Source organism: Myxine glutinosa, chromosome 11 (assembly GCF_964187855.1).
Source record: "Myxine glutinosa chromosome 11, kmMyxGlut1.1, whole genome shotgun sequence".
In the NCBI taxonomy this organism is placed as follows: domain Eukaryota; kingdom Metazoa; phylum Chordata; class Myxini; order Myxiniformes; family Myxinidae; genus Myxine; species Myxine glutinosa.
In genome coordinates, this window is record NC_136271.1 from 8,079,279 (window position 1) to 8,151,367 (window position 72,089).

Below are 72,089 nucleotides of genomic sequence, written 5' to 3' on the forward strand. Positions count from 1 at the left end.
AAGGAAGAGAGAAAATGTCCACCAGCGCATTCCTTTATCATCCAGGTTTTGACGTCATCTGTCCTGCTTTACCAATCAGCGAGTTCCATCTTACCAGTGCTTTCTGTCAATCAAAACCCCCGCCCAATCACTGCTTTTTGGGTGTGTCTCCACGGAGCTGCCTGTCCTGTGCGCTTACCAAGTCGGTGTAATCAGCGGTAGTGCTTCATGCCTGGCTTCCAGTTAGTTTTTATTAATTAGTGTATTTAAATACGCTATTCTGGCTAGGTGTCTAGTGCAGTGGCATAAGGAACAGAGCAATAAATTACAGAGGCAATGACACACGGGATTAATTTACCCATAATCCCTCGCTAATTAACATGCCCCACCCCTCATGATGGGGACGACGATACAAGCTTACCCGGCGGTCTACACGAATTTCCCTACTTATGGAACATTGAGGTGGTTCTTCTTCTTCACGACAGTCGGAGCACACTAATCTATACACTCTACCTGAACTAAGTTATCGCTACCCCCCACGAACGTAACAATACTTATGTAAATTAGATATTTCTGAATTTCATTTTGTAATTAATTGTTAAAAATTTCAATAAAAAAAAAAATTCCACTTTGACATTACAGGATATTATGTGTAGATCAGTGACAAAAAATGTCAATTTAAGCCATTTCAAATTCAGGCTGTAACAACAAAATGTGAAAAAGTCAAGGGGAGTGAATACTTTCTGAAGATACTGCAACCAAATGTTTTCACATATTAATAGCGTTTTATACTGATCTGCTATTACAGTACAGTCATTATAAACAATGTTTTTCTAAGTTCTCCAACTTTCCTTTCTATTTTGAACATTTTAATTGTAATTACTGCTTTGGAGATAGAACAGTGATTTTTGCTTTCACACTTTAACAGCATGTTGAAAAGCAATGCACGGTACTAATTGGCACTATACTGCATTTGGCAGGTTGTGACATGTCCAGACCACGATGGCGAGCGGCTCAGCTTGTATTGTGAGCCATGCCGGCGCCCACTGTGCCCACTCTGTCGGAATTCAGGAGAACACAGCACACACCGCCTGCTGTCACTGCTTAACGCTCACCGTACTATCAGGGTTAGACACGATTCCATTGCTGAACAACAACTGCGATGTGACATATAGTTTTACTGTAGTCGGTCTGCCAGTGATTAAGCTATTATTTAGCCGTAGCCAAATAGTAACAACAGCAGCGAATGCGGAATATAAGAAATGTTTCAGAGTCTGGGAGGTCCTGAGTTGCTGTCGTCTAAAATATTTGCCTTTTTATTTCATAGGACAAGTTGTCACGAAGTGTTGCTCATCTCATAGGGAAAGAAGATGAAGTCAAAGAAGCCATTGCATCTATTGAAAAGGTTATTGAGGAAACGGAGGTGAGTACAACCCGTCAGGTGCCCCCATCAAAGATCTGACGGTATCTGTTCTTAAGATCCCTTTGCCTTTCTCAGATAAAGGGTCAACGTGCACGGGAGGTGGTCTCCGATGGCATCGACGCTCTGTTAATAGCGTTGGGAGAGCGCCGTGCTTCACTGCTGACTGCGGCAGAGTGCAGCGAAAGATGCCGCCTGGCGGAGTTACGGAGGCAGCTCCAGGAAACCAGGGGGATGCTGGATTGTTGGGGACTCGTTGGACTTGCTCAAGAGGTCTTGCGAGAAAATGACCAGTTGGCCTTCGTTTTGGCTGCTCGCCACTTGCACTGTAGGTAAGGCCAACTACAGGGTGCATGCACGCTTAGTCCTTTTACTTATTCCTATATACATGGGTGATGGAGCTCCATACTGGGAGAACTTAAACCATGGATAAGACTTATGACAGCAAAACAAAGCGCAAGAGCATTTAAAAATACAGGCAATTCAGCGTCATGTAAAGATCACTGGATTTTGCGTGAGTTTGATTGTCTTTTTCAAGACGGAACTTGCAAGCGCAGTTGAAATTCCTATCCATGCAAAGAAAGAAGTGAAATCAAATCAATTGCTGCTGCATGAAACACCCTGTTCCGTTTATTCTTGCTCCGTGAAACACTCACTGTACGTTAGGATCACCCTGTGCCCACATGCTAAGCAAACGAGGAACACGCTGTGCTATGTAAGAGTACTGCAACCCATGCCTGCAGAAAACGGATTTTTTTGGAATGTCGGCCGCAATTTCCCTCTGATCATCATGGGCCTTTGTTTGAAGCTAGTTTTTACCATTGCTCACATTTCTCATTTAGTCAGCTTGGTTGAGGGATGGCTTTGAAGGCCATAAAATACAAATTGATGAGTCTTTCCTTCGTGTTGGGAAAGGAGGTGCACAGAGCACACTGCACAAGCGCAAGCACATCCACACTTGCCATGAGAGATGGTTCGAGCCCAAATTTTTACAGCCCAAATTTCCAAGCCCGAACCCCAAAAAATGGGAGTAGGTGGGAATTCGGAATAAATTTCCCACAATTTTCCAGGAATGTTTGGGAAACAATTTATCAGCTTGTTGAACAATACTTGCATGTGGAATTCAAATTGTTTGAAAATGTTGAAGGCCTACTACCATATGATATCCATGCTCATGTATGTGTGGACATCATAGAAGATAACAAGTCAGGACACGACGATGGTTCACGAGCGAGCGGTATTCACTGCCAGGACGGACCGAAACAGGCCTGGACAGGCCAGGCCCGGAAATGTCAAAACGAAGGTTACTGACCTTGAAATGAGATAGAAAATGATGTATAATCAGTTATGAGGTTAGTTAGCTACACAACACCGAAACTTCGGTGAAAAATGAAAAAAAAAAAAAAAAAAAAGTAATAATAAAATGAAAAATCGAGCTCCGTGAGGCTAGACACATGCCATTGGCCTAACCAAATATCGAAACCCCTTTCAGACTCCACCAACTCCCTCGGAGAAGATGTAGCTTGAACTCGATTACCCCCTAAAAAGACATCTTTTTCGGGCGTGGCTCCGCCTACAATGGGCGCAATACGCCCACTCTAGGCAGGACACAACTAGATCATGATATCAAGCTCACACCCAAGTTTCATCAAGATCGGATGATATCATTGGGTAGTTATGCTGTGGACAGACAGACACACACACACACACACACACACACACACACACACACACACACACACACACAAACGCACACACATGACGAATATAGTGGACACTTGATAACTCGTGAACCAATAAGCACTAAAATATTATCCTGAACCTTGTGTTAACTGGAATTTCAGAAGTCTTTCTCATCTCATTCGCACAAGGACCTGGGCCGACGTTCCACAACGTGGTCAAGCATGGATGTGGACGCCCATTACTAGTTTTAAAGTCCTTAATATAGAAAAAGGCAGGTCCATCTCTGTTCATACTGCTAAGTAGATGTTTCGAACATCGGAGGCTGTTTCACATCATGCTCAGGGGGAAAACTTTTAGACTATCCTTCATACTTTGACAAAGCACAAATATCCTGCGCACATGAAGCGAAAAACAGGGTTAAGCAGTTGGTTTGTGTCCGTATATCTGTCTTATCAGTTTATGGTCAGCAGTTTAAGATCGAGTCACAACGTGTTTAAATTGAATGTTATATACCATATGGAACATGAAGCCTGGTGTTGGCTTAGCGGTTAGGGTACTGGCTAGGGATCCTAGGATCCTGCGTTCAAATCCCGGTCAATCACTGAATTAACGCCGGGGGGGTTGAATCAGCCTGTCATCCTTCCGAGGTCGGCAAATCGAGTACCAGTTCACTGGTAATTCCCTGTATGTTGTAAGAGGTAACTAACAGGGTTGGCGGCAGGAAGGGCATTCGGCCATAAAACATTCCTTCAAAAATGGGACCAGGGTGCCTGAAAAAGGACCAACCTCTGCTCTGCAGGGAAAAATGGCCTCTAAAGGTGGTTCATACCATATGGAACATGAATCGGAATATTAATAGGAAGACAAGTCTTTCTTTTTACCGTACTGTGTCTCTGAATTTGTCCTGATGGTGCATGCGTAGACAGGAGTGAGATAATATTTTTTACCCTGTGTACCTGTTGGGTACTCAAACAGAATTGAAAATCATTCCAAAGAGGAAACCTAGTGTTTTAAGGAGTCATGAAGGAGACAAACAACAGGCATGAATAACTAATGTAACGTGCTTGATAAGGTGATGTCATAGACTGTGTAAAACAGAGGTAAAACCCGGAATTAATTTTTATAGACTTTTTCAATCTTTATTTTATTTAAATTGAGTTATATACTTGAACACTGTAGAACACAAATCGCCTACTAAATACCTGTAAAAACCTCCAGTTTAGCAATACTTGGACATGTTAAATAGTGTGGTGCAATAAGACTGCTTCAATAGCGCTAAACTTCTGCATTTTAAAATCATCTTTAAAATCGTTATTATATTAAAATTGAAGTATAGACTTGAACACTGCGCAGGGTAACGTGTTCTATAAACTGTCTAGTTAAGATTTGTATTTTATATGTGTTAGTGTAACTAATTACCAGGTATATCATGTTAGGCCTTGACTTGCCCATTTTCCAGATTTTAGACAGGACCGACACTATGAGGTGATAAGTGATATTATTATTGATATATTCAAAGTGATGTTATTGTAATTATGTTGTCATTATTCACAAACGATGAAAAAAAGCAAAAGGTAAAATGTCAGAAATATCGATGAAATATGCAATTTTAGCTGAAAGATGCTAAGTTGGTTTGACATCTTAAAATTTTGAAAACCAATGGTAAATGCTCAATTTCTGGCATTTAAATCAAATTTCTTCACAACACATATCTTTATCATATACATATGCAATTTTTGAAAATGATAACGTGCATGGTCACATTGGAGGTTACCTTCACGTCAAGATACAAGGACAATATTATTGCGGATCCGGGGTCGGCGCTCCCCTTACCAAAAGGGGGGGTTAATCCCCTTGTCTTTTACACTGGCCGATTCTCCCGGTCCTTTAGAAGATATCGCGCTCCTTCCGGTCGGAAGCAGGGCGATACTCCTGCCCGAGCCACGGACAAGAAGGAATATTGCCGAGCGGTTTTAGCAATCCGAAGCTTGAGCCGTTAGCGGCAGTCTAAACCCGATTCTAAGCGGTTCCTATATCGTGCCACAGGTATTCAATTGGGGACAGGACGAAAGCGATCGGATGAGAGGAAACCAAAGTGAAAGAAGAACAAATATTTATTTATTACGTACACGAACCCCAAAGAGGAAATGAAAGAAGGTAGAATGTACAAGCAAAGGAAATAAAAGGACACAGGGCAATCCTTCTACACTCTTATATAACACGCCCAGGACAGAACAAACACACTTACACTAAAAGGTGCTGGCGGTGGGAAGGAAGAGAAGGTTTATGCTGATGGCAGGGAAGGAAGGTCCGGCAGATGGCACAGGCGTCGAGGTCCCGCTCCAAGCTCGCGCTCCGGTCCACGCTTTAGTTTCAAGACGAAACCTGGCAACAGCTCCGCGTGCAGTTGAACGCGGCCGGACAATTATATAGCGGGGGGAAGCTGGTACACTGCATACGGAATATGTGCGCTCATCTGCTCGTTCGTCTCCTTGGCTCTCCCAGGCACATCTCTTCAAGTAGTCCCACGCAGCCGCATATATTGGTCACTCGCGTATTAAGCCGCTTGCCTTTTGGATACGCCCATCGGTGAGCTTGCCTCGGCCCTGATTGGTCGCGAGCGCTCACCGGTCCGCCCCTTGATGGTGCGTTGAGGGGCCATGCCTTCGTTCCTGGCGCTCCTCCCCCTTCTTCTCCAACTCGGCCGCGTGGCTTATGGCGGCTTGCGGGATAGAAGACCACTCACACTGATGTTGAAAGGAACTTTGGGGCCCACTCTTATTTAATTAATGCAAACGCAGAGTCAAACTATTGGGAACAGATCCTTAACTAGAACGCATACTAAGGAGATATCTAAAGAGGTTTCCATGTGTCCTACGTGTTGCAATATGACCTAACTAGGGTGCGACCTTTGACCTTTACACAAAAATGGGAATATTTACAGGGGATTATTTATAAGGGATTATTACAAATATTTACAAAGTGGAGGGTTCTAAAAACCGCAACACTGCACCCTCATTACCTCCAGGGCCGTCCCGGCCCGAAAGAACTTTAACTTAGTGTGACACTCAGGTGTGGTAACCCTCTACTATTAACTTCACCCTGAGTATGACATTTTAAAACAACTAAGTATGTCCCGCCTGCTGCGTTGCATTCTATCTATCAGACTCACGCCCCCAGAATAACCGAATTACGGAATTATTTTGAAACTACACATTGACGGTGGGGAGCATTATTTACAAGGACTACTATTTGGTATTTACACGCGAACCCAGGACCTGTCTTTTGTGAAACAAAAGAAGAACTTTTGAAAAGAGGAAAGGCATACACTGCACTGCACCGATACCACCAGCACCAATAAGCACCAATAAGCACCAATATGCAAAAAGCACCAAAGCAACAATATGCACAAAAGCACCATCCGGTGCACAGTCATACATTTCAAATAATAATAACGATGCCTTGCGACATCTTCTCTGCCTGGCCGCTGGTTCTTGATGTTTTCTTGCTTGCTGCCTATTTAGTAATAAAAAAACAAAAGGCACAAAACGTGTCCACTTTTTAAATTATGGCCAGCAGTGGCCAACTAAGGGTGGTCCACCTGCATGGCTTAGGTGCCACTTCAACCGTGGTCCGCAAGCAAGATCTCCACTGGCCACAATGGCCGGTCCCCAGCAGAGGTGCCAGGTCCCAAAAGGTGGGGTCCATGAATGTGGTGCTTGGCCACAGACCTGTGGTCCATACAGTGGTGCTCGGCCACAACAACGTGTGGTCCATAAGTGGGGTACCGGTCCAGGCAGGCAGCAGCGAGGGCGCGGGCACACAACTGCGACACCTGCACACTTTGCCCTCGGCACACAAAGACCACAGTCCATGAGTGGGGAAGGAAGACAAAGCAGGATTAGCGGGGTGCAAGGGCGCAAGAGTACACATCAACACAAGGTAATGCAGAGGTGAGGTGCGCAGGAGAGCGAGCCGAGAAAGCTCATCCCTACCGTACGTTCCCCCCCTGTTACCTAATCTACCCGTGCCCTTACCCCGTATTTACACAATTTACAAATCCGTCGCTAACGTCCTGTCTTCCCCATATCTCCCCTAATCCAAATTCGTCAACAATCCCTCCAAACCAAATTTGCCATCAATCAATTTATCATCAATCCCTCCTAAGGAGGAAGAGATGGAATATAAACAATGTCACCCCACGTCATGATGCGTCTTACATACCAGACATTTGCACAAACCGGTGGTGTGGAGTCCTGTCACCTTGGTGAGTGGATGCGGATGGTGCGAAGAGACTTTCAATCCTAACTACCTTCTAAATGACGTTAACACACTTTACACTACCCGGGGTCTTTCCCTGCCAAACCATTGGCCATTTACACTATGTGGTTCTAGGAACCAATTCCCATTGACCAAACGGTGGTGCTCACCAATTTGGGGTCTCACTCCCCCGATTCTACTCCCGGTGCCCTCGCACAATTTCCGGGCTGAGTCGTGTGGCGCTCCCAGCAGGTCCGCTCACCTGCACACCTCCGCCACTGCAGTTGTCTCCCGAGCTTACCTGCTCCTTACCCTAACCTACCTGGGGAAGGCCCTCTTGCGCTCTCACCCCACTACCGCCCCCTTTGGCGTCGGGCTACCCGGGTCCGTCCTTGGATCCTCGGGCCCCATTGAACTCTAACTGGCTCCCAGAGCCTACCTGTGGCCTCACCTGGCCGACAGACTAACAGTGGCGGAGTGCCCATTTAACCATTCGTACTAACAGACCACACGCCCAGCCAATTTACTCCACTAATGCACCCAACACAACACTTCTGTGCAACTACTCGCACCACAGATGCCAATATCCAACCACAATTTACCTACTCCCTCTACCTACTTTTAAACTACCCTGCCCGGGTACTCGTGAGGGGGTTCATCCTGTCCCCACTCACCCTTTCGCACCATACACTCCACTCCACTTATTCCACCATACTCACTCCACACCATCCATTCCATACACCATTCTCACTTGCCACCTGTATTCCACTTGCACACTCGGTGCCCACATACCTGGTGGCACTTGCACCCTCCTTTCCTCCAGGACCATTCATTCAATACAATGCACAATCACACCTTTCACAATACTCTGCTCAATCACTTCCTACACACACACAGCATCATCTAATGAACTACTCCCTTCTGAAACTCGTGCTCCCCGTCTTCCCTTACACTATGCACTCCCTCGTCGTTATTATCCAACTAATCTCTCAACGTCCCCTCTCCAGGTATGATGTCGCTACTTAAATCTCCAGTTACCTATGGTCATTTATAAACCCTAACATTATCCAAGCCCTCCCTGGCTAGGTTTTCACCGCCACCCCATAAACTATAGCTCATGTGCCGCGAAACGTGAGGGATGGTGGAGATACCACCCCCCGACATCGGGCATCTCCCCCTATCACCCCCAGTCCTCTGGCACTACGAGCTCCCTTCATTAGAGGTACTGGGTCCTGCCTCGGCATCTAAAGCCGAGGCAATCCACGAGGGCGCCTGCTCGCCGGTGTAGGGTCTTATCCTGTTGGCATGGACGATCCGAGGGAGGGCTCGTGGCCCCATTTTGATCTTAACGACCACGTCACAGACTTGCGACAGGACGACCCCCGGGCCTTGCCAGGGAGAGGTGAGTTTTGGGCACCTACCCTTCTGCCTCCGGGGATTGAAGAACCAAATCTTCACCCCCGGAGCGTACTGACTCCCCTGGCTCCGGTGGTCGTACCTGCGCTTCATCTTGGCCCCCGCCAGATGGAGCTGGCGGCGGGCGAAGGCATGGACCCTCTCCATGCCTTCCTCTAGGTGACGTGCATAACCCTCCCTCGGCGGTTTATCAGTGGTGTCTGGCACGGGACTGCATAGCAAGTCGGTGGGAGCCCGCAACTCCTGCCCATACATAAGCAACGCTGAACTGCATGCGGTGGCCCCGTGCTGGCTGGTTCGGTAGGCCATTAACAAATACGGGAGATGTTCGTCCCAGTCATCCTGACGGGTGGTGGTGAACAAGGCCAGTTGTTGGACCAATGTTCGATTGAACCGTTCCACCATCCCGTCAGATTGTGGCCGCAAGGGCATTGTCCGTGTCTTCCGAATTGACAGGAGTCTGCACACATCTTTTAGTAATTGACTTTCAAAATTTCGACCCTGATCAGTGTGCAGCTCCTGTGGAATCCCATGCCTACATACAAATCCTTCCACGAAGGCCTGTGCTACCACCCCGGCTTCTTGGTTGGGGAGGGCATAGGCCTCCGGCCACTTGGTGAAATAGTCCATTACAACAAGGATGCACATATTACCTTGGCGGGTGCGGGGTAGCGGTCCTAGAATATCCATAGCCACCCGCTCAAGGGGGGCCCCCACCTGGTGTAATTGAAGGGGGGCCCTCATCCTCAGTGCTGGTCCCTTTTTGGCAGTACAGGCATCGCATCTCCGACAGCAGTCCTGTATGTCGCGCCCCATATTAACCCAATAGAACCTCCGGCGGACCCGAGATGTTGTCTTTGTCCTGCCCAAATGGCCGCAGGAGCGGGTACCATGCACCTGTTGTAATATGGTGTTCTTGAATTTATTTGGAACTATCACCAGCCAGGAAGTTCTCTCAGAGGGAACCTCCACCCACTTGCGATACAAGATGTTGTCTTTCAATTCCAGGGTCTGCCACTGAGCCCAATATGCCTTTGTTGGTGCCCCGAGGGGGGTGACCTCTTCCCCATTAGGTCTTTGCCCCAATTTGACCCAATCGTACACTGGTCCCAGAACGGGATCCTCCCGCTGGGCCGTGCTCCATGCCAATGTTCCGAATTCTTCATCTGCGGTTAGTGGCAAAATTGGCCCTCACCCGGGTTGCACGGACGACGAGGATAGGGGCAGAATCGCCCAATTGCTCCCTCTCCTCGTGTCTCGCACAAAATTTACAGTTTTCCCCCAGACAAGGACGCCGAGAGAGTGCATCGGCATTCCCATGGGCCTTCCCGGCCCTATGGGTCACATTAAAATCGTACTGCTGCACCTTTTCCAACCACCTTGCAATTTGGCCCTCCGGTTCCTTGAACCGAAGGAGCCATTGCAAGGAGGAATGATCAGTTCGAACCAAAAATTTCCGTCCGGGTGGAAATGGTTCATGGCAGCCAGCATAGCCAATAACTCTTTGCGAGTGACGCAATAATTTCGCTCGGGCCAACTCGAGGCCCGACTATAACAAGCGATCACTCTCTCCACGCCCTCCTGTGTCTGAGACAAAACTGCGCCCAATCCTTCCTGGCTTGCATCCGTGTCCAGGGTAAATGTCCCGTCACTAGTGGGGTATGCTAGAATGGGTGCAGATGTCAAACACCCCTTCAATGCTAGGAAGGTCTCTTGGCACTCCCTTGTCCAATTAAATCTCGTCCCCTTCTCCGTAAGCCGGTGAAGGGGCCGGGCCAACTCTGCAAATTTCGCCACAAAGCGCCGGTAGTAGGAGCAGAGTCCCAAAAATCCCCGCACCTCCTTGTTGGTACGTGGTGCGGGCCACTCCCCTACCGCTGTAATTTTGCCTGGGTCTGTTTTTACCCCCTCGTGACCGATAACGTGACCTATTAGGGCCACCTCTCTTGCGAACAAAGTACATTTGCTCGGACTCAATTTCAGCCCTGCCTGTCTGAGGCACCCAAACACCTGGTCCAAATTACCTATAGCCTGGGGGAATGTCTTTGCATGTACCAGGACGTCATCCAGGTACACCAGGCATGATTGCCATGGCATGCCGCCCAGTACATGCTCCATTAGTCTCTCAATGGTGGCGGGGGCGTTACACAAACCAAACGGCATCACAGTGAACTGATACAGCCCCTTACCTGTGGAAAATGCCGTTTTCTCCTTCCCTGCCCTATCCATCTCCACCTGCCAATACCCACTCTTGAGGTCTAAAGTTGAAAACCAATTTGAGCCCGCAACGGCATCGAGGGTATCGTCAATTCTTGGCAGGGGATATGAGTCTTTGAGTGTCACGTTATTTAGCTGGCGATAGTCCACACAGAAACGCATGGTCCCATCTTTCTTTTTGACCAGCACAACAGGTGACATCCAAGGACTTCCCGAGGGCTCGATGACACCTGTATCGAGCATTTTTTTCTACCTGCTCCTCAGCTTCCTCCCTCGTGCTCCTAGGGAGCCATCGGGCGGGCTCACGAATAGGCCGGGCCTCACCGGTGTGGATCTGATGTTTCACCAGGCCCGTACGTCCAATATCCCCGGCGGACAAGGAGAAGAGATCCAAATGGGATCCAATTAATTTGTGTAAGGCCTCCCTCTGGGTACCCTCCAACTCTACGCTACTACGATTTACTATCTCGCAAATGGGATCGGGCCAATTCCTACTACTTATTGAAGGCTACCCCTGGGGCCGGCTCGGCTGGACATTCTTGCCCCTCACTGCCGCGACTTCCTTAACTGGGGTGCAGCCAGCTACCTTCATGCCCCTTACTATAGTGCGTGGTTCTGCACTAATATTAATTACTCGGACGGCCACCACCGGTCCGTCCTTTTTCACGAGGGTGCGGCCCACGATTAAACCCGGTATGGACTGCGCTGCCACTGGTTCGACCAGGCCGCAGGACTCCTGCCATGTTGGGCGAGCTGACCATCGGGCCGGCACTATGGCCTCTGCCCTCGGAGGGATGGTCACGGCCTCAGAAGCCTCCAGCTCCATCCTCTCGGCCATGCTCACCCCCTCCAATGGTAGCTCTTCTACTCCCACTTGCAGGGTCCCCCAGCACAAATCGATTTTACAACCGCTGGCAGTCAACAAATCTAACCCTATTAAGCATGGGTCGCACACCTCCGCCACCCAAACTTCTATCTCCCTCTTTACCGACCACAACTTGAGGGTCACAAAACCACGCCCTATGATGGGGGCCGTTACCCCGGTAGCCAGCTGCAAACTATAATTTTCCAGACGCCGGATTTTATCCCAGCCGTCCGCACTCGAATTAAGGATCACAGGGCTGATGATCGTGGCGCTGGCTCCTGTGTCCACTACGGCGTCTACCCCCACGCCGGCAATTTTGCACCGAATCGTCAAACTACCAGGACCAATTTGGCCACAATGAATGACCTGTCGTGTCAATGAGGGCGCTTCACCATCCCCTACTATCGAACACGGCCCTGTATGCTCGGCACATTCTAGTTTCCCGGGCCCTGGCGGGGGGGTGTCTGGGGTCGGCTAACCCGACCCGTACGGGGCGGAGTTGTTGGTCTCGGCTGCCGGGGTGCGTCCCGGCGCAGAGCTCGACACTCCCACACATGGTGACCCAGCCGGCCACAATTATAACACCTCACCTGGTAATGTGCTTGCCTCCGGAATTCCAAATCCCCCCCCCCCCCTAAACGTCCGAATTGGGGTATTTGATCATGGCCCAACGTGGGCCACCTCCGGGGCCGCCTGCCATGGTCCAGGTCCCGCCAGGCGCTGGTTTACCAGCCTCCGGACCATGCTCTCCAGGTCAGGATCCCCTTCGGGGGCGGGCCCTTGGGGGCCCGCCTCCCGTCACGGGTCCTACCTGGCGCACCGCCATGGCGTGGCGCTCCCCTCCCCGAGCCAGGGGCCTCGCTGCTTCCCAACGGGCCGCAGCGTCAGCCGCCTGACTCAAGGTCTGCGGGCGCCACATGGCAAGCCGTTGTCGGAGCTCCGGATCCGGGAAGGCCTGGATAAAGTGTTCCAGCGCCAGGCTTTCCTGGGAACCCGCTGCCATGTCCACGTGTGCGATCCCTACTGCGCGGCGAATGTGATGCGCAAGTTCCCCGATGGTCTCCTGGGGCTGACGTTTTCGCTGCGTGAGCTGAGCTTTAACAAGCTCGCTCTGCTGTTCGATGCCGAATCGGTTAATTGAGGCCGCACGGAGGGCTGGCAGGGTGAGAGCCCCCCGGCGGTAACGCCGTCAGCACCTCCGCGGCTGCGCCACGCAGTGCCCCCACAAGGTGTACTCCACCTTCGTCCGGATTCCAACCGTTACCCCTACACACATACTCAAACTGCGCCAGGTATGCCCGCAGATCACTCTTGCCATCATACGGCGCGAGTGGGACCTTGTGGGAGCCCGAAGGCCGGACCCCGTGCGTCGCTCCTTGCGGGGTTAGTGCGGGGCCGAACCGTTCGGGCCCCCACAGTACACTATTCCCAGGGGGCTCTCGTGCGTCCTCCGTCCCTCTGAAAACTACCCCTGTCAGTGTCGATGCCTGGGTCGCCCCTCCACAACCCGCTACCCACTCCATACTCACACACCCTTGCTCATCAATACCCCTCGCACTCCCCATAGTCGGACCTCCTTGCACACATCCTCTTTCCACGCACTCCGGACCAGTCGCACACCTCACCATTGGCCTTTCACGAACGCCCGGGTCTATACCAATACCCAAGCTCGCTGAACCTCCCCTCGCACCATATACATTCCTGAACATATCGCCACTCACCTCGGCGCCTCTTCCTCGTCGCTCCTCCTCCGCCACCTGCAAACTCTTTATCTGGTTAACAAGTACATCATCACGATTTGAGCACAGACCTTGTACATAATCCATCACTTCCTCCTTCAGCTCCTTCTTGGTTTCCCTCCGTCTCTTCTTAATTTCGCTCACCCACTCTTCCACTTCCTCCAATTTTTGTTTCACCTCGTTTATTTCCCGGTGCGCCCCCTCAATTTCTTCCTCTAATGCTACCTTGGTCGTCTCTATGTGCTTCCTCACTTCTCGTTCTTTCGTCTCAATCGTCTCTACCACCTCCTCCAACCTTTTGTCAGTCCCTCGTGTCCCGTCTGACATTCTTTCTTCGTCGCTTTTAGTTCTTTCTTTATCTCCTTCTGTGTCGCTTTCAGCCCCCCTATCACAGCTGTGTTCTTCTCTACCTGTTCCCCTAACTCCTTTTGGCCCACTGTCAGCTGCCGTACTCCTAGCGTCAACTCCTCTATACCCACTTGTAACCTTGCCGTACTCTTTCTCACCTCTCTCTCCATGCGCTCCTCACACTGCTTCACCTCATCGCGTACTCCTCCGACCTCTTCGCTCACCCCGCGCCTTATATCCTCCCCCATCTCTCCTATTTCCTTGGTGGATGCCGCCCTCATCTGTTCCAGCTCCCCCTTGTGGGTGTCCAATTTGGTTTCTAGTCCGATTTTTACCTCCTCTATCTGCTCCCCCATTTGTTTGATTTCCCGGGCGGATTGCTCCCCCATTTCCCTCAATTTGCCTCCCATCTTGTCTTCTAACCCCGTTAACCCGCTTTTCATCCCTTCCATTTGGTTCTCCTGGGCGGCCATTCTGTTTTCCAGCCCCATTAACCCTTCGTTCATTTGGCTACTCACGTCCTCCAATTGGCCCCCTAATCCTCCCAATTTGCCTTCTAGCCCCCCAATTTGGCTTTCTAATCGCTCCCCCATTCTATATTCCAAATTACCTAATCCTTCTTGCAATCCCTCAATTTTATTACTCTGAGCATCCATCTTATTTTCCATCTGCCTACTATTCTTTGCCGTGTCTTCACCCGTCTTGACCATAAAGGCCCTCATTTGTATCATAAATAGGTCCCAGTCCGTTGGCACCGCGGTCTCCGCTGCCGCGGCCATGTGCGAGGCGCCGCCATTTTGTGCTGCCGCGACCACGTGCGAGGTGCCGCCATTTTGCACGCCTGCAACCCCCTCTACCCCACCTTCTTCAACCTCCTCTTCCATTACCCCCAATTGTTCCCTGGGGTCCTGGGTCGACTCTAACTCTTCCTCTTCTATCTCCCCCACCGGCATCCGATCGCCTTGACTATCCATGGCACGACTCAATTTGGATGTTGTACAAAATTTCGGCCGCTCGTAATTTCGACCAAATACTTTAAGATGGATTAGAAATTTGGTTCGGGTTCAATCCCACTCCCAGACGCCAATTGTTGCAGATCCGGGGTCAGCGCTCCCCTTACCAAAAGGGGGGGTTAATCCCCTTGTCTTTTACACTGGCCGATTCTCCCGGTCCTTTAGAAGATATTGCGCTCCTTCTGGTCGGAAGCAGGGCGATACTCCTGCCCGAGCCACGGACAAGAAGGAATATTGCTGAGCGGTTTTAGCAATCCGAAGCTCGAGCCGTTAGTGGCAGTCTAAACCCGATTCGAAGCGGTTCCTATATCGTGCCACAGGTATTCAATTGGGGACAGGACGAAAGCGATCGGACGAGAGGAAACCAAAGTGAAAGAAGAACAAATATTTATTTATTACGTACACGAACCCCGAAGAGGAAATGAAAGAAGGTAGAATGTACAAGCAGAGGAAATAAAAGGACACAGGGCAATCCTTATACACTCTTATATAACACGCCCAGGACAGAACAAACACACTTACACGAAAAGGTGGTGGTGGTGGGAAGGAAGAGAAGGTTCATGCAGATGGCAGGGAAGGAAGGTCCGGGAGATGGCACAGGCATCGAGGTCCCGCTCCAAGCTCGCGCTCCGGTCCACGCTTTGGTTTCGAGACGAAACCCGGCAACAGCTCCGCGTGCAGTTGAACGCGGCCGGACAATTATATAGCGGGGGGAAGCTGGTACAATGCGTACGGAATATGTGCGCTCATCTGCTCGTTTGTCTCCTTGGCTCTCCCGGGCACATCTCTTCAAGTAGTCCCACGCGGCCGCTTATATTGGCCACTCGTGTATTAGGCCGCTTGCCTTTAGGATACGCCCATCGGTGAGCTTGCCTCGGCCCTGATTAGTCGCGAGCGCTCACCGGTCCGCCCCTTGATGGTGTGTTGAGGGGCCACGCCTTCGTTCCTGGCGCTCCTCCCCCTTCTTCTCCAACTTGGCCGCATGGCTTATGGCGGCTTGCGGGATAGAAGACCACTCACACTGATGTTGAAAGGAACTTTGGGGCCTACTCTTATTTAATTAATGCAAACGCAGAGTCAAACTATTGGGAACAGATCCTTAACTAGAACACATACTAATGAGATATCTAAAGAGGTTTCTATGTGTCCTACGTGTTGCAATATGACCTAACTAGGGTGCGACCTTTGACCTTTACACAAAAAAATGGGAATATTTACAGGGGATTATTTACAAGGATTATTACAAATATTTACAAAGTGGAGGGTTCTCAAAACCGCAACAATATTATTGGTGACAAAGTTTGATGTAAACGACTACAACAGGCAGAATATTGTCACATCCACAGCCTCCACGAGGGGGAAACACCAACAGCAGAGTTGAAGGCCAAGATAGAGGCAGACCTGGACAAAGAATGGGTGTGAAGAGGAATAGGGGGCAGGACAGGATGCATGGCGTAGACACGATGGATACAGAAGGAAACTCTCCGGAGGAAAAACCAAAAACTTGGAAAAAGAGGAATTAGGGAGGGAGAGGAGGGGAGTTTACGAGGATATAAAATACTGTATAATTAGCAGGGACCCATGGAAACCCTTCCTTTATGGGTGGTGTATAGGCAACAAAGCACTGCCCTCTAGGCTTCCAGAAGTTTACGTTTTAGTAATGTAAAGGTCGGGCATGGCAATTGTGAATATGATGGGTTCGACGATGTGAGTCGGCCTAAACTGCATGAAAATCTAAATTCCAGGGGGTGGAGTCCGCCTTCATACTAATGACGTCATTGTGGATGGGGTCAGGTCATCTGTCCAACCAATGGGAGGAAAGAGAGAAACAGACGAGCATAAAACTGCTGCTACTTTAATACATAGATGGTTTTGGATTGGGGACGATCTGTGATGGTGGTATCTCCAGCATCATTGATGTTGGGAATGGAACTACAACTCTGGCTCGATCATCTCAGCTTCGGCGAGTGTAATCCTGTGCCATTAGTTACACATCTGCAGGTAGAGATTCAGCAGCAGCGTATGAAGCTTAAGTTTGACAAACAAAACGGGCCAAACCACCAACATCAAAGGAATTGGACTGGGTGCATGTTTGGTGTAGAAAATATCATGGTTTTGGATCTGAAATGGTGGAGAACAGCTGTCTCAAAGACCTGGAGGGAAGAATCAGATTGATGAGAATGTGGAAGTTGGTACCACAGGCAGGGAAGAAAGAGGAATGAATGAGTGGAGGGTCAGCAGTGATCCTGGATTCCAGTAGTTTCACTAGATCCTGGATTCCAGATTCCAGTAGCTCCCCAAGCTCTGTGTGAGCTGTGTTCCCCAAATATTCCTGCAGGACACACAAGATCTGCCAGCAACCATCTTATGGTGAGACTGCCAAAATCTAGGCTCTCTATTCACCTTCACTCCTTCATTCCTCTTTTCTCCCGCCTCTGGAACAAACTCCCTCGCTCTCTTCAATCCCACTCCTCCCTCCAGGTCTTTAAAACAGCTGTTCACCACCATCTCTTATCTTCCCCCATCCAAAACCTTGATCTTTTCTACCCCCGTTAATTCACCCCAAATCCACCTTTTTCAAATGCCGTTTTCTTTCCTGAAACTCCTAATTGTGTCCATTTGTTTTATCCTGTGTACTCCACCCCAGCCCTCTGCCCTCCACAGATCTACCGATGTTCTCAAGTGTTGTACTTCCCTTTATCTCCCTCTCTCGTCTCCCGCTCCCTTTATTATACGTTTTAGGTGTTAGCTCTTATACGAACCTCGGCTACACCAAAAAAATACCATACATTCATTACCGAGTTGCAATTTCTATTGTTTGCGACTCCTGTCTGTGAATCACTAGTGTGGATAAGTTCTTGTGATGCAGTATGGATAAGTTCCAAATTAACATTCCAAGCCAGAAAAAAGACAATTTGCCATGAAAAGCACATTATTCAGTTTTATGGGTTTAAATTTTTTTTCTTTAAAATGTTTTTTAAAACATTTAAAATTTTAAAAACAAAAAATTTAACAAACATTTTAAATGTTTTGCCAATAACTTTGCTGATAAAACAACAAGTTCCCATCAGGCTTTTAAAATTTAATAGCAAAAGAAAAAGTAATTGAGAAGTTTTACTGCAATACAGTTGTTTGTTTATGTCTGACAGAGTGGTCAAGGCTATAGAGACTTTAAAGACCTTCATGCCAGCTGCCATTCCCAGCTTCCAAGGGTTCCAGTTGGATGTGAGTCAAGAGCTGAAACTAATCTGTAACTTGTCCTTTTGGAAAGGTAAGTGGCAAAGGAACAAGGCAAGTATTGAGAAGAAAATGCTCTACTGTCATTACACCTATTAGTGCTTTTAATGCACCTCTCACCCTTCACCTTAGACAACACACACAGGAGAACACAAATCCTTTCTTGAGCAGAAATATATATATATATATCAGATGCCTCAGGAAGGCGGACCTGACACTTAAAGTGAAGCAGGAAGAGGGTTTATTAGCCCATCCCCCGCACAGTGAGACATGGGGTTTTGCAATTGTGTGTGTGTGTGTGTGTGTGTGTGCGTGCGCGTGTGTGTGTGTGTGTGTGTGTGTGTGTGTGTGTGTGTGTGTGCGCGTGTGTGTGTGTGTGTCTCCATATGTGCGTCCGTCTGTCAATCCAGGCCATAACTTTATTTTATTTTTTACCAATTAAGCTTTTGTCATCAAATATTTAACAAACCTTTATTATGAGAATATGGAGAGAACACAAATGAATAAAATGTACAATTTTTAAACTGTCATTTTCGTCAATTGGGAGGGGGGGAGGGGGAGGGGGAAAGGGGAGGGGGGGTAAAGGGGCGGGGAAGGGGAGGGGGAAAGGAGGGGGATGGGGGAAAGGGGAGGGGGGGGGGGAAATGGGGGGGGGGGAAGGGAGGGCGAAAAGGGTTTCCCCCTTGACTTCCGTTTCCGGTCCCTGGAGCAAGGAAGCGTCTTGGAGCTCTCTGCACGGCAGCAAAAGTTATAGTATTTTTTCCATTCGTGTTTTTTTTTTTTTTTTAATACAACATCGAGGCTCGTGAAAGAGCCAACATTAATCACACAAAAAGACAAACCGACACACAAAACACAAAAAACAAGGGGAGCGCGGCAGACAAGATGGGGAGAGAGGGGGAAGGACACAAAAGAGAGGGGGAAGAGGGGGAAGGACACAAACACAACATTTGAGAGCAGGGACATCGGGTGTTCGTCAATCGTCAATGATCGTCAATCAGTGTTCGTCAATTCCTACTGGTTTTTTTATTGTGCATGTGTTGCAGGGTGTTTTCCAGTTGGTGTTGATTTGCAGTTCTTGCAAACTTTTGTATAATTTAATCGTTTTCTGTCCCACCGCGTGCGCGGCCTAGTTTATCTCGGCTTCCCCACCCCCATAGGTGTTCTGTGAATTTAAGTTCTTTCCTTCGCTGTATTGCTTATTTCTTAGATTTTCGCTTCTCCCCCTAACTTCCCCGAACATCGACCACTTGTCTAACGTTTTAAATCTCTTCAAAGTCTCTTCACGTCTCTTCTCGTCTCGGGAAGTAACGTGACGTCACGTCTCTTCAAAGCTGTGCATGCGCGCACGCTTTCGAAGTTAATAAGTAACTGTTCACAATTGTGTTTTTGTCGTAATACCGGCTTTACCACAGGTCGAAACTTTATCTTTCTTTCGGTGTGTAGGTAACTATTGGTGTGTCTCTAATAGTATTCTTGGTGTTGGTTTTTCATACCTGTGTACAGAATCGTCGGTTTCCTTTCGGCGCTCGCAATTCCTTTCGGTCTCTATTTTTCACGTTCCACGTTCGGTCTCTGTCTTTGTTTTCATCCCAACTCAAAAAAATAAAAAAAAATAAAAAAATAGATATATATATATTCCCTTCTCTGTTCTTATCCGTTTCGTTCTTATTTGTTCGTTCGTTCTTTGTTCACGTCGTTAAAAAATGTTCCATCTGTCCCCTGAAGAATGGTATTCTGTCATAAACTATAACACCTTTTTCTTCTTCTTCTATAAAAGGATGCTTTCGACTTGCTCACCAAATCTATTCATTCCAAAAAAAAAATCCATCTCTTATAGTGCATCTTTCATTCATTCCCTAAACTCTCCAGAACTCCACCCATCCTTCAGCATCCTCAAACGTATTTTTGACTCGAAGGTCGCAAGAATCTCATTTTGCAAGAAATGTTCGTTTCCCATTAATCGTACATTTTTCAAAATCCAATCTCACCCCTCCCCTCCAAATCTTCCCCATCACCCATCCCTTTCAAATCTTCCCCTTTGCCCCTCCCCTCCAAATCTTCCCCATCACCCATCCCTTTCAGATCTCCCCCCTTGCCCCTTCCCTCCTAAACTCCCCCCACACCCCTCCCCTCTGAGACCCTCCCTCACTCCTCCCCTCCTAGACTCCCCTCTCACCCCTCCTCCTCAAAGCGTCCTCCCCGCTTCTTCCCCCTTCCAACTCTCACCTTCAGCTCCCTCAACCTTCTGCCTCACTCTTCCCCCTCCTCAAACAACACCTCACTGCGCCTCACCCATTCACCATCAAACCTTTTGTCCGCCCCATACTTCCCTTTCTCCAAGCTGTTCTGAAATCTCTGACGCACCTTCAACAGCTCTCCCTACCTCTTCCTCCTCTTCCACATCATACCGTACCGCTCCCCCCCCCGTTCTGTATCCGATGCTCCCCCTTCCTCTTCTTTAACAGTATGGACCTCAAACATCCGGGGCCTTCGCTCAAACTTGACTGATCTCTCCATACAGGTTGCTTCTGACAAACCAGACGTGATCTGCTTAACAGAAACTTTCCTCCTTCATGATGTCTCTGATTCCTTGGTGTCTCTCCCAGGTTACTCCCTCCTCCGGTATGATAGACCTGAGCCTCGTCCTGGAGGGGGGGTTGCTATCTTTATAAAAAACTATCTTCCTCACTCGCCCTGCACTGCCCTCTCTCCACCTCACCCCCAGGAATACCTTTGGCTACGGCTTCCCCTTCGCTCCCACCTTTTGTTCATATGTGTGTTGTACCATCCACCAAACAGTGATGACTCCATCTACATCTCGCTGTCTGATAACATGGACCAACTTCTATCTACCCATCCCAACTCTCTCTTCCTCATATGTGGTGATTTCAATTGTCACCATGCCAGTTGGCTGGGTGTGGGTACCTCTCTCACCAGCCATGGCTCTTCAGCAAAGGACTTCTGTGACTCACTGGGACTGACACAATCTGTCAATTTCCCGACCCGGATCTCAATCAATGGAGCATCTTCTCTTCTGGACTTGGTTATGACTAACTTCCCTGAAAATGTCTGCTGCTCTTCTTCTGCTCCAATCGGCTCATCTGATCATGTGCTTGTTAAAGTGGACATCTCTCTGACCATTCTCAGAGAGCCTCCTCAGCGTCGACGAGTCTGGCATTTCACTCAGGCCAACTGGCATGGTCTTCAAGCAGCCATCAATCATCTGGACTGGTCTCCCATCTCTACCGCCTCTGACATCAACTCATCCTGGGAATTCTTCCAAAGTAAACTGCTCTCTCTCATGCACAGATTTATCCCATCTCGTCTTCAGTTGTCATACCCTTCCTCCCGTCCATGGTACACGGAATCTTGTGGTGAGGCTATTGCCCAGAAACAACTTGCTTTCGTCTCCTGGAAAGCAAATCCAACGGAAGGAAATCTCATTTCCTTTCACAAAGCCCGAAACAAGTGTGTGTCCACCCTCAGGAGAGCCAGGAAACAATATCTATCCGTTCTCAGGACAGAACTCTCTTATCTGTCTCCCTCTTCCAAATCCTGGTGGCGTCTGGTCAAATCTGTTTCTGGTGTTTGTTCCCCCTCCATCCCCTCCCTCACCTCAAACGGCCACACGGCTGACTCTGCGCGTGAAAAAGCTGAATGCCTCAACTCTGTGTTTGCCTCTAAATCTTGTTTTCCAAACCCATCCCTCTCTGTACCCACCGTACCCAGTCGTACCCAGCTGCTCCTGGACTCTGTGTCCTTTCCTCCTGACAAGGTGGAAAAGTTTCTGTCAACCCTCGACTCTGATTCTGCAACTGGACCTGACGGCATCAGCCCACGCGTCCTAAAATCTTGTTCTTCCGCTCTTTCACTCCCTCTCTCTGTTCTCTTCACATTCTCTTTTGCTCAAGGTCATCTGCCATCTGCTTGGAAATCTGCCAACATCACCGCTTTGCACAAAAAAGGTGCAAAAACAGATCCTAGCAACTACAGACCAATCAGCCTTCTCTCAATTATCAGTAAAGTCATGGAATCCATCATTGCTTCAGATATGAAATCTTTCCTCTTCTCCAATGGCTTGATCTCTGATCATCAATTTGGTTTCAGACCTGGTCACTCTACTCTGGACATGCTGCTTCTGCTTTCTCAGCAATGGATGGAGGTCCTCAATGCCAAACAGGAAATTCGAGCTGTCTCCCTTGACATATCACGTGCCTTCGATACGGTCTGGCACCCCGCCCTGCTCACCAAACTCTCCTCTGTTGGTATCCATGGAAATCTCCACGCATGGCTGGCGGACTTCCTCTCTAGTCGTAGTCAACGTGTGGCCCTGAATGGGTTTCTCTCATCTCCTCTTCCTGTTCAGGCTGGAGTTCCCCAAGGCAGTGTTCTGGGCCCTGTGCTTTTTCTGGTCTTCATCAATGATCTCCCCGACTCTTGAAAATCCTCTCTATCTCTTTGCTGATGACTCTACTCTCTGTCGCTCCATTCTTCATCCCTCAGATCGACAGTCTGCAGCCTCCTCACTCTCTGCAGACCTGGACAAAATCACAGTCTGGGCAAACAAGTGGCACATGTCTTTCAATCCTGACAAATCTCACACTCTTACAATGTCTCTCCGAAAAGACCGACTGGACAACCCTCCCATCTACTTTCTGAATAATCCTCTCCAAGAAGTTCTGTCACTCAAACTTTTGGGTCTCACTATCTGCCATGATCTTTCCTGGGAAAACCACATTTCAAATCTGGCCTCCAAAGCAGTCGCCGACTGGGCATCCTCCGTCGTGCGAAGTCCTTCCTTGGCACACCTGAGCTCCTCACCACGTACAAGGCTTTCATCCGCAGCTCAATGGAATACTGCTCTCCCCTCTGGGCTGGTGCTCCTGCCTCACACCTAGCTCGTCTTCACGCTGTTGAAAGCAAAGCATTCAGAATCATTGGAATCTCCCGCGATGAAGCTAACTCCAAGGGCCTTTCACTCACTCACCGCAGGCAGGTTGGTGGTCTTTCCGTCTTCTACCGACTCCTCTCTGGCCTTGCCCCCCCAGCTCTCTCTGGGCTCTGTCCCGCAAATATTCCTACAGGTCGCACAAGATCTGCCTGCAACCCTCTTATGGTTAAACTGCCAAAATCAAGACTCTCTGCTCACCTTCGCTCCTTCATTCCTCTTTTCTCCCGCCTCTGGAACAAACTCCCTCACTCTCTTCAATCCCATTCCACCCTCCAGGTCTTTAAAACAGCTGTTCACCACCATCTCTTATCTTCCCCCATCCAAAACCTTGATCTTTTCTATCCCCGATAATTTCACCCCAATTCCACTTTTTGAAATACCAACTTCTGACCTGGAAGTCCTTGGTGTCCTTGTGTTTTATACTTCTCCCACCCCCCACCCCCCCCACCCCTTCCCACGCCTCCTCCCCCCGAGCCCTCTCCCTCCCACACATCTCCCTGCTCTCAAATGTTGTGTGCTCTCAAGTGTTTGTGTGCTTCCCATTCTCTTGTCTTCCGCTCCCTCTTTTTATATATTTTGTTTGTCTGGTTGATTTGTTTGTGAAGTAAATGTCAGCTCTTTCACGAGCCTCGATTAAGTACACAAAAAAAAAAAAAAAAAAAAAAGGGAGGGGAGAAGGGGGAGGGTGAGGGGCGAGAGGAGAAGGGGAAGGGGTAGGAGGGAGGGGGAGGACGGAGGGGGAAGGGAGGAGGAGGACGGACGGGGGAGGGGGAAGGGGGAGGGAAGGGGAGGGCCAGTCAACAATGACGTTGCAGTTCTCATGGTCAGAGAGCAGCACAACAATCGCGACATCATCCTGCATCTTCGCAAGAGCACGAAGCGGATTTTGGAGACACCGATCCTGTGACCCACGCCCTCCAGTACCGGCGTTGCCGGGTGGGGGAGGGGAGATCCGTACATTCCCAACCCGTACATTCGCCCTCTCGACTCAAGCTCGTATTCGATTCATATTCGAAATCGAAAGCGGAAATGGGAAATCCTTCGTATTCGAATTCGTAAACACGAAATATGAATTAAAATGTAATTCATATCGCACAAAATCGACACAAAACACGATCGCATAAAGGTGAAAAAACGCAATGGCTTTTCGCCCTGAATTACGTGCAAACATGTGACGTGTGACGGGATGGAACATCACGTGATCGCTCTGAGCGAATCAGCGAGCTACTCGCACTGGCTGAGATTAGCGGGTACTTCGCTGAAATGCGCTGAGGTAAATATGAATAAAAAATATGGATCTCGTCAAATATTGTCTCGGCCATGTTCGTCCCAGGCTCAATGGCCATGTCTATGCCAAATATCAAGCACGTGAGCCTCTCCGTTTCGGAGTCTATCGGTAACATTACACACACACACACACACAAACTGTGTTTTATATATATAGAGAATATTATTTTATACCATTCGCGTGTGTTTTGCTGTGCGTGTACAACAATTTTTTGTCAGTGTTTAAGGGTTAGACGTGTGTTGACAAGACGCTCGCTAAACGACTTTAGTAAATTCGGTCCGATGTTTTGATTTAAATCGCTTAATTCTTAAACAAGGGCTGGCAGGTACACAAACTCGGCTCCAAGCTGTCTACCCTGGGTTCGAATCCCAACCAAGCTATAAAGTGGCATCGTGGTGATTCATAGGCAGTGTGAATCATCATTTCCAGGATCGACGTTAAACGGGAATCCCGTCTGCTGGCGTTAGTTGGTAGACCCCACGCCACGGTGTCCTTCAATATTTAATACAGCATGTCATTCTATTCTTCAACCGATCTTCTTCCTGTGACTTCTTCTTCATTAGCCCACCTTTCTTGAGGGGTCGGCCGGGGGAAGCTTGGTCTGAGTTTGTCACGAACCGGTTGGCCAGGCCTGACGTTCCACTAGTCAGGGCAAGGATTTGTAATTTGTTGAGTGTGCCTGCGATAGCTCGCCTACTCTTCGCGAAGGACACCTTGAGGTATTTAACGTCCACAAACGAACGTCGGCAGACGGGACGTCCGTTTAACGTCCATCTGAGGGATCGTAAACACATTTATGACATTTTATAGCTGCGTCGGGAATCGAACTCACGACTGGCTGCGATCGATGGTCGCAGGTCGCCACGATTGATCGTACAATCGGTCGCTGATCGCCACCACTAGTCGCACGATTACCTACGATTGATCTTGCGATTGATCTTCTCCAATCGTTAGTGATCGCACGACCACGCGTACCACCAATCATACGATGACCTACCATAAGTCCTAAGAGCAATCGCTGTTTGCGATCGCAAATGGAGAGCGTAGCAAACATTGACGATTGGTCGTATCTCGGCCAGATTGCCATCAATCGCACGATCCAGAAATCGTACGATCCAGTGTGACTGAGGCCTAAAACGCTAACCTACACCCATTAAGGAACATATATATTTAATATTGTCACGTCCCCAGGTTTAACATCCCAAGAGGACGAATGACCGAAACGAGCTTTAACTCCGAGGTGTATTTCAAACTTGGCGTGATTATCTTTTCGCGCTCGCGGGAAGGTTTGAAGCCTAACCTGATCGGACGGCCGAAACTGGGTTAATCCGAACCCACAAACAAAGAAACGAAACAAGACAAGAAATTGACAATCAACAACTAATGATTTAATGAAAATAATGAAAGCAAAATAAAAATGTTGAGGTAAAAACTAATAGTAATAGGCTAAGGTGTGGGGCCCTCCAAACAGACTCAATTACAGACACAGGGAGAAATAAAATAAAATAAAATGATTTGGTAATTGGCCAGCACTCAGCTTTGCAGTTCAACCGAGGACTTGTCAACGTTTGTCGCCTCCAAACCACCACGCGGAAGTGCACAAAATTGCGCAGAGTTGCGCTCCTCAACGTCCCAATGTGAGGTACTTCTCACGATGCCGACTGCCCCGAACCTCCCTGGTTCAGTCTCTTTCCACAAGCACCATGAGTCAAAGATGCGCCACCACCCACGACCAAGCCAGAACAAAGAGAAAATGTGACCACCTCCAACAACCACCAGCACAAAGAAGCGAAATGCGACTGCCTCCAACAAACGGCAGGACAAAGAGAAGCGAAATGCGACCGACTCCAACAAACGGCAGGATAAAGAGAAGCGAAATGCGACCGACTCCAACAAACGGCAGGACAAAGAGAAGCGAAATGCGACTGTCTCCAACAAACACCAGGACAAAGAGAAGCGAAATGCGACTGTCTCCAACAAACACCAGGACAAAGAGAAGCGAAATGCGACTGTCTCCAACAAACACCAGGACAAAGAGAAGCGAAATGCGACTGTCTCCAACAAACACCAGGACAAAGAGAAGCGAAATGCGACTGTCTCCAACAAACACCAGGACAAAGAGAAGCGGAACGTGACTGCCTCCAACAAACACCAGGACAAAGAGAAGCGGAACGTGACTGCCTCCAACAAACACCAGGACAAAGAGAAGCAGAACGTGACTGCCTCCAACAAACACCAGGACAAAGAGAAGCGAAATGTGACTGCCTCCAACAAACGGCAGGACAAAGAGAGGCAAAATGAGACTGTCTCCAACAAACGGCAGGACAAAGAGACCAAGATGGCGAGACAGCTTCTCTTTCCTTCAGCTCTCCAATGTTCCACTGCTGACGTTATACTCTGTCCAATCACACAGCGCTATTCCATCATCCATCTCGCCTCCACCAATCACAAAGGCCCGGGAGTGGCCTATTCATTACGAGTCGTCAGGGGGCGGAGTCTAATCTCTGTTCGGGAATGTGCGGATGACGTCGTTCCCTTGCCGATCAGCAAATGCTGTTTCTGTCGGACCTGGCAGCGTGGTGAGCGAATGAGTCCATTACATTGCTGTCGTTGTTTTACTGAGTCCTCAATTTCCTGGCTGGCCGAATGTAATGAAACTGAAGGGAAGACCACAGGAGGCAAATTACACACTGGGAAATTAAGCTTTAAGCCCTATAATTAATTAGCACAAAAGCCACGCCCCTTATGGCGACACGCAAACGCTCTTACCCGGGCAGACAGCCGATTTACGTACAATCAGATGGATTTTTCACGGCATACGGAGCATTCTAAACCTACACGATTCTAACTTTCCTAAGGTATTCCATCATTTCCATGCCTATCCCCACAAACGTAACACTTTTAATAACACACACACTAATTAAGGGAAATTTAATATTACCTTTCACATAGCTACAAAGGCTCAGTCACATATAGAGCGATTTTTTTTAATCCCCCCCAAAAATCGAACTTTTCTTTTTTCAAAAATTTACATTTTTTTTTTTGGCCTAAAACACTCCCCAGCACGCACTGATGAACCTCCAAAAGTATGACAAAGATCCGCTCAGCCATCTCTGATAATGGCGACACACCCGCACACACGGATCTCTCATAGTAAAGAAGATTGTGTTAATGATTGGATGCTACAAATGAAAAATATAATCCTGATCAAAACTGTACATCATGTTTTAAATTGACGAGGTTTCTATTCGTGTTAGCAAGACGATCACATTAGATATGTACATCTTGTTCAAAAACAATTTTACATATTTTTGTACTCTCCTATATACAATGAATTTCATTTGGAAATACAATTGAAAAACCTTCCTTAGATTATTTGTATCTATTACAGAAGTTATGCAGTTGTCTCTACGTTAAGGTGGATTTAATAAGCAATTTTTTTTTCTTTTTAAAAAAGTTTAACTCTTCTAGGATTCAAACAGATAGTTTATACATGTGCAGTCAATTTTCTGTTCTTGTGCAACATACAATTTAATCTCTGATCTCCTCTTGGCTCAGTAGCATAGCAATGTACAGTATATGTAAGATATGTAAAAGCAAAATCCCAGTACAATGGATGATAAAGTGGGTAGAAGATTTACATCATGTTCCAAGACCTACAGCGATATAAATGCATCGGAAATAAAATAAACATATGAAGTCAGTTTTCAGACCATGGCTAATATTATATATATATATATATATATATATACACACACACACACATATACATATACTGTTGAAGGTATGGTGTTTGAAGTTTGGGTTGATGCCACGAGCATTGTGGCCATTGATGATGTATGATATTGCGATTGGGCATGTAGAGAGGATGGAGGTTGTGGTGATCGGGCTTGTGAGGAGGTGGTTGGGAGTGCCACGCTGTTTGACGAACATTGCCTTTTATGGTCAGGGTGGAAAACTCCAGTTTCCCTTGACATCATTAACCGAGGAGTTTAAGGTGGTGAGGGTGCGGGAGTTCATGATGTTGCGGGATTCAAGTGATGCAGTGGTAAAGAATGCTCTCCCAGAGAAGAAGGGAAGTCGGAAGTGGAATGCAACAGTAGAGGTGGACGAGGTGGAGGAGCGGTTTCAACAGGAGGAGGTCATGGGGATGGTACAGCACGGGAAGCATGGCTTGGGGTGGATGGAGCATGAGCGATGGGGAAAGGCATGTGTGAAAGAGAGGAGGAAGATGGTTGAGAGGGAGTTGAGAAGAAAGGAAGAGGAGGGGAGATATGTGAAAGCAGTCGGTCAGGCACAGCAAGGTGCTTGGACTAAGTGGGAAGGTGTGCGGGTGAGGATATTGAAGTGGCAAGAGATTTGGAGGATGGAGCCAATATTGTTGAATTTCCTGTTGCGGGCAACTTATGATGTGCTTCCGTCACCAGTAAACTTCAGATTGTGGGGGTTGTTGCAGGAGGAGAGATGTTATTTGTGTGGAGGTGTGGGAACGGTGCACGATGCACTGAGTGCATGCTCAGTAGCATTGGCAGCAGGAAGATACAGGTGGCGACATGATCAGGTGCTGGCGGTGGTGGTGCAGATGGTGCAACAAGAGGTGCTGAGATCGAGAGAGAGAGAAGAGTGGAGAAGGAGACTGATGGGGGAGAGGTATGGTTTGTCAAAGAGGGCCAAGTGGAAAGAGGAGGACGAGGTGGAAAGCAAGAGGGCTGTCAGATGCTTGTGATTGGCAGGTGGTGGCAGACCTAAAGCCACAATTAGTATTCCCAGAGGAGATCTGTGTGACAAGGTTGCGGCCTGACCTTGTCATTTGGTCAAGTGCAACAAGACAGGTCATCTTAGGAGAGTTGTCGGTACCTTGGGAAGAGAACATGGAGGAGGTGCACGAGAGGAAGAGAGGAAAGTACAGTGAGCTGGGGGCAGAGTGCTGGGAGAAGGGTTGGCGCGTTTCGTTTCAGCCATTTGAGGTGGGGTGTAGAGGGTATATTGGCAATTCCTTTTCTGCATTTCTTGCTAGGCTGGGAGTGTGTGGGACAGAAAGAAGGAGGATGTGTGACAACGTGGCCCAGGTTGCCATGAAAGGCTCATTTTGGATATGGAGGAAGTTTATGGAGGCACGTCGAACGGCGTAGGTTGGTTGTGTGTGTTTTTTTTGTTTTTGTTTTTTTTGTTACCATTATCACTTCTTATTTTGTGTATATGAGTGAGTGGGTGAGGGTGTGTGTTTTTGCATGAATTAATTTTTGCATGAGTGTGTTTTTGTGTGTTGAGTGGTGTATGATGTAAGTGTAGATGGTTGTTTGGTTGGTGTTCTGTATGTATGTGTGTGTATGGGTGTGTCTGTGTGTGTATGAATGATCTGGTGTGTTTTGTTGGTGAGTGGTGAAGGGTATAAAGGTGGGTGTTTTGAGTGTTCCACCATGTTTGTTTGGTGCTGTGGAATCTGGATGTGGATTTGTTGTTGTTGTTGTTGTTCGCACTGGCTGGGGGTGGGGGTATGTACGCATCCCGGTGCAGTTGCTGCATGTGGATGTGGATGTGTACGTGCCCCTGCTGGCCCACCTTAGCTGACCGTATCGAGATTGAAGGGCCGAAACGGGATGATGCTGAGGACCTCGACTGAGGACCCGGTCAGTGCGGCACACTTGTGACCAGGTGTGTTTTGAACTTATATATATATATTTATATATTGTGCTGTGGATGACTATCAAGACGGAGCACCCACGGATGACCAATTGAGCTTACTTTGAGGCGTTATTCAATGGTGGATTTCACTATACAAGAGGAAGGGGGGTGAAGGGGGGGGGGGAGGGGGAGGGGGGAGAAAGAGGAAGAAGGAGCGGGAGCTTTTATCTGACGCGATCTGGGCAGTCTTCAATCCTGCGGAAATTAATCTCAAACGAAATGGAATTAAATGTACAAAAATAAGATTTATTAAACCAAACCCGAAACAAGGACGCGATGGCAAACAAATGTCCTAAATCGAGATCCATCACATCAGACGTATCAACAAACAAAGGAGGATATAAATTAAAAGAACGTTGTGTGTGTGTGTGTGTGTTTGTACTGGGCTTAGCTCTGTCCGCAGTGTGTAAGGGATCGTCAGGCTCCGAGCGCAGTCGTCTGACGCAGCTCCGGTTGGCGGGAACAAGGCCCCGACGCGCCCCCATTTACTAGGCCTCGATAAGGCCTCTCGCGCCAATTGAGCGAGCGGGTGTGCAACCCACCTCCTCAGCCGTGCGATGCTTTCCCAGATTCGGCACGGTCACAGTGCGTTGCACCCAATGTTCGGATCCGAAGGGAGAGAGAGTCAAGGGTGAAGGAAGGCGTGAGGGCAGCAGGAGAACCCAGGAAAAGCGTCTACGGTGAGGGGAAGGACGTCCGGGCGTGAAGGAATCCAGAAACGAGAAGAAGCAAATGTCAGTCAGCCAATTCTTTTACAGCCCGTCGTCTGACCTCATCGATCCTCCCTTTCAATCCCTGCCGGCCAACATCACAGGCTCAATTCTCTACCCTGCCAATCGGCGGCCTTCGTCCTACCTTTGTGTCTTCCTTCCACCCATCAATGGCCAGCTTCTTGTCCCCATCCCGACCAATCACGAGTCCTTCTGGGCATGGCTATTGCCTGGGCTTGCTCGATGTGTGTTGCTATGCCAGCTGTTGATGTGGCTGGCTGTGGCTCCAGCGGCAGTTCCCCGAACTGGCTTCCAGTGAGTTTTATTGTTATTGTGGCGGAGAGGAATTTAAGTAGTGTGTGTGGTAAAACTAATGGGCCTAACTAATGTCTATGGTGCGTTGCCATATGGGACAAAGGAATGATCACAAAGGGGATGATGTACGTACAAGGGAATTTTACCCTCATGCCCTAATCTAGTTAACAAGCCCCGCCCCCTTGTGCCGGGGACAAAGACAGAAGCTTAATCCGACATTCTGGCTACAAAACGTATTACATTGAGATTCCCTATCACGACAACCGGAGCATGATACCGACACAGATCCACCTGAATCTATATATGTCCCTACCCTAAAATTCATAACAGTGTCCCCCCCCCCCCCCCCTCCCCCCTCCCTCCCTGGAACCGTAGCCGCTGCTAGGTTCACTGCAGGTGCTACCATTCCAGTCTTAACACTCACTGTCTCACACTTAATTAACCTATGAAATTAACTCATGAGGGCTGTGGGAAGTGAACCGAAGCTACCTGCCTCTTCTCCTTAACATGCTATCCCCTTAAACAATCATCACATTTCAAATATTTACAAAATTATTATTCATCGTTCCTGTAAAAAACCTATCTTAACCACAAACTCCCGCGGTGACGCTATCTCCGAGGGCCTTTCACTTAATCACCGCAGGCAGGTTGGTGGTCTTTCCGTCTTCTACCGACTCCTCTCCGGCCTTGCTCCCCCAGCTCTCTCTGGGCTCTGTCCCCCAAATATTCCTGCAGGTCGCACAAGATCTGCCTGCAACCCTCTTATGGTTAAACTGCCAAAATCAAGACTCTCTGCTCACCTTCACTCCTTCATTCTTCTTTTCTCCCGCCTCTGGAACAAACTCCCTCACTCTCTTCAATCCCACTCCTCCCTCCAGGTCTTTAAAACAGCTGTTCACCACCATCTCTTATCTTCCCCCATCAAAAACCTTGATCTTTTCTACCCCCGTTAATTCACCCCAAATCCACCTTTTTCAAATGCCGTTTTCTTTCCTGAAACTCCTAATTGTGTCCATTTGTTTTATCCTGTGTACTCCACCCCAGCCCTCTGCCCTCCACAGATCTACCGATGTTCTCAAGTGTTGTACTTCCCTTTATCTCCCTCTCTCGTCTCCCGCTCCCTTTATTATACGTTTTAGGTGTTAGCTCTTATACGAACCTCGGCTACACCAAAAAAATACCATACATTCATTACCGAGTTGCAATTTCTATTGTTTGCGACTCCTGTCTGTGAATCACTAGTGTGGATAAGTTCTTGTGATGCAGTATGGATAAGTTCCAAATTAACATTCCAAGGCAGAAAAAAGACAATTTGCCATGAAAAGCACATTATTCAGTTTTATGGGTTTAAATTTTTTTTCTTTAAAATGTTTTTTAAAACATTTAAAATTTTAAAAACAAAAAATTTAACAAACATTTTAAATGTTTTGCCAATAACTTTGCTGATAAAACAACAAGTTCCCATCAGGCTTTTAAAATTTAATAGCAAAAGAAAAAGTAATTGAGAAGTTTTACTGCAATACAGTTGTTTGTTTATGTCTGACAGAGTGGTCAAGGCTATAGAGACTTTAAAGACCTTCATGCCAGCTGACATTCCCAGCTTCCAAGGGTTCCAGTTGGATGTGAGTCAAGAGCTGAAACTAATCTCTAACTTGTCCTTTTGGAAAGGTAAGTGGCAAAGGAACAAGGCAAGTATTGAGAAGAAAATGCTCTACTGTCATTACACCTATTAGTGCTTTTAATGCACCTCTCACCCTTCACCTTAGACAACACACACAGGAGAACACAAATCCTTTCTTGAGCAGAAATATATATATATATATATATATATCAGATGCCTCAGGAAGGCGGACCTGACACTTAAAGTGAAGCAGGAAGAGGGTTTATTAGCCCATCCCCCGCACAGTGAGACATGGGGTTTTGCAATTGTGTGTGTGTGTGTGTGTGTGTGTGTGTGTGTGTGTGTGTGTGTGTGTGTGTGTGTGTGTGTGTGTGTGTGTGTGTGTGTGTGTGCGCGTGTGTGTGTGTGTGTCTCCATATGTGCGTCCGTCTGTCAATCCAGGCCATAACTTTATTTTATTTTTTACCAATTAAGCTTTTGTCATCAAATATTTAACAAACCTTTATTATGAGAATATGGAGAGAACACAAATGAATAAAATGTACAATTTTTAAACTGTCATTTTCGTCAATTGGGAGGGGGGGAGGGGGAGGGGGAAAGGGGAGGGGGGGTAAAGGGGCGGGGAAGGGGAGGGGGAAAGGAGGGGGATGGGGGAAAGGGGAGGGGCGGGAAATGGGGGGGGGGAAGGGAGGGCGAAAAGGGTTTCCCCCTTGACTTCCGTTTCCGGTCCCTGGAGCAAGGAAGCGTCTTGGAGCTCTCTGCACGGCAGCAAAAGTTATAGTATTTTTTCCATTCGTGTTTTTTTTTTTTTTTTTAATACAACATCGAGGCTCGTGAAAGAGCCAACATTAATCACACAAAAAGACAAACCGACACACAAAACACAAAAAACAAGGGGAGCGCGGCAGACAAGATGGGGAGAGAGGGGGAAGGACACAAAAGAGAGGGGGAAGAGGGGGAAGGACACAAACACAACATTTGAGAGCAGCGCAGGGACATCGGGTGTTCGTCAATCGTCAATGATCGTCAATCAGTGTTCGTCAATTCCTACTGGTTTTTTTATTGTGCATGTGTTGCAGGGTGTTTTCCAGTTGGTGTTGATTTGCAATTCTTGCAAACTTTTGTATAATTTAATCGTTTTCTGTCCCACCGCGTGCGCGGCCTAGTTTATCTCGGCTTCCCCACCCCCATAGGTGTTCTGTGAATTTAAGTTCTTTCCTTCGCTGTATTGCTTATTTCTTAGATTTTCGCTTCTCCCCCTAACTTCCCCGAACATCGACCACTTGTCTAACGTTTTAAATCTCTTCAAAGTCTCTTCACGTCTCTTCTCGTCTCGGGAAGTAACGTGACGTCACGTCTCTTCAAAGCTGTGCATGCGCGCACGCTTTCGAAGTTAATAAGTAACTGTTCACAATTGTGTTTTTGTCGTAATACCGGCTTTACCACAGGTCGAAACTTTATCTTTCTTTCGGTGTGTAGGTAACTATTGGTGTGTCTCTAATAGTATTCTTGGTGTTGGTTTTTCATACCTGTGTACAGAATCGTCGGTTTCCTTTCGGCGCTCGCAATTCCTTTCGGTCTCTATTTTTCACGTTCCACGTTCGGTCTCTGTCTTTGTTTTCATCCCAACTCAAAAAAATAAAAAAAATAAAAAAATAGATATATATATATTCCCTTCTCTGTTCTTATCCGTTTCGTTCTTATTTGTTCGTTCGTTCTTTGTTCACGTCGTTAAAAAATGTTCCATCTGTCCCCTGAAGAATGGTATTCTGTCATAAACTATAACACCTTTTTCTTCTTCTTCTATAAAAGGATGCTTTCGACTTGCTCACCAAATCTATTCATTCCAAAAAAAAAATCCATCTCTTAGAGTGCATCTTTCATTCATTCCCTAAACTCTCCAGAACTCCACCCATCCTTCAGCATCCTCAAACGTATTTTTGACTCGAAGGTCGCAAGAATCTCATTTTGCAAGAAATGTTCGTTTCCCATTAATCGTACATTTTTCAAAATCCAATCTCACCCCTCCCCTCCAAATCTTCCCCATCACCCATCCCTTTCAAATCTTCCCCTTTGCCCCTCCCCTCCAAATCTTCCCCATCACCCATCCCTTTCAGATCTCCCCCCTTGCCCCTTCCCTCCTAAACTCCCCCCACACCCCTCCCCTCTGAGACCCTCCCTCACTCCTCCCCTCCTAGACTCCCCTCTCACCCCTCCTCCTCAAAGCGTCCTCCCCGCTTCTTCCCCCTTCCAACTCTCACCTTCAGCTCCCTCAACCTTCTGCCTCACTCTTCCCCCTCCTCAAACAACACCTCACTGCGCCTCACCCATTCACCATCAAACCTTTTGTCCGCCCCATACTTCCCTTTCTCCAAGCTGTTCTGAAATCTCTGACGCACCTTCAACAGCTCTCCCTACCTCTTCCTCCTCTTCCACATCATACCGTACCGCTCCCCCCCCCCGTTCTGTATCCGATGCTCCCCCTTCCTCTTCTTTAACAGTATGGACCTCAAACATCCGGGGCCTTCGCTCAAACTTGACTGATCTCTCCATACAGGTTGCTTCTGACAAACCAGACGTGATCTGCTTAACAGAAACTTTCCTCCTTCATGATGTCTCTGATTCCTTGGTGTCTCTCCCAGGTTACTCCCTCCTCCGGTATGATAGACCTGAGCCTCGTCCTGGAGGGGGGGTTGCTATCTTTATAAAAAACTATCTTCCTCACTCGCCCTGCACTGCCCTCTCTCCACCTCACCCCCAGGAATACCTTTGGCTACGGCTTCCCCTTCGCTCCCACCTTTTGTTCATATGTGTGTTGTACCATCCACCAAACAGTGATGACTCCATCTACATCTCGCTGTCTGATAACATGGACCAACTTCTATCTACCCATCCCAACTCTCTCTTCCTCATATGTGGTGATTTCAATTGTCACCATGCCAGTTGGCTGGGTGTGGGTACCTCTCTCACCAGCCATGGCTCTTCAGCAAAGGACTTCTGTGACTCACTGGGACTGACACAATCTGTCAATTTCCCGACCCGGATCTCAATCAATGGAGCATCTTCTCTTCTGGACTTGGTTATGACTAACTTCCCTGAAAATGTCTGCTGCTCTTCTTCTGCTCCAATCGGCTCATCTGATCATGTGCTTGTTAAAGTGGACATCTCTCTGACCATTCTCAGAGAGCCTCCTCAGCGTCGACGAGTCTGGCATTTCACTCAGGCCAACTGGCATGGTCTTCAAGCAGCCATCAATCATCTGGACTGGTCTCCCATCTCTACCGCCTCTGACATCAACTCATCCTGGGAATTCTTCCAAAGTAAACTGCTCTCTCTCATGCACAGATTTATCCCATCTCGTCTTCAGTTGTCATACCCTTCCTCCCGTCCATGGTACACGGAATCTTGTGGTGAGGCTATTGCCCAGAAACAACTTGCTTTCGTCTCCTGGAAAGCAAATCCAACGGAAGGAAATCTCATTTCCTTTCACAAAGCCCGAAACAAGTGTGTGTCCACCCTCAGGAGAGCCAGGAAACAATATCTATCCGTTCTCAGGACAGAACTCTCTTATCTGTCTCCCTCTTCCAAATCCTGGTGGCGTCTGGTCAAATCTGTTTCTGGTGTTTGTTCCCCCTCCATCCCCTCCCTCACCTCAAACGGCCACACGGCTGACTCTGCGCGTGAAAAAGCTGAATGCCTCAACTCTGTGTTTGCCTCTAAATCTTGTTTTCCAAACCCATCCCTCTCTGTACCCACCGTACCCAGTCGTACCCAGCTGCTCCTGGACTCTGTGTCCTTTCCTCCTGACAAGGTGGAAAAGTTTCTGTCAACCCTCGACTCTGATTCTGCAACTGGACCTGACGGCATCAGCCCACGCGTCCTAAAATCTTGTTCTTCCGCTCTTTCACTCCCTCTCTCTGTTCTCTTCACACTCTCTTTTGCTCAAGGTCATCTGCCATCTGCTTGGAAATCTGCCAACATCACCGCTTTGCACAAAAAAGGTGCAAAAACAGATCCTAGCAACTACAGACCAATCAGCCTTCTCTCAATTATCAGTAAAGTCATGGAATCCATCATTGCTTCAGATATGAAATCTTTCCTCTTCTCCAATGGCTTGATCTCTGATCATCAATTTGGTTTCAGACCTGGTCACTCTACTCTGGACATGCTGCTTCTGCTTTCTCAGCAATGGATGGAGGTCCTCAATGCCAAACAGGAAATTCGAGCTGTCTCCCTTGACATATCACGTGCCTTCGATACGGTCTGGCACCCCGCCCTGCTCACCAAACTCTCCTCTGTTGGTATCCATGGAAATCTCCACGCATGGCTGGCGGACTTCCTCTCTAGTCGTAGTCAACGTGTGGCCCTGAATGGGTTTCTCTCATCTCCTCTTCCTGTTCAGGCTGGAGTTCCCCAAGGCAGTGTTCTGGGCCCTGTGCTTTTTCTGGTCTTCATCAATGATCTCCCCGACTCTTGAAAATCCTCTCTATCTCTTTGCTGATGACTCTACTCTCTGTCGCTCCATTCTTCATCCCTCAGATCGACAGTCTGCAGCCTCCTCACTCTCTGCAGACCTGGACAAAATCACAGTCTGGGCAAACAAGTGGCACATGTCTTTCAATCCTGACAAATCTCACACTCTTACAATGTCTCTCCGAAAAGACCGACTGGACAACCCTCCCATCTACTTTCTGAATAATCCTCTCCAAGAAGTTCTGTCACTCAAACTTTTGGGTCTCACTATCTGCCATGATCTTTCCTGGGAAAACCACATTTCAAATCTGGCCTCCAAAGCAGTCGCCGACTGGGCATCCTCCGTCGTGCGAAGTCCTTCCTTGGCACACCTGAGCTCCTCACCACGTACAAGGCTTTCATCCGCAGCTCAATGGAATACTGCTCTCCCCTCTGGGCTGGTGCTCCTGCCTCACACCTAGCTCGTCTTCACGCTGTTGAAAGCAAAGCATTCAGAATCATTGGAATCTCCCGCGATGAAGCTAACTCCAAGGGCCTTTCACTCACTCACCGCAGGCAGGTTGGTGGTCTTTCCGTCTTCTACCGACTCCTCTCTGGCCTTGCCCCCCCAGCTCTCTCTGGGCTCTGTCCCGCAAATATTCCTACAGGTCGCACAAGATCTGCCTGCAACCCTCTTATGGTTAAACTGCCAAAATCAAGACTCTCTGCTCACCTTCGCTCCTTCATTCCTCTTTTCTCCCGCCTCTGGAACAAACTCCCTCACTCTCTTCAATCCCATTCCACCCTCCAGGTCTTTAAAACAGCTGTTCACCACCATCTCTTATCTTCCCCCATCCAAAACCTTGATCTTTTCTATCCCCGATAATTTCACCCCAATTCCACTTTTTGAAATACCAACTTCTGACCTGGAAGTCCTTGGTGTCCTTGTGTTTTATACTTCTCCCACCCCCCACCCCCCCACCCCTTCCCACGCCTCCTCCCCCCCGAGCCCTCTCCCTCCCACACATCTCCCTGCTCTCAAATGTTGTGTGCTCTCAAGTGTTTGTGTGCTTCCCATTCTCTTGTCTTCCGCTCCCTCTTTTTATATATTTTGTTTGTCTGGTTGATTTGTTTGTGAAGTAAATGTCAGCTCTTTCACGAGCCTCGATTAAGTACACAAAAAAAAAAAAAAAAAAAAAAGGGAGGGGAGAAGGGGGAGGGTGAGGGGCGAGAGGAGAAGGGGAAGGGGTAGGAGGGAGGGGGAGGACGGAGGGGGAAGGGAGGAGGAGGACGGACGGGGGAGGGGGAAGGGGGAGGGAAGGGGAGGGCCAGTCAACAATGACGTTGCAGTTCTCATGGTCAGAGAGCAGCACAACAATCGCGACATCGTCCTGCATCTTCGCAAGAGCACGAAGCGGATTTTGGAGACACCGATCCTGTGACCCACGCCCTCCAGTACCGGCGTTGCCGGGTGGGGGAGGGGAGATCCGTACATTCCCAACCCGTACATTCGCCCTCTCGACTCAAGCTCGTATTCGATTCATATTCGAAATCGAAAGCGGAAATGGGAAATCCTTCGTATTCGAATTCGTAAACACGAAATATGAATTAAAATGTAATTCATATCGCACAAAATCGACACAAAACACGATCGCATAAAGGTGAAAAAACGCAATGGCTTTTCGCCCTGAATTACGTGCAAACATGTGACGTGTGACGGGATGGAACATCACGTGATCGCTCTGAGCGAATCAGCGAGCTACTCGCACTGGCTGAGATTAGCGGGTACTTCGCTGAAATGCGCTGAGGTAAATATGAATAAAAAATATGGATCTCGTCAAATATTGTCTCGGCCATGTTCGTCCCAGGCTCAATGGCCATGTCTATGCCAAATATCAAGCACGTGAGCCTCTCCGTTTCGGAGTCTATCGGTAACATTACACACACACACACACACACACACACACACACACACACACACACACACACACACACACACACACACACACACACACACACACACACACACACACAAACTGTGTTTTATATATATAGAGAATATTATTTTATACCATTCGCGTGTGTTTTGCTGTGCGTGTACAACAATTTTTTGTCAGTGTTTAAGGGTTAGACGTGTGTTGACAAGACGCTCGCTAAACGACTTTAGTAAATTCGGTCCGATGTTTTGATTTAAATCGCTTAATTCTTAAACAAGGGCTGGCAGGTACACAAACTCGGCTCCAAGCTGTCTACCCTGGGTTCGAATCCCAACCAAGCTATAAAGTGGCATCGTGGTGATTCATAGGCAGTGTGAATCATCATTTCCAGGATCGACGTTAAACGGGAATCCCGTCTGCTGGCGTTAGTTGGTAGACCCCACGCCACGGTGTCCTTCAATATTTAATACAGCATGTCATTCTATTCTTCAACCGATCTTCTTCCTGTGACTTCTTCTTCATTAGCCCACCTTTCTTGAGGGGTCGGCCGGGGGAAGCTTGGTCTGAGTTTGTCACGAACCGGTTGGCCAGGCCTGACGTTCCACTAGTCAGGGCAAGGATTTGTAATTTGTTGAGTGTGCCTGCGATAGCTCGCCTACTCTTCGCGAAGGACACCTTGAGGTATTTAACGTCCACAAACGAACGTCGGCAGACGGGACGTCCGTTTAACGTCCATCTGAGGGATCGTAAACACATTTATGACATTTTATAGCTGCGTCGGGAATCGAACTCACGACTGGCTGCGATCGATGGTCGCAGGTCGCCACGATTGATCGTACAATCGGTCGCTGATCGCCACCACTAGTCGCACGATTACCTACGATTGATCTTGCGATTGATCTTCTCCAATCGTTAGTGATCGCACGACCACGCGTACCACCAATCATACGATGACCTACCATAAGTCCTAAGAGCAATCGCTGTTTGCGATCGCAAATGGAGAGCGTAGCAAACATTGACGATTGGTCGTATCTCGGCCAGATTGCCATCAATCGCACGATCCAGAAATCGTACGATCCAGTGTGACTGAGGCCTAAAACGCTAACCTACACCCATTAAGGAACATATATATTTAATATTGTCACGTCCCCAGGTTTAACATCCCAAGAGGACGAATGACCGAAACGAGCTTTAACTCCGAGGTGTATTTCAAACTTGGCGTGATTATCTTTTCGCGCTCGCGGGAAGGTTTGAAGCCTAACCTGATCGGACGGCCGAAACTGGGTTAATCCGAACCCACAAACAAAGAAACGAAACAAGACAAGAAATTGACAATCAACAACTAATGATTTAATGAAAATAATGAAAGCAAAATAAAAATGTTGAGGTAAAAACTAATAGTAATAGGCTAAGGTGTGGGGCCCTCCAAACAGACTCAATTACAGACACAGGGAGAAATAAAATAAAATAAAATGATTTGGTAATTGGCCAGCACTCAGCTTTGCAGTTCAACCGAGGACTTGTCAACGTTTGTCGCCTCCAAACCACCACGCGGAAGTGCACAAAATTGCGCAGAGTTGCGCTCCTCAACGTCCCAATGTGAGGTACTTCTCACGATGCCGACTGCCCCGAACCTCCCTGGTTCAGTCTCTTTCCACAAGCACCATGAGTCAAAGATGCGCCACCACCCACGACCAAGCCAGAACAAAGAGAAAATGTGACCACCTCCAACAACCACCAGCACAAAGAAGCGAAATGCGACTGCCTCCAACAAACGGCAGGACAAAGAGAAGCGAAATGCGACCGACTCCAACAAACGGCAGGATAAAGAGAAGCGAAATGCGACCGACTCCAACAAACGGCAGGACAAAGAGAAGCGAAATGCGACTGTCTCCAACAAACACCAGGACAAAGAGAAGCGAAATGCGACTGTCTCCAACAAACACCAGGACAAAGAGAAGCGAAATGCGACTGTCTCCAACAAACACCAGGACAAAGAGAAGCGAAATGCGACTGTCTCCAACAAACACCAGGACAAAGAGAAGCGAAATGCGACTGTCTCCAACAAACACCAGGACAAAGAGAAGCGGAACGTGACTGCCTCCAACAAACACCAGGACAAAGAGAAGCGGAACGTGACTGCCTCCAACAAACACCAGGACAAAGAGAAGCAGAACGTGACTGCCTCCAACAAACACCAGGACAAAGAGAAGCGAAATGTGACTGCCTCCAACAAACGGCAGGACAAAGAGAGGCAAAATGAGACTGTCTCCAACAAACGGCAGGACAAAGAGACCAAGATGGCGAGACAGCTTCTCTTTCCTTCAGCTCTCCAATGTTCCACTGCTGACGTTATACTCTGTCCAATCACACAGCGCTATTCCATCATCCATCTCGCCTCCACCAATCACAAAGGCCCGGGAGTGGCCTATTCATTACGAGTCGTCAGGGGGCGGAGTCTAATCTCTGTTCGGGAATGTGCGGATGACGTCGTTCCCTTGCCGATCAGCAAATGCTGTTTCTGTCGGACCTGGCAGCGTGGTGAGCGAATGAGTCCATTACATTGCTGTCGTTGTTTTACTGAGTCCTCAATTTCCTGGCTGGCCGAATGTAATGAAACTGAAGGGAAGACCACAGGAGGCAAATTACACACTGGGAAATTAAGCTTTAAGCCCTATAATTAATTAGCACAAAAGCCACGCCCCTTATGGCGACACGCAAACGCTCTTACCCGGGCAGACAGCCGATTTACGTACAATCAGATGGATTTTTCACGGCATACGGAGCATTCTAAACCTACACGATTCTAACTTTCCTAAGGTATTCCATCATTTCCATGCCTATCCCCACAAACGTAACACTTTTAATAACACACACACTAATTAAGGGAAATTTAATATTACCTTTCACATAGCTACAAAGGCTCAGTCACATATAGAGCGATTTTTTTTAATCCCCCCCAAAAATCGAACTTTTCTTTTTTCAAAAATTTACATTTTTTTTTTTGGCCTAAAACACTCCCCAGCACGCACTGATGAACCTCCAAAAGTATGACAAAGATCCGCTCAGCCATCTCTGATAATGGCGACACACCCGCACACACGGATCTCTCATAGTAAAGAAGATTGTGTTAATGATTGGATGCTACAAATGAAAAATATAATCCTGATCAAAACTGTACATCATGTTTTAAATTGACGAGGTTCCTATTCGTGTTAGCAAGACGATCACATTAGATATGTACATCTTGTTCAAAAACAATTTTACATATTTTTGTACTCTCCTATATACAATGAATTTCATTTGGAAATACAATTGAAAAACCTTCCTTAGATTATTTGTATCTATTACAGAAGTTATGCAGTTGTCTCTACGTTAAGGTGGATTTAATAAGCAATTTTTTTTTCTTTTTAAAAAAGTTTAACTCTTCTAGGATTCAAACAGATAGTTTATACATGTGCAGTCAATTTTCTGTTCTTGTGCAACATACAATTTAATCTCTGATCTCCTCTTGGCTCAGTAGCATAGCAATGTACAGTATATGCTAAGAGATATGCAAAAGCAAAATCCCAGTACAATGGATGATAAAGTGGGTAGAAGATTTACATCATGTTCCAAGACCTACAGCGATATAAATGCATCGGAAATAAAATAAACATATGAAGTCAGTTTTCAGACCATGGCTAATATTATATATATATATATATATATATATACACACACACACACATATACATATACTGTTGAAGGTATGGTGTTTGAAGTTTGGGTTGATGCCACGAGCATTGTGGCCATTGATGATGTATGATATTGCGATTGGGCATGTAGAGAGGATGGAGGTTGTGGTGATCGGGCTTGTGAGGAGGTGGTTGGGAGTGCCACGCTGTTTGACGAACATTGCCTTTTATGGTCAGGGTGGAAAACTCCAGTTTCCCTTGACATCATTAACCGAGGAGTTTAAGGTGGTGAGGGTGCGGGAGTTCATGATGTTGCGGGATTCAAGTGATGCAGTGGTAAAGAATGCTCTCCCAGAGAAGAAGGGAAGTCGGAAGTGGAATGCAACAGTAGAGGTGGACGAGGTGGAGGAGCGGTTTCAACAGGAGGAGGTCATGGGGATGGTACAGCACGGGAAGCATGGCTTGGGGTGGATGGAGCATGAGCGATGGGGAAAGGCATGTGTGAAAGAGAGGAGGAAGATGGTTGAGAGGGAGTTGAGAAGAAAGGAAGAGGAGGGGAGATATGTGAAAGCAGTCGGTCAGGCACAGCAAGGTGCTTGGACTAAGTGGGAAGGTGTGCGGGTGAGGATATTGAAGTGGCAAGAGATTTGGAGGATGGAGCCAATATTGTTGAATTTCCTGTTGCGGGCAACTTATGATGTGCTTCCGTCACCAGTAAACTTCAGATTGTGGGGGTTGTTGCAGGAGGAGAGATGTTATTTGTGTGGAGGTGTGGGAACGGTGCACGATGCACTGAGTGCATGCTCAGTAGCATTGGCAGCAGGAAGATACAGGTGGCGACATGATCAGGTGCTGGCGGTGGTGGTGCAGATGGTGCAACAAGAGGTGCTGAGATCGAGAGAGAGAGAAGAGTGGAGAAGGAGACTGATGGGGGAGAGGTATGGTTTGTCAAAGAGGGCCAAGTGGAAAGAGGAGGACGAGGTGGAAAGCAAGAGGGCTGTCAGATGCTTGTGATTGGCAGGTGGTGGCAGACCTAAAGCCACAATTAGTATTCCCAGAGGAGATCTGTGTGACAAGGTTGCGGCCTGACCTTGTCATTTGGTCAAGTGCAACAAGACAGGTCATCTTAGGAGAGTTGTCGGTACCTTGGGAAGAGAACATGGAGGAGGTGCACGAGAGGAAGAGAGGAAAGTACAGTGAGCTGGGGGCAGAGTGCTGGGAGAAGGATTGGCGCGTTTCGTTTCAGCCATTTGAGGTGGGGTGTAGAGGGTATATTGGCAATTCCTTTTCTGCATTTCTTGCTAGGCTGGGAGTGTGTGGGACAGAAAGAAGGAGGATGTGTGACAACGTGGCCCAGGTTGCCATGAAAGGCTCATTTTGGATATGGAGGAAGTTTATGGAGGCACGTCGAACGGCGTAGGTTGGTTGTGTGTGTTTTTTTTGTTTTTGTTTTTTTTGTTACCATTATCACTTCTTATTTTGTGTATATGAGTGAGTGGGTGAGGGTGTGTGTTTTTGCATGAATTAATTTTTGCATGAGTGTGTTTTTGTGTGTTGAGTGGTGTATGATGTAAGTGTAGATGGTTGTTTGGTTGGTGTTCTGTATGTATGTGTGTGTATGGGTGTGTCTGTGTGTGTATGAATGATCTGGTGTGTTTTGTTGGTGAGTGGTGAAGGGTATAAAGGTGGGTGTTTTGAGTGTTCCACCATGTTTGTTTGGTGCTGTGGAATCTGGATGTGGATTTGTTGTTGTTGTTGTTGTTCGCACTGGCTGGGGGTGGGGGTATGTACGCATCCCGGTGCAGTTGCTGCATGTGGATGTGGATGTGTACGTGCCCCTGCTGGCCCACCTTAGCTGACCGTATCGAGATTGAAGGGCCGAAACGGGATGATGCTGAGGACCTCGACTGAGGACCCGGTCAGTGCGGCACACTTGTGACCAGGTGTGTTTTGAACTTATATATATATATTTATATATTGTGCTGTGGATGACTATCAAGACGGAGCACCCACGGATGACCAATTGAGCTTACTTTGAGGCGTTATTCAATGGTGGATTTCACTATACAAGAGGAAGGGGGGTGAAGGGGGGGGGGGAGGGGGAGGGGGGAGAAAGAGGAAGAAGGAGCGGGAGCTTTTATCTGACGCGATCTGGGCAGTCTTCAATCCTGCGGAAATTAATCTCAAACGAAATGGAATTAAATGTACAAAAATAAGATTTATTAAACCAAACCCGAAACAAGGACGCGATGGCAAACAAATGTCCTAAATCGAGATCCATCACATCAGACGTATCAACAAACAAAGGAGGATATAAATTAAAAGAACGTTGTGTGTGTGTGTGTGTGTTTGTACTGGGCTTAGCTCTGTCCGCAGTGTGTAAGGGATCGTCAGGCTCCGAGCGCAGTCGTCTGACGCAGCTCCGGTTGGCGGGAACAAGGCCCCGACGCGCCCCCATTTACTAGGCCTCGATAAGGCCTCTCGCGCCAATTGAGCGAGCGGGTGTGCAACCCACCTCCTCAGCCGTGCGATGCTTTCCCAGATTCGGCACGGTCACAGTGCGTTGCACCCAATGTTCGGATCCGAAGGGAGAGAGAGTCAAGGGTGAAGGAAGGCGTGAGGGCAGCAGGAGAACCCAGGAAAAGCGTCTACGGTGAGGGGAAGGACGTCCGGGCGTGAAGGAATCCAGAAACGAGAAGAAGCAAATGTCAGTCAGCCAATTCTTTTACAGCCCGTCGTCTGACCTCATCGATCCTCCCTTTCAATCCCTGCCGGCCAACATCACAGGCTCAATTCTCTACCCTGCCAATCGGCGGCCTTCGTCCTACCTTTGTGTCTTCCTTCCACCCATCAATGGCCAGCTTCTTGTCCCCATCCCGACCAATCACGAGTCCTTCTGGGCATGGCTATTGCCTGGGCTTGCTCGATGTGTGTTGCTATGCCAGCTGTTGATGTGGCTGGCTGTGGCTCCAGCGGCAGTTCCCCGAACTGGCTTCCAGTGAGTTTTATTGTTATTGTGGCGGAGAGGAATTTAAGTAGTGTGTGTGGTAAAACTAATGGGCCTAACTAATGTCTATGGTGCGTTGCCATATGGGACAAAGGAATGATCACAAAGGGGATGATGTACGTACAAGGGAATTTTACCCTCATGCCCTAATCTAGTTAACAAGCCCCGCCCCCTTGTGCCGGGGACAAAGACAGAAGCTTAATCCGACATTCTGGCTACAAAACGTATTACATTGAGATTCCCTATCACGACAACCGGAGCATGATACCGACACAGATCCACCTGAATCTATATATGTCCCTACCCTAAAATTCATAACAGTGTCCCCCCCCCCCCCTCCCCCCTCCCTCCCTGGAACCGTAGCCGCTGCTAGGTTCACTGCAGGTGCTACCATTCCAGTCTTAACACTCACTGTCTCACACTTAATTAACCTATGAAATTAACTCATGAGGGCTGTGGGAAGTGAACCGAAGCTACCTGCCTCTTCTCCTTAACATGCTATCCCCTTAAACAATCATCACATTTCAAATATTTACAAAATTATTATTCATCGTTCCTGTAAAAAACCTATCTTAACCACAAACTCCCGCGGTGACGCTATCTCCGAGGGCCTTTCACTTAATCACCGCAGGCAGGTTGGTGGTCTTTCCGTCTTCTACCGACTCCTCTCCGGCCTTGCTCCCCCAGCTCTCTCTGGGCTCTGTCCCCCAAATATTCCTGCAGGTCGCACAAGATCTGCCTGCAACCCTCTTATGGTTAAACTGCCAAAATCAAGACTCTCTGCTCACCTTCACTCCTTCATTCCTCTTTTCTCCCACCTCTGGAACAAACTCCCTCGCTCTCTTCAATCCCACTCCTCCCTCCAGGTCTTTAAAACGGCTGTTCACCACCATCTCTTATCTTCCCCAATCCAAAACCTTTATCTTTTCTACCCCTGCTAATTTCACCCCAAATCCACTTTTTTGAGGTGACTTTTGACTTCTTTCCTGGAAGTCCTTGGTGTCCTTGCGTTTTATACCTATCCTGCCTCCCCCCAGGCCCTCTCCCTCCAAAAACATCTCCCGATGTCCCTGCTCTCAAATGTTGTGTTTGTGTGCTTCCTCCCCTTCTCGCCCAATCTTGTCGACCGCTCCCCTTTTTATATACTTTGTTTGCTTGTTTGTTTGTTTGATAAATGTTAGCTCTTTCACGAGCCTCGACTCTGTATACAAAAAAACAAAAACAAAAAAAACCTTAACCGAAAACTTGCAAAATTTCAAAAACTCCACGAAACATTTGTACAACCCCTTCCTACAGACCGCATCCCCCGGTGGATGCCACAAGACTCAACGTTACCTGCGGGGCCATCCCATGGCACCCCAAATTTTGCAAAGCACCCCATCCCAATGCTTGTTGCACGAGCGACAAGCCCGCACCTCCTGGATTCCCCATGCTGAGTTGTTTACCATGAGCCACGTTTCAATTGTTTCCATTGAGCAGTTTCGGAGATTTAGAGGTCCAAAGTTTTTCGGTTTTCCAAGAGTAGACACATGGTGAAAATTTAGTGTCAATCGGACCAACATCTGCCGAGAAAATGAATTTAAACAAGATGGTGCCTGTACCACGTGACCTATGACGTCATAATTATCACATAAAATTATACATGAGTGGATGCATACAAAAGTTCCTCGTCAATCAGACCAACTGTTGAAAAGATTTTTTTTTAATGCAGACACGTACGTACGCAGGCCGATTGCTTGACCCCGCTTTTCGCTTCGCAAGCGCAGGGTAATAACTAGAAAGCATCTGAAAATGCAAACTCAATCTGCATCCCCTTTGTAATCAGACATCTTCTTCTTCCAAATGCTAAACATGACAAAAACATCAAAAAAAATACAAAATTAAAATTCACGATTTTATGCAACCTTGACCTTTGACCTAAAATTAATCGGTTTCTAGTTTTTGATTAGTGAACCAATTAAATGATCCAATATGCGTATTGTTAATATTTCATGTCAATTGGATAAAAATTGGAGATTTTATGTGATGCTGACCTTTTGACCTTTTGCCAAAAATTTCAATTTGTATTCTCCACATTTTCTTAATAAAACTTTGTTGAAATTTTGATGACAAAACTCAAATGGTAAAAAGTAATGGCCCAGACACACACACACACAAACACACACACAAACACACACAGCTAGATACTTTGAGACCTGTAGATACTTCACTTCCACCTTCCAAAACCCAAATTATGTATTATGGAAATAACAACCAATGACACACACACACACACACACACACACACACACACACACACACACACACACACACACACACACACACACACACACACACACACACACACACAGTGTTATTTGGAGAGAGAGAGCAGTTTCGTATGGGTGGAAATCACAATTGTTTTGAGAAATTTATAAAACCACGCATCTTAGGACACCTGCGAGAACCCCAAATGGTTTCACAGAAAGTTTGGTGGGGCAAGCCTCAAAACTGAGGGAATAGTTCAGGGACAGACAGACAGACAGACCTGCTTTAATATATAGATATATGAAGAGAAAGGCAAATCCAACCAAAAAAGTAACTGGATCTGCTCCGCTAATTTAAGTAACAAACAAGCAAGAGCAGACCTGATCTCAGGCTACGTTTCACCTGCTTCTCAGTGAACTTCTTCAGGCCAACAGAGGAAGCTCGCTGCGAAACAGGTAGCCTATATAAGGTAAAATAAGGTAATAATAAGGTAATAATACATAAGGTAAAAAGTATTCACAAATAAAATCCTTTTTTTTGGTTCAATACAGATAGCATAGTTAATACAGATCTTCAAGGAGGCACACACTATTTAAAATCAATACATTTTGTCCTCTTTTTTGACAAATTCAACCTCCACCACCCGATGTTGCACCAACATTTCACGGTGAGCAGTATACGTAGCTCAGAACTTTGGATCTGAGTGAACCCAATAGTGCAACACAATGAACTTTTTAAATGTCCATGAAATAATTTAAGTTGACGGATTAACGTAAACTTTTCCCATTACTGGGGACGGGTACTTTTCCTAGTAATTTATACTCCACACGTGGACTTTAAAAAAACAACTAAGAACCAGAATTTATACTTATTGTATTCAAATAAAAAGAGAAAAGTTTCAGCTGCATTAAATAAATGAGAAAACAGTTATTTTAATTTATCCACTTTTTGGTTCGGTCTTCATTCTGTCTGTGATTAACATATTTTATCTTTGTAAATTTCTGTGGTGATAGAATATCGTGGTGTAATGTTACGTATTTCAAAATTCTGCTGCAAACATCTCTTGCTGTTGGACATCTAACATCCTAACTCTCTCATCTTGACCCTTAGCTCCCTTTCCCCCAGAACTCGACACCAAGAAGTGTTCAGCTTACGGAGGGCTGAACATCCACTGGTCTTTACCCCTAGACTCGGGTCCTGCTAAAAGCTTCCGATTAGAGTACCAGCTCATTGGCTTCTACGAAGCAGAGTCTTCAGCTAATGAGGCAGTCTGCATTGAAGAGCTCGACGTGCCCAAAGATTCCAGGGTAGGAATGAAGGAGAACCATCAGGAGTGGATTTGTGGACCACTTGTTGAGGGATCTGGAGCAGCAGTGGCGAGCGTGACGGCTGTTTCTCCAGCTAGTGCTTATGCTGTGAGGGTGCAGGCCTTTGGGCCCGCGGGGTCCAGTGACTACAGTCAAGAACTGATTATCTATACTACTCCTGCTGAAGGTGAGATCTCCACAGCAAATTACCATGGACCACCACCCAGAAGGAGCATTTTGCAAAGGTCACATGGATTGTCACAAGTTCACATTAACACCTTCCTGGGCAGCCCAGTATCTGTCTTAATGGTTTCGTCAACAGAACTAAATGTTTACTAAACCTTCCATTTAAGTGTAATTATTTTTTTTGTAACCTACTCCCATTCCACCACCAACCAATCCAAACCATCCTCCTTATATGCATAGCCTAAAATACCCCTCCCCATGCCATCACCACAATCTCATGAATCTGTAATATGCCTCTTACCTGACCTAGTCTTACCGTTCCATTTACTCTCCCTTGATTGGTAAACTTTCATCCCAAACATGGTTCATGCTAACACGAACACAAACCCAAATTTAATTTGTTAATCAAAACAAGACAAATCCTAACCATTTTGCTGCATTTGTTTTACATCCCGGCCTAGTGCTATGGTTCCGACTTGACGACCGCAGTGGCTACAATAAAGACTCCCTAGAGCTCAGTGAAGACCGGAGGACCGTCTGCAGCCAAGCACCATTGGGCATCGTCGCCCAGCTGGCTGAACGCCCGTGCCCAACTGGCACCTTTCTTCCTGTTGATCACATCGTGGGCGACTTCGCCATCACCAGGGGCCGCCACGCATGGGTTGTCGATGTAGACCCGTCGTCGTGTGTAGTACGTGTTGGTGTGGTGAATGCGACCAAGCTTCCCGACTGGTTCTCAACATCACGCCAGCTATCTAGCCCCAGGTGCTCCATCCGCTATCACTTTCACACAAAGTAATGAGGCAGAAAATAAGAGGTGTTAATCAAATATATTTTGAACCACATTTTTAAAGAAAGCACAGGTGATTGGGAAATCTAAATTTCGGTTTTTTTAACCCACCCCTTGCCCGAGGAGGGATATGATACTGAAGTAATAATCTAATAAAACTATTTGCAGCAGCAGAGACAATGGTGTTGAGGTTTTAGCCTCCTGAAACCGTGTCCAGCTCACAGTTGTCCCCGACCTTGACCTTAACCCACATGATCAATCTTCCCATGCAAGACCATCCTCTGGCTGCCTGCTAGCTCGGGAAACGACGGTCCGCAAGCTAAAACGCTGTGGCTGTGTGCCATGGTAAGGCCCACTCGCATCCTCTAAGCTTGTTGTTTTTAATCTGTAAAGCTCTTTCCTAACATATGTGGCTGTCCTGGTTTCCTTTCTGGGAAAAAGCAAACTTTTCTCGACCGGTGGTGGTTAATGGCCTGCGGCTGGTTGGGTTCAAGGAAAGGACTATTGATGCCATCTCAATGCCTTTGTCTCTGCTGCCTATTGTGCATTTCTTTTGTCAGTCTGTTCAACATCTTTAAGCGTCATCATCGTGTCTTTCTTATGATGTATTTGAAATACTGTATTGTTTATAATTGATATTGTAGACAAAGGTCACTCCCTCATCTACCTACGTGTTACCCCCCTAACCGCGGTCCTGGACGGACGATGCAATCGAACCTCTATCTTTTTTCATCTTGCAGGTTTGAACAAGACAGTGGGCACGACAGCGGAAGTGAGGAAGTCGAGACAGCACAGCCCTCTCTTCTCATCACCATCGCCCGTGGACGTCTCTTTCTCCCTCGAGGTCAAACGGTGTCTGCAGCCGGGTCGACCAACATGGCCACCGAAGCTCTGCCCCTACCTCGCCGCTTAACGGTCTGCCTAGATCACGATGAAGGTTGGGTCGCCTTCTACAATTCCGACGGAACTCCCAGCTGTTTCTGCCGCAGGCTGGTCGACTGTTCAGGCCCGGTTTATCCAGCTTTTGGAATGTTGGGTGGTGGGAAACTTCGAATCCACCCACTTGATCTGGGCTAATTGTGACATTATTTAGATCGTATTTTGCCTCCATAAGAGACATCTAAAGCAGCATGCGTTTCCGATATTTTACTGGTGAGGGAGTTTGGACTTCCTGATCAATTTACAATTAGTAGGAGATTTTGATTAATTAAAATTACATCAAAACTGATGAGGCATTTGGGACCACCTGATCAAAGAACACCTGGTGTGAGAGTGAATGGGTTATGGTTTGCATAAAACTTTGGTGCTGAGGGCAGAATCCTGCATAAAACTTGGGAAGAAAAACATCGTTACTTATGATTATAATCATTAGAATGATACAATTAACTTATTATGCTGAGGCAAAAGCATGGAAATTGTGGACGGTGCGATGTGCCGAAGCACATGTCGGGTCCTCAATAAGGAAGTGAAAACATGGAATGGTTTCTGTTTTAGACTCTACACCTGTTACTTTGTCACCCCACTGATACTTTTATATCTCTGATACTAATAATTTTATATTACCAGTTTGTTTTATGTTCCCAGGGATCAAATGTTACAGCGGGTGTTTTTTGGTTTTTTTCCAAGTTGCAAAATTCAATTCTCATTGAGTCATGAATAATACACCGCAGTAAAGGCCTAGTACACCACATTAAAGGCCTAATACACCGCAGTAAAGGCCTAATACACTGCAATAAAGGCCTAACACACCGCAGTAAATGCCTAATACACCGCAGTAAAGGCCTAATACACCGCAGTAGAGGCCTAGTACACCACATTAAAGGCCTAATACACCGCAGTAAAGGCCTAATACACTGCAGTAAAGGCCTAACACACCGCAGTAAATGCCTAATACACCGCAGTAAAGGCCTAATACACCGCAGTAGAGGCCTAGTACACCACATTAAAGGCCTAACACACTGCAGTAGAGGCCTAGTACACCACATTAAAGGCCTAATACACTGCAGTAAAGGCCTAATACACCGCAGTAGAGGCCTAGTACCCCACATTAAAGGCCTAATACACCGCAGTAGAGGCCTAGCACACCACATTAAAGGCCTAATACACCGCAGTAAAGGCCAAGTACACCGTAGTAAAGGCCTAGCCTAGCGCGAGACGTAAGGCCGTAATGACGTCCCAGACATAATTCCATAATGACGACCCCGTAAAAAGAGTGTGACAGACAGAGGGACAGATAAATATGGATACTTTAATGTACAAATGAAGATATCGGTGCACGTACTTGATATTTGAAGAAGAGGAAGAAACACTTAATGGAATTGTTCAAGGCCTTGTTGCTAAAATGGAACCACCCTTGTGATTTGGGACCATTGTGTCCTTGATTAATTACTTTCTGTCATCTCGGTTAAGTCCAAACGAATCTGTCTCATCTGTAAAGGAAACGATAAGAGAGACCAAGCCATTGTGAGTGAACTAAAAACATAGCAGAACTCGTCTGACGTGCTTCTGATAGCCATAATTAGCACGTAATTAACTTGTTATTAATCCTATAGTGAAAGGAAGTGATCCGCACTAATTCATTAAAATGTCCATTCCTTTATTGTTTCAAGAAATGTGAAACTATCAGCGTCAGCTTGCTCACCTTGACATTAATTATTTAATTTTGGTCTTCACTCTAGACCTCCTTTACCAGTTCACCATTAATTTGTGAAACTTCCTGTTGTTGATGAACAATTTGCTTCCCAGCTGGACTATCCATGTGTTCTCTTTCTCCATCTCCACATTTTGAGTAGTTATGGGTTACAGTAGGGGAGAGGACTGATCTATGCATTGTTTTGTAAATCTAAAACAGTCACGTGATAATTTAACCGAAGCTCCAATGGTTGCTCTTTACTTTCCTTAATTCAATTATGAGACTGGTTGTAATTTGACCGAGGTTTCATTGATAAAAGGCTGAGTAGTGTATGTAGGGTAATACTGCCTCTATAGTGTTTTTTTGTTGTTTTTTTTTGTTTTTTTTTGTATACTGAATCGAGGATCGTGAAAGAGCGAACATTTATTTCACAAACAAATCAACCAGACAAACAAAATATATGAAAAGAGGGAGCGGAAAACAAGATGGGGAGAGAAGGGGAAGCACACAAACACAACATCCGAGAGCAGGGAGATGTGTGGAAGGGAGAGGGCTTGGGGGGGAGTTGGCAAGCAACACCCATTGCCTGCTTTCCCATGGTATACCATGGTATAAACCAATACCCATGGTATAAACAAAGGTTCACCAGACTCGGTGGTGTAATAGTCAGAGTCCGCTCAGAGTTTGAGGGGTCAGTGGTTCAAACTGCGGCCGAGTCATACCAAAGACCTTTATAAAAATGGTCCGTGCTGCTTCCTTGCTTGATGCTCAGCATTAAAAAGGATAGAGTATGCACAAAGCACTGGAGAGGCAATGGCAAACCACCCAGGATAACCCTTGCAAACTGTCTCAGCAGCACCGACGCTGGTGTGGTACAGGAGTATGGTACAGGATAAACAAACGATCAGGTCAAACTGGAACCACCCAGGTGGGCATGACACCTTCCTGATCAATAAATCATGATTTCTGATTCATTTTCCACCTTTTGCGTCCATCGCAGGATGTAGCTACAGAGAATCGCAGACACAACATGAGCTCATAGGTACCGGCACTAAATTTTTGTCACTAAATTGTAATTATGCACTAAATAATTCCTATTTTTATCCCCACGATTTAAAAAAATAACTCGGGGATATTGGAATCTGTTCCGTCCATCCGTCCGTCATGTTATCTCCTGAACGGTTTGGCAGAAATTCACTAAACTTGGTAGTTATGATTTACCATGTGGCAAGAAGGTGCAAGAGCAGTGTCATTTTGGCCCCGCCTCCTGGGGTGGGGTCAAAAGGTCAAATCCCGAAAAATGCAATTACGTGCACATTTTTAAATGAGACTTTGCACATGCGATCAACATTGAGGGACGCATGACATATGTAACGATTTTTTGGATTTGATCCCTGATTCATGCCCCAGGGGGTGGGGGCTTGAGGTCGTAGGGGCGAAAAAAGGGGGGGATTTTTTTTTTAACTGAAACTTTGATATTGGGTCATTGCTGATGGAACGTTTTGCCATATTTCAACTTTGCTGTTGAGGTGAAGTGTGGGGATTTGTGATGGCAAATCATCAACTTCCCTCGAGTTGTATTTTCAAAGGCAAATTATTGTTCTTTCATCATGGGGCAAACATACATTATGAAATATATACATTATATATACATCATGGGGCATATATACATTATGATATATATACATTATATATACACATCATGGGGCATATATACATTATGATATATATATACATTATATATACATCATGGGGCATATATACATTATGATATATATACATTATATATACACATCGTGGGGCATATATACATTATGATATATATATATACATTATATATATACATCATGTGGCATATATACATTATATATACTTCATGGGGCATATATACTTCATATATATATATATATATATATATATATATATATATATATATATATATATATACTTCAAGCATATATATACTTATATATATATATACTTCAAGGGTTCCTCGGGCGAGTGAGGCGTGCTTCGAGCTCTCCACGGCATCGAAGTTTGAGTGTTTTCCCATTCTTGTCTTTGTCAAATTTCCACTGGTTATTTTGCTGTGTACGTGTTATTGTGTGTTTCTAGTTGGTGTTGGTTTGTGGTTCGTGCAAACTTGTGTGTAGTTAATCGTTTTCTGAGTCGTATCTCGTGCGCGGCCTGGTGACTTGGGGCTTCCCTCCCCCCGTCGGTGTTTTGTCGGTTTGGGTTATTTCCTTCGCTGTATTGCTTGTTTCTTTTATTTTATTTTCTCCCCCTCACCTCACCTCCTGAGACAAAGAATTATATATTGATTCTTTCTCTCTTCCCGGACACGTGCTTGTTCGCTCTCCTCCTCGTCTCGGCTTGTGCCCCGCCCCCTGTATCTCGTTTTCTTCCGCCTCTGCTCCTTCTTTCTCAAATCGACGTTCTCGCTTGGAGACTTTTCCCGGATTGTTTTTTTTTTCATGGTTCTGTTTGGATATTGTTGGATTATGTTTAAACCGCAGCCGTGATGCTGACGCCTCCCCCCCCCCCCCCCCACCCCCAGAATTTACATGTTTTAAACGTTTCCCAGTGTGTACCCTGGTCAGAATAGGTACACCGTATCCCTGTGTGTCGTAAGAGACGACTAAGAGGGTTGGCGTCAGGAAGGACATCCGGCCATAAAAACATTGCCTCAAAAAGAGAACCATGACAATCACAAGTACATATGGGCAGGGTGCAGCCCGAAGTGGAGATCGGTTTCTGAGGTTTGGGACATGGAATGTGGGGACAATGACAGGGAGATCAGGAGAAGTGGTGGAAGTATTGGTCAGAAGAAGAGTGGACATATGTTGTGTGCAAGAGACGAGATGGAAGGGAAGTGGTGTGAGAATGGTGAAGGGTAGGCAGGGACAGAAATACAAGTTTGTGTGGCAAGGGTGCCCGGAGGGCGTGAATGGTGTTGGTGTCCTGTTTTCTGAGGAGTTTGTAGACAGTGTGGTGAGTGTGACTAGAGTGAGTGATAGGTTGATGATGGTGAAAATGATGATTGGAAAGCTCTTGGTGAACGTCATCTCGGGATATGCTCCGCAGGTTGGTCGAAGCGATGAAGAGAAGGACAAGTTCTGGTGTGCGATAGAGAAGCTGATGGAAAACGTGAAAGATGAGGAAGTTGTTGTGGTGGGAGGAGACCTGAATGGACATGTGGGAAGGAGTATGGATGGTTTTGAGGGAGTTCATGGGGGTTACGGATATGGTGTGAGAAATGGAGAAGGTGAAAGGATTTTGGAGTTTGCTGATGGAGCTGATTTGTTGATTTGTAATACTCAGTTCCAGAAAGAGGACAATAAGCTTGTTACATACACGTCAGGTGGGTCGACGACAACCGTTGACTACCTGATGGTGCGTCGGCGAGATAGGGGGCACCTCCGGGACACAAAGGTGATCCCGGGGGAGGAGGCTGTTTCACAGCACCACTTGGTTGTCTGCGACATAAGGGTGAAAGGTGCGAGGAGAGCTCGGCGGGTGAAGTACCAACCGAGAATGAAGGTGTGGAGGTTGAAAGAAGTGACAGTAAGGGAGGCATTAAAAGAGAGGCTGAGTAGGGTAGAGGATGATGTGGTTGAGCTTGAAAGTGGTTGGATGTCAATGAAAGCTAGTCTGTTGGGAGCCGTTGGTGAGGTATGTGGATGGACAAAAGGACCACCGAGGCACTCGGAAACATGGTGGTGGGATGAGGAAGTTGGAAAGAGGATTGACGAGAAGAGGAAGAAGTTCAAGGAGTGGCAGAAGGCGAAGGGTACGGGAGCAGAAACAGCAGAGCATGAAAGTTATAAGGCAGCCAAGAAGGCTGCAAAGAAATAGGTAGAAAAGATGCAGGAGGCATGGAGGAAAATGTTCAGAGAAAGCTTGGATTCGGAAGAGGGTCAGAGAGCGGTATTCAGGATTGCAAAGCAGATAGCGAAAGAGAGGTGTGATGTGATGGGGGTGAGTTGCTTGAAGGATGAAGTGGGACAAATCGTTGTGGACCCAGATGGAATTAAAGGAAGATGGAAAAGATATATGGAAATGCTGTTGAATACAGAGAATGAATGGGATGGCAACATAGAGAGTAACCCAGTTTTAGGACCGGCAGAGAAGATAACTGAGAAGGAAGTTGAGGAAGCGATCAAAGCAATGAAGAGTAGAAAAGCGGGAGGGCCGACGGGAGTTGTGGGAGATATGTTGAAGGCAGCAGGAAGTTGGGGTGTGAAGAGAATGACAGAGATCTGTAATCTGGTGGTGAAAGAAGGCCGCATTCCAGTGGATTGGGAACTGAGTACCCTCGTCCCTCTATACAAGGGGAAAGGTGACCCTCTGGACTGTGGCTCGTATCGAGCGATAAAGTTATTGGAGCATGGAATGAAGGTATTGGAAAGGGTGTTGGAGAGGAGGATAAGGAAGAAAGTGAAGATCGACGAAATGCAGTTTGGATTTATGCCAGGAAGAGGAACGACAGACGCGCTCTTTATTGTAAGGCAGTTGCAGGAGAAGTACATGGAGAAGAAGAAGAAGAAGAAGTTGTTTCTTGGGTTTGTTGATCTGGAGAAAGTATTCGATAGGGTTCCATGTTCGATGCCGAGATGTTCTTGAAATCGATGTTGATCGTTAATGAGCTCTGAATTTGCTTTAACAAGTTCGGGTTTTTGGCAAAATTGTGGCTTTTCTTGATTATAATGAGTTGTTCATTATTTACAACATTTGGTCAATGAAGCGCATTGTAAACATCAAAGAGTTTGACCTTTTTTATACATTATAATAAGCTCTTCAACCGTCATTATTTTGCATTCTCAGACAATGGAATACATGTTTTACCTAGAACGGCACTCTGTAGAGGGCGGACCTCCACCAGGTGACTCTTTACGTTTTGCATCCCACCTATAGGCCGGACCTGGATCCGGACCTGAATCCAAATCGAATCGGCTTGTTCTTGCCACCTGACCAAGTCATCCTCCTAGTTTTGGCACAAGTCGTCCATAACTTTTTGAGATATCGTGCGATATATCGTCTTTAGCCCAATCACTCAATAGAGAAGAATCACTGAAAAACATTTCTCTGATCCGGATCCGAATTCGAATCTTCATCAAAATTCAATCAATTATTCTGTGTCACAAACCTAACCTCTCCACCAAGTTTCGTCCTAATTAGTTGACAACTTTTTGACATATCAAGTTGTACATCGAAATATCTATAAAGCTCAGTTGACTTTTTGCTGCACCAAATAACAGCGAAACGGAGTTGAGTAAAAGGGTGAAAATTCTACAGATGCTGTGATAAATAACTACCTCTGTCGGTTTGAATGTTTCAAAGAGAATCGACGTCTGGATCAATTTTTGAATTAAATTTAAATCCCGATTTATATATATACTGTATATATAAACGCGAGTTGTCTGTGTGTCCGCGTTTTATTCAGAGATGGCTGAACGGATCTTCATCAAACTTTCAGAGGTTCATCAGTGCGTGCCTGGGAGTGTTTTAGGCAAAAAAAAAAAAAAAAAGTTCGTTTTTTTGGAGTTTAAAAATAATAAAATAAAATAAAATCGCTCGATAGTGCCGAAGCCTTTTTAAATGAATGACAGTTATACACAAGTCCACATTCGCATAAATAAATACAAAACAATCACCAGACATTTGAATACAAATAAATCAAACAATTCCGGAAGTGTACGATTTTGGTAGTATGGCTTCTTCTTCTTCCTAATCGGCATCACACTTAACTAATAAACGTGAGCCACTTCCCTTCCTCTCCTGCCTCCCCCCTCCTCTCCCCTTTCCCCCTCCCCTCCTCCCATCCCCCCTCCCATCCACTTCCCCCCTCCCCTCCCCTTTAAGAGATAAATTCTCTGTAAAAGGGCTTCCACTTATGAATGCTCCCCTTCTCCCTCTCCCCACCCTTCTCCCCTCCTTCCCCCCTCCCCTTCCCCCCTCCCCTCCACTTCCCTCCCTCCCCTCACCCTCCCCCTCCCCCCTCCCCTTCCCCTCCCCCCTTCCCCTCCCCCCTTCCCCTAGAGTCTAGACCTTTAAGATATAAATTCTCCGTAAAAGAGCTTCCACTTCTGACTGCTCCCCATTCCCCCCTCCCCCCCGGTTCCCCTCCCGTCCCCCGCCCGGCAACGCCGGGTACTTCTGCTTGTATATATATACAGTCACGTGAAAAAGTAAGTACATTCATTCATTCACACCATGTAAAGTTTTGACTTTTTCAACATATTTCAACATGCAGCTATTTGATCTTCATTTCAACAATATTGATAGATAAAGGTGATATAATATAACAAATATCATGAAACATTTACATTTTGTAGTCCATTGTATAATTTAAATAAACATAAATGCAAATTTCGCATGTGGAAAAAGTAAGTACACCCTTGGCTCTAATAGGTGGTATTGCCCCCTTTGGCAGAAACAACCTCAAGTAGGCGTTTCTTATAACTGTCCACCAGTCTCTGACATCGACTGGGAGAAATGTTTGCCCACTCCTCCATGCAGATTTCTTTCAGCTGTGCGATGTTTGAGGGGTTTCTTGCATGCACACCTCGTTTCAAATCCCCCCACAACATCTCGATGGGATTTCGATCCGGGCTTTGACTTGGCCATTCCAGAACCCTCCATTTCTTTCTTTTCAGCCATTCCTTGGTGGATTTACTGGTATGTTTAGGGTCATTGTCATGTTGCAAGGTCCGCCTTCGGTTGAGCTTCAAATTTCCGACAGATGGCCTCACATTATCCTCAAGCACCCTCTGGTACAATGAAGAATTCATAGTGGATTCTATGATGGTGAGCTGCCCAGGCCCTGATGCAGCAAAGCTGCCCCAAACCATAATATTTCCACCACCACGCTTTACAGTTGGTATCAGGTTCTTGTGGGCAAATTCTGTCTTTGGTTTTCGCCAAACATGTCTTCTGGTACTGTGGCCAAATAGCTCTACCTTTGACTCATCTGTCCAGAGCACATTGTTCCAGGAGTGCTCGTCTTTGCCAAGGTGTTCATTGGCAAACTTTAGTCTTGCCCTGATGTTCTTTCTGGACAGGAAAGGTTTCCTCCTGGCACACCTCCCATGCAGATCAAATTTGTGCAGCCTCTTTCTAATGGTAGACTCGTGCACTTTGACATCAACTGTGGCAAGAGCTACCTGTAGGTCCCGTGATGACATTCTGGGGTTCTTAGAGACTTCTTTCAGCATCTCGCGGTCTGCTCTTGGGCTGGACTTGCTGGGGAGGCCTGGCCTGAACAAGTTGGCAGTTGTTTGGAATCTTCTCCACTTGAAGATGATCTTCCAGACAGTCGAATGATTGATTTCAAATTGTTTGGAGATCTTTTAAAATCCCTTCCCAGACTCGTAGGCATCTATAAGCTTCTTTCTGAATGCATCAGAGAGCTGTTTTGATCGAGGCATGGTGACGTCGCAGACTTCAACAACAAAGAGCAAACCAAACTAAATGTCTGAGGTTTAAATGAGACAGGTTCCTCCAATATCCTCTCTAACAATGTTCTAATCATTTGCACCTGAGCTGGTGCACCTGATTCTAATTTTAGGTATTTGAAGTAGTGATAAATGTAGGGGTGTACTTACTTTTTCCACATGCGAAATTTGCATTCATGTTTATTTAAATTATACAATGGACTACAAAATGTAAATGTTTCATGATATTTGTTATATTATATCACCTTTATCTCTCAATATTGTTGAAATGAAGATCAAATAGCTGGATGTTGCAATATGTTGAAAAAGTCAAAACTTTACATGGGGTGTACTTACTTTTTCACGTGACTGTATACTAACTTGGCTCGGGCTCACTGCGCTCGCCTCACCATGCATCGTTACTGAGGAACGGGCTTATTTTAGCTGGGGATAATGACTGTATCTAAGTTGCTGTGTTGTCATGATTTACACCAATCATAAATTCAAACAATTATTTTGCACAAATTTATTGGTCATGTTTGTGATATTACATTTTTATAAGCAATTTAGGTTGAGGATTTAGGTTGAAAAAATATATAAAATTCAAAAACGAACCGCTCAGCACATAAATACGGGAGGGGTAGGTGCACACTGGAAGTTTGGGACGATTACACCTCACCCCCATGTAATTCAAAACACCTCACCACCATGTAATTCAAAACGCCTCACCACCACGTAATTCAAAACACCTCACCCCCATGTAATTCAAAACACCTCACCACCATGTAATTCAAAACACCTCACCCCCATGTAATTCAAAACACCTCACCCCCATGTAATTCAAAACACCTCACCACCATGTAATTCAAAACGCCTCACCACCACGTAATTCAAAACACCTCACCCCCATGTAATTTAAAATACCTCACCCCCACATAATCCAAAACACCTCACCCCCATGTAAATCAAAACACCTTACCACCACGTAATTTAAAACACCTCAACACCAAGTAATTCAAAACACCTCATAATTAAAAACACCTCACCACCAAGTAATTCAAAACACCTCACCACCACTTAATTCAAAACACCACACCATCACGTAATTCAAAATACCACACCATCACGTCATTCAAAACACCTCACCACCAAGTTATCAAAAGAGCTCATCACCAACTAATTCAAAACACCTCACCACCACATAATTAAAAACACCTCACGATCACGTAATTCAAAACACCTCATCACCAACTAATTCAAAACACCTCACTACCACATAATTAAAAACACCTCACCACCACATAATTAAAAACACCTCACCACCACATAATTATAAATACCTCACCACCATGTAATTCAAAACACCTCACCACCACATAATTATAAATACCTCACCATCATGTAATTCAAAACACCTCATCACCAACTAATTCAAAACACCTCACCACCACATAATTATAAATACCTCACCATCATGTAATTCAAAACACCTCATCACCAACTAATTCAAAACACCTCACCACCATGTAATTAAAAACACCTCACCACCATGTAATTAAAAACACCTCACCACCACATAATTAAAAACACCTCACCATGTAATTCAAAACACCTCATCACCAACTAATTCAAAACACCTCACCACCACGTAATTCAAAACACCTTACCACCATGTAAATCAAAACACCTCACCACCATGTAATTCAAAACACCTCACCACCAAGTAATTCAAAACACCTCACCACAACATAAATATAAACACCTCACGATCACGTAATTCAAAACACCTCATCACCAACTAATTCAAAACACCTCACCACCACATAATTAAAAACACCTCACCACCATGTAATTCAAAATACCTCACCCCCAAGTGATTCAACACCACCACCACGTTATTAAAAACACTTCACAACCACGGAAACAAAAGTTTCAGGGAGTTGTTCATTGACAACAGACACTGCCCAGGTATGTAGATATATAGATAAATGACTGTACCTGTGTTGCTGTTTTGTCATGGTTTACACCAATCATAATTCAAACAATCATAATGCACAAATGTATTTGTAATGTACGTGATATTACATTTTATAAACAATTGAAGTTGAAAACTTAAGTTGAATTTCCCCCCCACCCCCCCAAAAAAAAATTGGAAAATATTTCTTAAAAAATACCCTTAGGACATACCGACGGGAGAGATAGGTGCATACCAGAAGTTTGGTAGGATTTCACAAAAGTTTGAGGGAGTAGTTCAGTGACAACACAGGACAACACAACACAAGACACTGCATATATATATATATTAGGGTGGTCCACAGATATATGTAATATTTAATACTATTAAAAATCCATGCTCCACAAGGCTGCCCTTGTTCCATGAGGTCAATTGGAACTTATTTAGAGGTTGCTCAAAAAATAACATTTTTAATTTATCCTGTTTTTTTCAGATGGCAGAAACTCGCAGCTCTTCCACAGTTTGGTTGCTGGGCAAGTCTGAAAAGGAAATAATATTAGGGGGACTACCATCCAAAGGACACACATTGCAGAAAATGGTGTACCATCACATACAAGAACACCATACAGTTCGTGAAAGTGCCAAACTTAGTGTACAAGCTGTGTGTGCACACTGGGAGAAAGCACGAATTCCAGTACAGAGAGTAGATTCCTGTGAGCACCAACTTTTGGAGTTGTATGATGCCTACAAACTGGTAAAGAACAATAGAACCAAGACATTCGAAAACTATAGAGTGAAGCAGCAGATGTTCAAAGATGATCTTCAATCCCTCTTCGATATCTCACCAAATGTTGCGCTTGACAAAATGACGTATGAAGAAGACAAAGCATTCCTTATCATGCAGCGTGAGGATCCCTCAAGTTCATGTATGGGATATGTGGACAACACTCTGGCAGTCAAGGAGAACAGAAAGCATATCAGGCTTGAGAATGAAGATAAAAGAAAGAAGAAACATGCTGCTGAGACTCTAACAACAATGCAATCTGTTCCATCAACATCGGCTGCGGTTGATGATGAGTCTGAGATCGAAAGCTCCGATTCAGGGGACGATGAATTCAAACTCCAAAGTCCATCTTCTGCCAAACAGGCGAAAAAGGCTCCCATCGAGGTGATCACTCCAGCAATAGTGGCAACTCTGGACAGAGTAAATCTCTCAGATCAGCGTGCTATGTTTGTGGCCAGTGCTTTTGCACAATCTCTTGGTCATACCATTGAAGACATTTCTCTGTCACGCAGTGGAATTCGTCGTGCTCGAATTCGTGGAAGGGAAATAATGGCCACTGAAGAAAAGGCAAATTTCTCATGTAATAGCCCACTCCTACTACATGGAATGGGAAACTGCTCCCTGATTATACTGGCAATCACAAATAATTTGTTGATCGGGTAGTAATACTTGTAACTGGTATGAATACCGAGAAGTTTCTTGGAGTCCCAAAAATTCCCCAAGGCACTGGTGCAGCACAAGCAAATGCATGCATACAACTTCTTGAGGAGTCCAATGTCAAACAGTTGGTGAAAGGCATCGTGTTTGATCCCACTGCATCCAACACAGGGCTGAGAAATGGAGCATGTACCCTCATTGAAGCAGCTTTGGATGCTAAGCTTGTCTGGATTGCGTGTTGTCATCATGTGTTTGAAGTAATGCTCTCTGATGTTACAACTAAAGTCATAGGACCCACTGGCGGACCTGAGATCAGACTGTTCAAGAGGTTTCAGAAACAGTGGCCTTTAATTGACAGGAAGAGGTTCCAAGTCGGAGAAGATAAAATATTTTCCGATAACCTTGTTGAACGTCAGAATATGATACATTTTTATGCAGCTGCACTCGAAGAACAACACCCACGTGATGACTATGAAGAACTTCTGAGACTATGCCATACATTTCTGGGTGGAAGTGAGGCCAGAGGGGTGAAATTCCGTGCCCCAGGAGCTATGCACAATGCCCGCTGGATGATGAAAGCCATATACAGTCATGTGAAAAAGTAAGTACACCCCATGTAAAGTTTTGACTTTTTCCAACATATTTCAACATACAGCTATTTGATCTTCATTTCAACAATATTGATAGATAGATGTGATATAATATAACAAATATCATGAAACATTTACATTTTGTAGTCCATTGTATAATTTAAATAAACATAAATGCAAATTTCGCATGTGGAAAAAGTAAGTACACCCTTGGCTCTAAGAGGTGTTATTGCCCCTTTTGGCAGAAACAACCTCAAGTAGGCGTTTCTTATAACTGTCTACCAGTCTCTGAATCGACTGGGAGAAATTTTTGTCCACTCCTCCATGCAGAATTCTTTCAGCTGTGCAATGTTTGAGGGGTTTCTTGCATGCACAGCTCGTTTCAAATCCCCCACAACATCTCGATGGGATTTAGACCCGGGCTTTGACTTGGCCATTCCAGAACCCTCCATTTCTTTCTTTTCAGCCATTCCTTGGTGGATTTACTGGTATGTTTAGGGTCATTGTCATGTTGCAAGGTACAACTTCGGTTGAGCTTCAACTTTCCCACAGATGGCCTCACATTATTCTCAAGCACCCTCTGGTACAATGAAGAATTCATCGTGGATTCTATGATGGTGAGCTGCCCAGGCCCTGATGCAGCAAAGCTGCCCCAAACCATAATATTTCCACCACCATGCTTTACAGTTGGTATCAGGTTCTTGTGGTCAAATGCTGTCTTTGGTTTTCACCAAACATGTCTTCTGGTACTGTGACCAAATAGCTCTACCTTTGACTCATCTGTCCAGAGCACATTGTTCCAGAAGTGCTGGTGTTTGCCTGGGTGCTCATTGGCAAACTTTAGTCTTGCCCTGATGTTCTTTCTGGACAGCAAAGGTTTCCTCCTGGCACACCTCCCATGTAGATCAAATTTGTGCAGCCTCTTTCTAATGGTAGACTCATGCACTTTGACATCAACAGTGGCAAGAGCTACCTGTAGGTCCCGTGATGACATTCTGGGGTTCTTAGAGACGTCTTTCAGCATCTTACGGTCTGCTCTCGGGCTGAACTTGCTGGGGCGGCCTGGCCTGAACAAGTTGTCAGTTGTTTGGAATCTTCTCCACTTGTAGATGATCTTCCGGACAGTCGAATGATTGATTTCAAATTGTTTGGAGATCTTTTTACATCCCTCCCCAGACTCATAGGCATCTATAACCTTCTTTCTGAAGGCCTCAGAGAGCTCTTTTGATCTAGGCATGGTGACGCCGCACACTTCAACAACAAAGAGCAAACCAAACTAAATGTCTGAGGATTAAATAAGACAGGTTCCTCCAAGATCCTCTATAACGATGTTCTAATCATTTGCACCTGAGCTGGTGCACCTGATTCTAATTTTAGGTATTTGAAGTAGTGATAAATGTGGGGGTGTACTTACTTTTTCCACATGCGAAATTTGCTTTTATATTTATTTAAATTATACAATGGACTACAAAATGTAAATGTTTCATGATATTTGTTATATTATATCACCTTTATCTATCAATATTGTTGAAATGAAGATCAAATTGCTGTATGTTGAAATATGTTGAAAAAGTCAAAACTTTACATGGGGTGTACTTACTTTTTCACGTGACTGTATGCTCTCAAGATGGCTCTCTTCAAAGACCAAATAAAGCTAACATCACGTGAATTGAAGGGAATCACACAGATTGCTCTTTTTGTTGCACTTGTGTATGCGAGATTCTGGCATGAGGCGCTGCTACCTACAAAGGCACCTCTCAATGATTTGCTTCTTCTTTCAACCCTTGATTCTTACCCAGATATGGTTGTCCGTGAAACTGCTGTCAAAGCATTCACTAGACACCTCTGGTATTTGTCAGAACACCTTGCTGCATTCGCTCTTTTTGATAGCCGGGTGGATGATGAGACAAAGGCAAAGATGTTGAAGAACTTCAAGCGGGCTCCAAAGCCAAACAATCTTCATCGGATAGATGCTAAAGCCTTCAGGCTTTGACTCAGTGGACACCTACATCACAAGTCGATCTCTTGAATTATTTGGTGTTGTCATCTCAGAGTCTGACAAAGAAGTATCACTGAGTTTTATGGAAAAGGAGCCACACCTCTGGAACACAGACAACTCATACCAAGAGCTTGAAAAGAAGATACGCAGCATGAAGGTTATCAATGACTGTGCTGAGTGAGGTGTTGCTCTCATCCAAACTTTCCATGACACTGACCAAGAATGAAGAGCAGAAGCAATTTGTGTTGAGAGTTGTGAAACTTCATCGTGAAAACTTTCCAGTGTCAACCAAAGCCATCTTGTCAAAGAAGTAGGTAATGTTTTGAAACACAAGTTTCTGAAAACAATGTTACGTAAAATCATTCAAATTATGTGTATTCTGATGTTTACTTTGTTTTAATTGTTCTGATAGTTTTGTTTTATCGTCTCTGATAGATAATTATATTTTCTGTTGGATGATTTATTTTTTCCGATAAATGATTTATTGTCAAATTAATACATGAATGTTTAACCTACTGTTTTGTTTTTAATCTTAATTTGACTATATGAATGAACATTGAACAATGAACAATGAACAATTGAACATACATGTACATTGTACAATGGTACATTGTACATAATTATTTATTAGTTTACAAACAAACAACAACAATAACAATAATAAATAATTTGAGTAATTGAAAATAGATAATTATCTATGAATTGATGGATGATGCTAAAAATTCTGTATCTTATTATTCATTAAAACTTTGTCAACATTTTGAGCAACCTCTAAATATTGTCCAATGAAGCTCAAATTTTCACCACAAACTACATTTTTCAATAGGAATAGGGGCAGGCTTGTGGAGAAATGAAAATCCAATCTTCAAATTTTTTTACCACCCTAATATATGTATATAATATATATATATATATATATATATATATATATATAAATATATATATATATATATTTATATATATATATATATATATATACAGTAGTGACCCCTAATTCCGAACGCCCCTCATCTCGAACTACTCTAATTCCGAACCGTAAATTCGAGAAAATTTTGTCCCTAATTCCGAATGTATTTCTATAACCGAACCGCCAACATAGCGTTAGCGTCGTTCATATTTCCCGCCGCGAGCGTCGTTCATATTTCCAGTGCTGAAATTAGAGAACTGTGCTTCCATTGGTCTAAAACACAGGCCATTGTTGAAAACTGGCACCCTAATAAAGCAGTGGTTAACAGGAGCATTAACTTGAAAAGTTAAGAAAAGTCGCCAACACCAGGCAACTTTGGAGAGGTGGTTCTCTAAAGAAAGCAAGCCTTGTGAGCCCCAACCCTCTACAAGTGGTGTTAAGAGACAAAGAGAGCAAACACCAGAAGCACAGTCATCTGATGTTAGCTTGGAAGGTGCCTCACCTTCCAAGCAATAAAACCCTCTCCCTCCTTCCTCCTCTCCAGCTTCCACATGCACCATCAGAACTCTCCACTAAGGTAAATGCAGTTATTTTCATGTTAGTACATTTATTTCTTTTTTTTATTATTATTATTATTAGATATTTAGGGCAATTACTCATCTTATTTTACCTTGAATCATGTGTATTTGCAGTTAACAGTGTCTTGATAATGGGTTTTTGGGGTCCAGGAACGGATTAATTCACTTTCCATTATTTCTTATGAGGAAAATAGTTTCTAATTCCGAACTTTTCCCAATCCGAACTGCCGCTGGAACGAATTAAATTCGGATTTAGAGGTCCCACTGTATATATATATATATATATATATGTATATATATGTATATGTATATATATATATATATATATATATATATATATATATATATGTATATATATATATATATATATATATAGATTTTGCCCTATCTGTCAATGGTGATGAATCACATCAAAAATTATCGGATCCAGATCCGGATCCGGATCCATATCTTCGACAAAATCTAATAATTTTGTCCGTGTCACATAATCAAGCTCTCGATCAAATGTCGTCTAAATCTGTCCCCACCTTTTGGAGATATATTGTTCACAAACAAACAGATAGACAAACAGACAGGGGGTGAAAACATAACCTCCATTCACCTTGGGTGGTGGAAGTAATAAAGTAGCATAAATAAGAAAAGGATTTAAATGTGAGGGCAATTTAGGTAAATAAAGATATCTGTCAAAATAAAAATATTTTGTGGGAAGTCAAATTTGCTAAAACTTTATTTTTATTTCACCAATCCCAAAATAGTACACCAAAAATGTATTCATTCATTCATGTACCATACTCTGCACAGAGCGTTGGGTCTGCTGCAGCAGTTTCTTGGCTACAATTGCAATCCTGGAATGGTCGTCCCTCTGACACAAAATGCCAGGGTGGGAATTTGGAACTTGTCGATGGTGCTGATGAAAGCTTGCAGTGTCACTCCTAAAACCCTCTCAAAGCTTACATGACTAGAACCTTCGGTTATACAACTTACACGACTAGAATCTTCAGATACATGACTAGAACCATAGCTTACACAGCTAGAACCTTTGGTTACACGACTTACATGACTAGAACCTTCAGATATATGACTTACATGACTAGAACCTTAGCTTACACAACTAGAACCTTTGGTTACACGACTTACATGACTAGAACCTTCGGTTATACAACTTACACGACTAGAACCTTTGGTTGCATGACTTGTATGACTAGAACCTTTGGTTACACGACTTGTACGATAGAACCTTCGGTTACATGACTTGTACGACTAGAACCTTCGTTTATATAACTTACATGACGAGAACCCTCAAATACACGACTTACATGACTAGAACATTAGCTTACACAACTAGAACCTTTGGTTCCATGACTTACACGACTATAACTTTCGGTTACACGACTTACATGACTAGAACCTTTGGTTTCATGACTTGTATGACTAGAACATTCGGTTACATGACTTACACGAATAGAACCTTCGGTTACACGACTTGTATGACTAGAACCTTCGGTGACATGACTTGTACGACGAGAACCTTCGGTTATACGACTTGTACGACCAGAACCTTCGGTTACATGACTTGTATGACGAGAACCTTTGGTTACACGACTTGTACGACTAGAACCTTCGGTTACACGACTTGTACGACGAGAACCTTTGGTTAAATGATTAGAACATTCGGTTACATGACTAGAACCTTCAGATACATGACTTGTACGACAAGAACCTTCGGATACACAACTAGAACTTTCGGTTATACAACTAGAAACTTTCGGTTACAAGACATACACAACTAGAATCTTTGGATACACGACTTACATGAGTAGAACCTTCAGATACACGACTAGAACCCTCGCTTATATTTACCATCGTGATGGACATCGTGGGATACTTAATATCCACCAACGTCCAGAGCCGGCTGTCCTCCTGCTTATATACATACCTTTGGCTAGGCTATCCTGTGTAAATAAGCGAAGACTGAAACCTACATCACATGTTCCATTTTGATTACATAATTGACCCACTGCTGAAACTTCATCAAGATGAACTCGTTTTAGGTGCATCAATAGACGTTTACAGGTGTCCACATAGGTAAGCAAAAATAGATGCTTGAAAAAGAAGATTTTTGATGCAAGCGATGGGAGTCATAAAATTACAGCAAATGTTACCAAACTGCTGGAGCTCATTGAAAAAAGGTGTTTTAAAAGCTAGTGAGATAGAATATAATATATCCCTCATTATACAACTGGAAAATTTCACATTCTGTTTAAATCTCCATCTGTACAGATATCTGTAAAATGGGGGGGGGGGGGGGGGGGGAACTTCTGACTAATGTCTTATGTGAAAACAGGAAAACATGTGAATCAGGACATTCGAGTTTTTGTTAAAGCTGTGAAATAGCTTCTTCATTGGCGGCCATTGAAAGAACACAATCCTCAATGTCTTACAACATATTGTGCAAATAACAGTGGGAGAAAAATCGGACTAACATATTAAGAGAAAATACAAAAAATCTTCCTGAATAACCTAGAGGTAAACACACTCGCCTCTGAGCTGTGTAGCCTGGGTTTGAATCCAAATCCAGCTATAAACTGTCATCCAGGTGTTTCACAGGCAGGTGAATCATCAATGTGTGTGCCATCCCTTGGATGGATGCCAAACTGGGAATCCCATCTGCCAACATTAGTTGGAGGACGTTAAAGATCCTCCACGGTGTTTTTGGTGAAGAGCACCCTGAACAAATTATAAATTCCTACATTGATTACACCATCGGAGTGGTTACCTGTCCAGTGTTGGCTGATCTCACCTAAAAACATTTCTTGGTTTGTCATGATATGTCCCGGAGTTCTGTAAAGAGTATAGGCCTCTAATTAACCAATTGTTATTATTATTACTAGCAACGGTACCTGCCCTATGGGCGGGGCTTCAATTGGGAGGCCCAAATGAAAAGGTAAAATATCACAAATTGAAGGATTTTTTTATTTTAAACGATTTATATAAACATCCGTTAAATCATATCACACGCAAATCATCAAAATCTAAACAGTATTTGTAGAATTTCAATAAAAGCCACATCACCGTTCATATCGGTAAATATTATTCCATCGTGTTTGGAAAAACTGGAAAATTGGAAAAATTGGAAAATTGGAAAAAATTTGGAAAAACAACATAGCCTATTTTACTCCAGGGGGTCCCAGGATTACCCGCCCAAAATTTCGTTGCGATCGGTTGAGCCGTTTTTTGCGGTACCTGGGAACAGACAGACAGACATTTGGTGAATTATCGTAAGATTTGCCGCCTATAGTTTTATCCCTGCGACTAGTTATTGCTGCCTGGCGCGTATAGTTCCACAGAACAGCGATAAACAGTTTGTTGTTGGAACAACCTAGCTTGGAGAACTTAACGTCACAAAAGGTTACCAACTTGTGAGTTTAGTCTCATTTGCCAGGATTATTCAGCTGCAGGAATAAAGCTTTTACTTCGCTCACTTTTGCAAACCGAGAGATCCTTTGGGTCACATCTGAAATGTGAATTAATTAATTAATATTAAAATGTAATCATGTATTATTTATTTATTTACTTATTTATGTTTTATTATCCTTACTGCCACTACTAATGATGACGTAAAAATTGAATGAACTGTTTGCATGGCTAACTACCAAGCTCAGGGTGATTAGTAAATGTTGTCGCGTGACCTTGCATCACACTTCTGCATAATTTGGCTCGTGTATTTAAGTTGATGCCAGGAAAACGAAGACATTGCTGTGGATTTTATGAGAGCGGTTGAATTTGGCATCACCCAGTACTGGGGATTTGAATCGTTTTATAAGAAACGAAACCTGATCTCTTACTTAAGAGTGTCGTTCAGTGAATGACATCACACATCCATCAATGCATACTGGTCATTGAACATGACAATGTTAAATGAGTTGGTCGCATGTGATACATATTCCGCCAGCAATTTTCATGAAAAAATGGAGGAGATAAATGGCTGTATTGATTGTACAATGTATATGGTATGCATTGTAATGGGCCTATGTAAATAAGTCTGGGCACTGGACATACAAGTGCTTTGTCGTGGAGTGGGTGAAGTCTTATTGCATTGCTCTCACTGGCTTGGGTTGGATACCTGCTCTGCAGAAATTTCTACAACCAGCGAAGGATTAGCAACCTGCTCAGTCCTGGACTGGTTCTTTGCCAAGGAAACT

At 45.5% G+C, this 72,089-nt stretch overlaps 1 protein-coding gene across 2 annotated transcripts; it reads left to right on the plus strand.

Annotated features, from left to right (window-relative positions):
- Window positions 1-1,158: 1,158 nt before the first annotated feature.
- Window positions 1,159-52,950, plus strand: LOC144894227 (tripartite motif-containing protein 46-like). Of its 2 annotated transcripts, XM_078786369.1 has the most exons (7): window positions 1,159-1,402; window positions 1,478-1,731; window positions 32,676-32,797; window positions 49,181-49,564; window positions 50,025-50,328; window positions 50,627-50,698; window positions 51,094-52,950. In XM_078786369.1, the coding sequence occupies exons 2-7, from the start codon at window positions 1,634-1,636 to the stop codon at window positions 51,428-51,430; spliced, it is 1,317 nt and encodes a 438-aa protein (XP_078642495.1). In that variant the 5' UTR covers window positions 1,159-1,402; window positions 1,478-1,633; the 3' UTR covers window positions 51,431-52,950. The 2 variants fall into 2 exon arrangements, with proteins under 2 accessions (XP_078642495.1, XP_078642496.1); XM_078786370.1 differs by lacking the exons at window positions 1,159-1,402; window positions 1,478-1,731; window positions 50,627-50,698 and adding an exon at window positions 27,212-27,277 and having other exon boundaries at window positions 51,094-51,580.
- Window positions 52,951-72,089: the final 19,139 nt, after the last annotated feature.

Excerpts from the sequence above, each read along its gene's own strand:
- LOC144894227 (XM_078786369.1), top strand. The coding sequence starts at position 1,634 with ATGCTGGATTGTTGGGGACTCGTTGGACTTGCTCAAGAGGTCTTGCGA. Across the intron at positions 32,798-49,180 it reads TAACTTGTCCTTTTGGAAAG|CTCCCTTTCCCCCAGAACTC; the intron begins GTAAGTGGCAAA and ends CTTGACCCTTAG. Across the intron at positions 50,329-50,626 it reads CGCCAGCTATCTAGCCCCAG|ACCATCCTCTGGCTGCCTGC; the intron begins GTGCTCCATCCG and ends TTCCCATGCAAG.